Here is a 72089-nt window from a genome sequence, read left to right on the forward strand (position 1 = left end):
CTAGTCACGAGTGGAATCCCACAGGGTTTGGTCCTGGGTCCTGTCCTGTTTGGTATCTACTTCTCTGAAGTCCAGGCCAACATGAAGGGACTCTGGCTGACAAAGTTTGGAGACAATTGCAAGTTGGGAGCTATTATTAACTCCCCAAATAATGTTGACATACTACAGAATGGCCTCACTGATACCAGCGACTGGTGTCAGAACCATGGCCTTAAGCTCAATGCCAAAAAATGTGTCATCATCCCCTTTGAGAAAAACCCAGTTCCCATGAATTACCACAATGATGGTAGTCCACTGAACACAGAAGGCGTTATAAAAGATCAGGAACACAGGTTGACAGCAACCTCTCTTTTGATCACCACATTGCCACTGTGGTCAGAAAGTCCTTCTATGTGGCACATCTCATTACTAAGGGTTTTGCTTGCAGGAAAAAAGAGGTCATTGTCTTCCTCCTATCTTCCCTCATTAGGCCAGTCATCAAGTACAATGCCCCATTTGGCATGTACCTCACTAGACACCTGCAACAACTGGACAGGCCGCAAAAGTACCTCACAAACAGGATCCTAGGCCTTAAACACTTGTCCTATCAGACTCAAAAAACTCCAGCTATTCTCTGTCTCATATTGCCTACTTAGAGGCGATCTCTGCTTGACTTACAAAGCCATGTCTGACCCAGCTGTGTTAGAAATGCTACATCTGCACCACACACTACAGAGACCTCAACCTCATTACCACAATCAACAGAACGTACTGGAGGGACAGGTTCATAACCCAGAGACTGCTCATGCTATGGAATAGACTTCCCATACATGTCAAGCAGAGCACCTTGTTGGCCATCTTCAAGAGAAATCTTGATGAGCAGATGGGAAGCAGAAAATTCACCCTGGGGATAACTCCAGTGGCTCTACTCGACAGAGGCATTGGGAACTAAGGTCAGCTGACAAGATGCCAGGGTAATCCTATGGTTAGGCTTGTAAAGGCCCCAGGGCCATTAGCCTAGTACACACCTATGAACCTATGAACCTATATATATATATATATATATATATATATATATATATATATATATATATATGGTGATGTATATTCTTAGATTTTGAATATATTATAAGGTTTTATATATTTTCTTTGCTTTTAAAGCTACGTAAATGTGACCTACTATTCTTGATTTACACATGTTGGGCAAGAAGTTTTTTTTCGGGGGGTGTTGCTTTAATTTTCTACTTCCTGTTACTGCTTTGTATAAAAAGGAAGTTGTGCTGTTTGAGTTTATCTGATGAAGTTTCTTCATGGTGAAGAGACAAAAGTGCTAATCTTTTGTGTCAATAAATTTGTAGTTTTTGTTGGAAGAATAATTATATGGCTTGCAAGTGTTTCTATTACCTGTTTACTCCAATTTGGTGTTTTATTGAGGCATTTCCATGTTCCAGTGTTCTTAAAAAATTGTTATTATCATCATCTAAAATAAATATAAAGTAATAACAATATGCATCTGAAAAAACTAAAGCCAAAAGCAAAGCGTCAGTGGGGCCAGATGGTGTCCCAGGCTGCGTCTTGCATGAACTACAGAATGAACTAACCCCCCACCTAAACACACTGTTCAACCTCAGACCGACTTTGTAAAAAATAAACGAAACCTTAACTGAAACACAACACTCCACCTCGCTCGAACACCAAAGCCAGGATAATCACTGTTGATACAGCTGTTCTTGTACTTTGAAAAATACTGGAAACTTTCCACAAAACCATTTTTATTACGCTTACGAAGCATAATAAAAACTGTTTTGTGGAAAGTCTCCAGTATTTTTCAAAGTACAAGAACAGCTGTATCAACAGTGATTATCCTGGCTTTGGTGTTCGAGCGAGGTGGAGTGTTGTGTTACACTGTTCAACCTCAGCCTCTCCACAGGCTATGTGCCCATAGAATGGCGCACAGCAACGGTTATTCCGCTCCACAAAAGAGGGGCCACAACTGACCCTGGTAACTATCGCCCCATAAGCCTGACTAGCCTGGTCTGCAAGGCTATGGAGTGCATCATCATGGAACGCATTAACAAAGACATTGGGAACCTCCAAACACTTGACCCGACCCAGTTCAGCTTTGTTAAGGGCAGATCATGCCTACTAAACATGGCTGACTTCTTCGAGACAGTCACCAAGGCCATAGACGAGGGAAAAGTGGTTCACACAGCCTACCTTGACCTTGCCAAGGCTTTTGACACCATTCCCCACTTGGGAATTATAGGAAAACTCACCAGCCTGAACATAAATCCCTATGTCACAAGGTGGGTTGCCAACTGGCTTACAGACAGAACTCACATGGTAAGAATAGCGGGCTCCAGGTCCGACTCTAAACCAGTCACAAGTGATTTCCCACAAGGCTCAGTCCTGGGACCCCTACTGTTCGGCATATACTTCTCAGAAGTACAGGCAAACACAGGAGGACTATGGCTAACCAAGTTCACTGATGACTGCAAACTGGGAGCCATAATTGACTCTCCGGCTGACACGGACATTCTCCAAAGGGCCTTACTGAGACGGACACCTGGTGTCAAAGTCATGGTCTCAAGCTAAATGCCAGAAAATGCATAGTCATCTCGTTTGGGAAAAACAAAACACCCATGAATTACCACATAGGTGGCAGCCGCATTAATACAGAAGAGGTAATAAGAGATCTGGGGACCCAGGTAGATAGTAATCTCTCCTTTGACAATCATATTGCCAAAGTAGTTAGGAAATCCTTCTATGTAGCCCATCTGATTACTAAAGGGTTCGCATCTAGAAATAAAGATGTTAGAGTGCCCGTCTACTCGTCTCTCATCAGACCCATCATAGAGTACAATGCCCTATTTGGAATGTACCTCACAAGACACTTCCAACAGCTGGAAAGACCACAAAAGTACCTCACCAAGAGGATTACTGGCCTCAAACATATGTCCTATGCAGCCCGACTGGAAAAACTCCAGCTGTACTCAGTGGCATATCGCTTACTCAAAGGTGATCTCTGCCTGACTTACAAAGCCATGTCCAACTCAGAATTGATGGACATGCTCCACCTAAAGAAATCCAAGCCACTGCGAGCCACTCACTCTAGTGAGCTAAACCTCTCCACAAAATAAATAGATCATGCTGTAGGGATAGATTCCTATCACAGAGACTCCCCATGCTTTGGAACAAAATTCCTAACTACATTAGGCAGAGCCCCTCACTAACACTCTTCAAGAGAAACCTTGACAAGTGGATGGGTAACAGAAAATACACTCCTGGGATCACTTCATTGGCTCTTCTTGACAGAGGCTCAATTAATTAATCAATGGGGCGGCGAAAGCTGACACACTCTGGCTAGGTTTATAAATGCCCTCTGGTGGATAGCCTAGTACCTACCTATGAAACTAAAACCAAAACCAGTGCTAAATCTGACTGGTATTATGTAAATAGCTTTTCATTTCATTGTACAAGGTTGTACAGTTTTAAGTATCACATGTCTGTGACAGAATTAATTCCTCTGTCTCCTTATGAAGCACTGGACCTATCCATTTAACAAAATGTACTAAATAAATAAGTAATGCATGATAGCAGGATGTTTAGTAAAGTGCTACTGCTATAATTTTCTCCACATCTTGAAGTATGCCTTTCATGTAGAATCTAGACCACTTTCATATTCCTGGGAGCATACATGTAATTCCCATCAGGATAGAGGCTGCTGGAAATTAAAGTTTAAGAGGAAAGTTGTGGTTTAGTGTTAACAGGCTCTGGGTAATTTGTTTTCATTTAGAAAAAGGAATTAAGAAAACTTAAAACAGAAGAGCTGCATTTCGTTTAGCCACAGCATGTTACACTTCAAGTTGTTTCAAGGGTGTGTGTGAAGCTTGAAGCAATAAATCTTCATACATAGCTACTGTCAAGCATGTAAATACAGGTATGCTCATGCAACACTATGCAGATATAATCAGCATGTTATTCTTCAATATAAAATTCAAAAGTTAAGCACATTAAATTATTATTTACTGGAAAAACAGGAATGTTATAAGAGTACTAGCTAAACTAGCATGTAAGATTCTTTATAAACCTTCTTCATAAATATTTATAAAAATCTAGAAATATCCATTGCTCAGTCACAGTTAATTTTAATAGGATGCATATGTCTACAAGCAAGCAAACTAATGCCTTCATGGAAATGTGTGTGTGTGTGTGTGTGTGTGTGTGTGTGTGTGTGTGTGTGTGTGTGTGTGTGTGTGTGTGTGTGTGTGTGTGTGTGTGTGTGTGTGTGTTTTGTTGTTGTTATCCATCTGTCTATCTACCTGCAGTATAATATTTTACAATGAATGCGTACAGTTGGCCTTTAAACATAATGTTGCACTAATAACATAATTTTTATTCCTCCTAATCTCTAACTATATTTTATTTGATGCTCATGAGCATAATAGCATGATGATTACAGTCTTCTTCTTTGCAGCATATACGTATTTATAATTTGCTAATTAGCCTAGCCTTACGTTACATAAACATGGAAACGGAGGCAATGACCGCTGACAGCTGATGAGAACTATAAGTCTTACCAAGTTTACACATGTATTTGTTTATTTATTTGTTAAAGTAAACTGATCATCTTCAAGGCACGTTTCCAGCCATAACCAAGCCTGCAAGGGAAAAAGTGTATATGGACACTTCAGAAAACACAATGAAACTGTAAGCTTTTGAATGCAACACATATATGTGCAAGAGTCTGTGTGAGTTTGTGTGGGTGTGAAAATATCATGTCAACTGCTGCAACCTAAGTCAGCCTTTGCCACAAAGAACAAATCTAAGTGAGTGCACCATTAGTTTTATACACACACGTAATCACATAACAATTGATTATAATACATTCCCCACTAGGCATGCATAGTGATCACCAGTACAGTATAGACCACATAAACATGTATCTGCAGCATTCACTACTTCATCCTTACACTCCTTTGTTTATTAATACCTTCACTCAACTATGACTAAAATACCATTACACTATAGTCAGCCACACCATATTTAATAATTTCAGAAGCTGACAAATAGTTAACTAAAATGAGGAGTGCCCATCCATGTCAACAAACCACACAACTGACAACCTGAAGTATGATATATAGTTTGCATTCCTTTTCCCAAATTTTTTTTCATTGACCAGGAAAAAAGCTGGTATGTGTGATCGAAAATCAGCTGATCGGACAAACTGTCTTTGCCCTTTCCCCACTGTACTACAGTCTCAGAGTTGGTATGTTCATAGGTTCAAAGGTGTTTACTAGGCTAACAATCGCAAGGACATTTTTAAGCATAGCCATCCATCCCAAATCTCTGACAAGTTCTGATACCCTTCATAAGTGTAAGCAGGGGTTTCGGAGATGAAACATTTACAAGCAGGGGCCTGGGAGATGAAGCATTTTCAGGTTGCCTGTTTCCATTAGAGACATAGGTGCCAAACCAGGGATACAGTTCCTGTTCCCCATACAATTGTCCAACTTGCACTTGAATTGGGTTAGGAAGGAACTCTGCTTCACATGGATGAGAAGCCTGTTCCATAGACAGGGTAGTCTCTGGGATACATACCTGTCTCTCCAGCAGGTCCTATTTATATCACAGGCAAGGTTCAAGTTTTTAGAGTGGGTAATTCTGGTGCTGTTGGTTTTGTAGATATGCAGGAGTTCCATTAGAGTGGGGTCTGACAATGCCCTGTATGCTAGGCATAGATTAGCAAGGGGTCTGGGTGCAGGGGGGTTGACCCCTTCAAAATAAATGTTTCACTTTGTTTTTATTTTTGTTGTTGTTTCGATTAGCTGTTGACTGATTGAGCAATGCTCATCCACTTGTTGTTCAATGATTTGACATATGGACAGATCCATGTGTGTGTGTGTGTGTGTGTGTGTGTGTGTGTGTGTGTGTGTGTGTGTGTGTGTGTGTGTGTGTGTGTGTGTGTGTGCGTGTGTGTGTGTGTGTGTGTGTGTGTGTTTATCTATCTATGTCTCGATCTCTCTCTCTCTAGATATATATATATATATATATATATATATATATATATATATATATCTGTGTGTGTGTGTGTGTGTGTGTGTGTGTATGTATGTATGTAGAAAGAAATGTACTTGTGTGGACTATATATATATATATATATATATATATATATATATATATATATATAGATTCACTTCATAATCACGAAATACTGAAATATTGAATTTCAGTATCTCGAGACCATGAAACCGAATCCACAAAACATCGAAACAACAAAACCCGAGCCCAAAACCGTGAAATTCAAAACATCGAACAAACCGCACACACTACACCATACATACACCACAACACCTACATCACAACATAAACAAACAAAACTACAAACATACACAACTCATACACACATAAGCAGGGGGGCAAGTTTCCCTGCACCCCCCCACTTATATATACTAACTCCAAGATCGCACAAACAGGAAACAAAAGCAAACTCACACACGCACATTCTCCAATCCCTCACACATGCATCAAACATATCAGCACACTCACATACACTCTAACTCCCACTCAAAACCCTTACAAAACACTCACTTACCTGACATAACACCTAGATCCAAATACGGCACCATGCACCATCAACACACAATCCCAGACATTACAGAGCGTAAGGCCATATCCGCGAATTCGAGATATTCAAATCTGCAGTTATGAGCTTTCGCTATTCTAAACATTCGGCTTTATAGTCTCGAGATACACATTTCAGTATTTCGAGATTATAAAGTGCTCCCATATATATATATATATATATATATATATATATATATATATATATATATATATATATCTATATACATATACATATAGTGTGTGTGTGTGTGTGTGTGTGTGTGTGTGCGCATTTCACCTCATCCATAACAGCAGTTCAATAGAGAAGTGCCTTCTAGCCCTAACTGTGAAATAAAATTTGCACTCATCCTGTCACATTATTAAAAATATTCATTTGGTAGCTTGACTACAGCCTAGGCAACCCAAATTCAATTAGAGGCTTGTGTACCTAACTGAACTAACTGGGGTGGATAGAACTGGTCCAATGTTACTGGCTCACCCATCCTGGTGGGGGGGGGGTGTTGGCTCACCAGCTGAATGATACCTAGCAGGAGCATTAGGTGTTGCACATGTGGATGCTTATGATCATGCACTATCACTATGCACTTGTATGTAGCAGACTGAATGTGTAAGAATGTATGATCTCTGTGGCAGGCAGTACACAGAGGAGCTCTGAGATTTACATGACAGAAAGGTGATCCATAGAGGACAGTAGGCACTTCACAGGGTCAGCTTCCACCTTACTCTGACTGTGAGGACCAAATGAGCCAACTGGGCTACCTTTTCAGGCATGAATGGTCTGCAGAGATCTCACCTACATGAGGATTTGTTTTCTTGCCCCACAGAACAAATGGACAAGTTGGGTGCAGGTAGTAAAGTCATCAAGCTAGTCCTGTGGAGGGGAAAAAAGAACTTATTAATTTGTTCAATGCTGAAAAGTTTCAAAACAGTATTGACTATAACTACATTCCTTTGTTTTCCTTGCATAGTTTATGACCAAATATTCCTTCTATAAAAGAGAAAACAGTGAAAATCTGTGTATTGTGAAGCATCTGTAATAACTCTTACCTGATACTATCTATATAACAGATTCATAAGGGATGCCAGCAACAACCTGCTCACCAGTCCACAGGACATTAAAGGCAGATGGAAGGAGTATTTCCAGCAGCCTCTAAATGAAGAAAACCCCACAGAAGCTGTACTGTCCCAGAAACAGCCTACGATGAGAGAAGAAGAGGAGCCCACCCTAGAAGAAGTAAGAACAGCATTAAGGAAAATGAAGTCAGGGAAAGCAGCAGGCTCAGGTGAGGTCACAGCAGATATGATAAAGATGCTGGGTGAGATAGGGGAGAAATGGCTCTTGAAGGTACTAAAAGCAGTGTGGAGAGAAAGGTGTATCCTAGTGACTGGAGAATAAGCATACTTGTGCCAGTGTACAAGAACAAAGGGGACATCCGTAACTGTGGGCAGTACAGAGGCATCAAACTCTTATCACATTGCATGAAACTTCTGAAGAGGGTGGTTAATAAATGGATACATAGAGCAGTAAAATGTAAGATGGGAGATGAGCAGTTCGGATTCAGATCAGGATGCAGCACAACTGACCCAATGTTTGCAGTGAATAAGATTCTTCAGAAGAAGCTAGAGATGAGGAAAGAGTCCAACTGGGCATTCCTAGAGTTGGAGACAGCATATGACAAGGTTCCAAGAAAGCTGATCTGGGCAGCACTGCGGTGGTTTGAAGTCCCCGAAACATTGGTAGAATTAATGTAGGCTATGTATAAAGACCCAATGACTCAAGTACAAACAGAGGGGTTCCCAGTGGGAGTGGGTGTACACCAGGGTTAAGCTCTGAGCCCACTGCTGTTCATACTGGTGATGGACTACATTAGCAAACAGGTCAGGGGGGACAGATCAGCAAAGTTGCTGCATGAAGATGATGTGGCATTACAGGCAAACTCTGAGCTAGAATGTCAGCAAAGGATAAGAGAATGGAATGCAAACCTGAAGGCACATGAGCTGAAACTAAGTACAGATAAGATGTTGGTAATGGCAGCAAACTGGGGAAAATCAGAAGAAGCTGAGAGTAGAGAGAGAAGGGAAGACAGTGGAACAGGTAAACAACTTCAAGTATCTGGGAGGGGTGGTTTAGGAGAAGGAAAGCCTGAATGAAGAGGTCAAAGCTAGACTCAGAGGGGCTGCAGCCAACTGGCATAGAGTGTCAGGTATAGTCTATGACAGAAGAATGCCAAAGAAGCTGAAAGTAAGGTGTACAAGACAGTGGTGTGACCAGTACTACTGTATGGTACAGAAACCTGGTCAGTAAAGGCATATCAGCTGAAGAAGCTAGAGATGATGGAAATGAAGTGCCTGAGAAGGGTGGTAGGATGCACACTGTGGGACAGATGAAGAAATGAGGACATAAGTGCAGAAGCCAAAGTAGCAACAACTGCAGAAAAGATCAAAGAGAACAGATTACAGACACGTGCAGAAAAGCAGAAGACAATCTGGTGAGGAAGATTTGGGACAGACAGGAAGACGGTAAAAGGAAGTGAGGACATCCAGCAAAGAGGTGGATGGATTGTATGAAAGAAGATCTATGACAATCAGGCACGAGTGTTGGAGAAGGCAGGAGTGTGGCACTAAATCGAGAGAGTTGGCAACAGTTAACACAATACCCCAACCCCATGTAGGAAATAAAATGGGGAAAAAAGGGGCTGATGATGATGATGATGATGCTCTATATAACAGATTCAACAATATATAACGTCATACAACTATATTTCTGGAAAGTATAATATACAAGTCATTCTTTGCTAATATACCTGTGTTTCCCACCTTCTTCTTTGTTAATTAACTTAAAATATTTACTGGCCCCCTCTCTTTTTACAAGTATGTCTCTTCAATTCAAATTCAGATATGGAATAATTAGGCTGGAATAGGTATCAATCATGGTTGACTACATTTTGCTCAGGCCAACTTGCAGAATACATTTTTCAAACAATGCTGAAAATACTCATAATAATTTTCCATATATTGAAGCTCAGTTATCTAATTTTAAGGTAAATAGAAGAGATGTTGTTAATGAACTACACCTTGTGGATGGAAACTCTTCAACTGTCAGAAAGAAACACAATAAAAACTGTGAACAAAATTGTGGGCAATACTCTGTTTCTAAATTTAATGACAGCAGATGACATTTGCCCAAGTCTGGTCTCCCCATCATTACCACATTTATGACAGAACCAGGAAAACAATTGACCAGTATCATTTTTCTGTTTTCATTTATGCTCATATTCTCCATCACCACCACTTAGCATAATTTTTAGGGCTAACCCAGAAGTACTGTCTAGTTAAATGACTTGCACAGAGTCACTGAGCTTACAAGTGGAGAATCAGGTAATCAGGCTTAGGACTACAGCATGAAGATTATTATCAATTCATAGTGTTAACCTCATGTATTACATTACCATCCTTCTGATATACATGCATTTTTTAAAAGTACAAAATTCTTCTGGAGAAAACATTTATCTGTCTGGACATTCATGTTTGTGCAGTTAACCTCTAGGCAGTTTCTTCATCCCTCTTTCTGTTTTCTTTTTTTTTTTATTCATGCTAAGCCTACTTAAAGCCATATGTTAATTCTTAACGAATATATTATTCTTCTATCATCTGTCTTTTTTATTCTTTCTTTCATCAAACACAAATCACTATATAATAAGATCTTCATTCAATTTCTTCAGTGACTCTATTTCTCTTTTCCTAAATCTCCTCTGAAATTAAATGCAGACTTTCTCTTTGTGTTTTTATGTGACTATTGCGAATACTTATGTGTTTATTATTCTTAGCTGACTGGGTTAGTCCTACTAGGCTAGAAGCCTTTTTTCAGGGGAGATTCGAGGTGGTATTTATACTACTAGGAGAAATTTGGTCAGGGCATTTGGGAACTTTCCCTGCTCTTTTTGCATAGGGATATCCATTTTTGTGTGGAGTGTTTTGTTTTCTGCTTCTGGTCTGAGTGTTTAGGTTCCTCAGTGAAGCAAGAAGGCAACACAAGCAAAAAATGGAGGTTAGAGAAGAGAATGTCAAGGCAGATCGTGATTTTAGTGCTGTTAATTGAACAGTGGATATGTTTAAATCATTGGAGAAGGAATTGTGGGCAAAGGAGAGTTTGAGAGAAGAGTATGGTATGTCAGAGACAAGGGAAAAGGCAGTTGAGGCTTTTCAAAGCAGTATGAAGGTGGTGGATGGAGTGGAGATAGATACGGCAGAGTTGTTCCAGCAGAAGCATTTTGAATCCAGGGATGCAACACAAGATTGTGTTGTTACAACCCTCCATTCAGGAGAGTTGCAGAATGATATATTGTTGGAGACTGTGAAAGAAAATGAACCAGAAAATGGAAAAGATTTGTCTTGGGGAGAAATAATGGACAGAATACAGAAGGAAGAAGGGCAGCAGAGACAGGATATACAGATGGAGAAGAAATCATACGCTGAGCTGGTGAGAGAAGGAATGCGTGGTAAGCAAGTAGAGAAAGAAACAAATGTTGGAAGAAAAAGATTGTTTAAGGTTCAAATCGAAAGGAAGGAAAATGTTCCAATTGATAGATACAAGATATGGAACAAAGTCATTAAGACATTCGGAATTAAAACAAATGAGGTAAGAGCATTTATACATATTAACAAAAGATACTTTTTCCTGACATTATTTTAAGACTGGACAGATAATACAAAAGTTTATAGAGGAATATGAAAAAAAGAAAAATTGGTCACTGTGTAACTTATATGTTTTTAAGCTTTCTTTTATGGAAACTACGAAAAAAATATTAATTTCCGAACTAAAGTTGAAAAAGAGACTTTAAAAATACATCTACTAAATCTATGTAATGATGTACTGTATTTATCAAATGTGTACAATAATAGAGGTTTATGGACTGGGGTGTGAGGTTGTAATATGAAACTGAAACTGGAAATTGATTGTGTTGTGCATATTCCAAGTGTTATTAATGTTGAAGGAGATAGAGGTTTGGTGAGATAATGGGGACAGCCAAAAACATGCTTTTTATGTGGAAAAACAGATCATTTAATTAACAAATGTGAGAAAAGAAAATGTTTTACATGTGGGAGTTTAGGACATGATGCAAAAGATTGTGAACCTAAATGTTATAAATGTAAAAAAGTGGGGCATTTGGGGGGGAAGTGTGAAGTAAAAGAAAATTAAGTAGTTTCAGATTTAACAAAGAACATAACAGAACAAGGTAATAAGGATAAAGTTAAATTAAAGGATGAAGAAGGGAAAAAGATGGAAAAAATAGTAGTAATACTGATATGAAATGAATAACTCAAAGATAAAGAGAAAGATGATTTAAATACAGTAAATATTGAAGAAGAAGAGTCAAGTGTAAGTGGGAATGATGATGCTAAATGGAACATAGTTAAGCAAAAAAAATTCAGTTGGAAAAAGAATAAGAGATAGGAAAAGGAAAAATGTAGAAAACTTAAAAAAAGAAAAAAGAAAGGAAAAGGATGAATACATACTATTATTAAAAGTAGAGTTATGTGTAAAGTTTTGTCATTAAATGTGAATTTTTTAAAAAAGTTGGAAATAAAGATAGGGGCTTTGAAATGTGTGTAAAAAGCTAGATAGTGATGTTATTAGCTAGAAGATATTAGATTTGTATCAAAAATATAAAGATAGTAAATAGAAGTGTGGTGAGGAAAAATGTAATATGAAATTTTGGGAAAGAGATCTGCTCAGGAATATTTATATTATATAAAGATATAATTAAAGTGTTGGATGTTACATTTGTCATAACAGGTAGGATTACTGTTATTGACATAAGATGTTATGATAATGTTATGAGAATTATTGCACTATATGCTTATGTAGTAAAAAGGAAAGGGGAGAGATGTTTAGAAAGATAATACAATATGTAGAAGTTAATATGGAGATAATTTAGTGGGGGACTTTAATTGCAATCTAAGACAACCAAACAAAAAGGTGTATGATGTTAAAGTAGTAAAGTTAAAATATAGCCAGTTAAAATACAGAATTTAGAGACTTAGAGGGGAGAAAACAATACAAATAGATTATTTTTACTATCAGAAAGTTTAGTAGCAGCTGCACAAGGAGTTTTACTGACAGGGCTTTCGGATCACAGGGCAATATGGATTATGGTAATGGGAAATGATGATTATATAAAATAGAGAAAGACATAAAAAGAATAAATGAACTGAAATGGGATGATAAAGGGAGAAAAGAGGTCATGAGACTATTGAAAGATCATGTAGAAATGAAAATATTTTACAAAGATTGGTTGGAATGGTAGTTACATTTTAAACCAAAATATAAAAATGTTATATGATATGGGAAAAGAGAAAACATACATGGAAAAATGAATTATAAGAATTTAAATAATGATATGATTGATCATATAGAGAAGAATGATGAGAATTTCTTTATCAAGGAACAGAAAATATATGAAATTAACAAGAAAAAATAGAACATTTTTTGTACAAACCAATATATTCTTGAAAGGAAAAAAGAAGAAATTGCACCATAAATAGAATAACAGTGTAATAAGGGAAATGATATATTCATCAGCTAGGATATGTAGCACACAAGAGGAGATCATGAATATAGTGAAAAAATATATTAGGACAGTATTTAAAGAGAAGAGAAGTAAGATATGGAAGGAATATACATTTTCTGAAATGTAGAATAAGGATTTATAAAAAGAGATAGAAATAGAAGAACTCAAACATGTAATAAAATAAACTTAAATTCAGCTCCAGGACCAGATGGAATAGAATATAAAATGCACAAAAATCTGACTATAGAGCAAAAAAAAGGTTTATAAAGGTATCGAATGGCTAGAGAAAGGTTTTATGTATAAAGAGTTATGTGGAGGTATCATTGAGTTTTTATGGAAAAAAGGAGAGAAGGAAGAAATTATAAAATGGAGACCAATTGTATTAAATAATATGGATTATAAGATTTTTTATGAAAATATTACACATAAGGTCAGATGGAAAAATAGGTAATGCTGTAACTGATTACTTGTTTGGTATGAAAGATAAGCTCAAGACTTATTATTAATAATTAGAAAATTAGTAGATGATATAGTAGTTAGAAATGGTAAGGCCATATTAGTAATGAATGTAATATCTATGTACATGAATAAGGAGATGGATGCTAATAGTTATATTTCTAAGGAAGGGAAAAAATGCCTATATTGTTAAATTATGCAGATGACATCATTACAACAAAAATGAAGTTAGCATGAGTATAGTAATAAAACAAATACAAAAAGTTATTAAGGTTTTTGGGTTACTATTAAATAAAGATAAAATTCAAGGCTTAGGCTTTGAGGCAAAGATTGGGGGGTTGAATTTAATAAGAAAAATATTAAGATACTTGGAATAAACTTTGGGAAACAAGAAATTATAAATGATGTATGAAAAGAGAAAATAGAGGAAATATGTTTGTGTTCTAGAAGTCTTTTAGGTTTTCCTTTAAAAAGAAAGTATACTTAATAAATTTGGCACTGTTAGCAACGATTACTTATTTAACTAGCATTCCTTTAAATTTAGAAAAATATGTATATAATATGTTCATTTATCTGGGGACCAAGATTAAACCCTGTGAAAAAGGGGTGCTATATGTCAAAAACAAAAAGGAGGTTTAGTGTTAATAAACCGTATAATGTATATGTCATCCTTAAATTTATATACAGTAATGAAATGTTTAAAAGATAATGAGGCTACTTTAATAATGAAAATACTAAGTGTGAAATATAAAATGGAATGGTTGACTTTTTTATTTCTAAAAAAAAGGAAAAGCTGTTGTAATAAGGAAATGGAAAAGTATCCAGACAGGATTATTTGTGAAAAATTAATGTGAAAGAAATTGAAAATAATAATAAAAAAATGGTATGATAAGATTATAGAAAATATTAAAGAATATATCCTTGGAAGGAATTAAACAATAAGAAAAGGAATACTCTTACTGCAAGAATGAAAGTATATAAAAGATATATAGAATATCAGGATTTTTTATGGAGGTTGTCTACAGAAAAACTACCGGTGAAGGCAAATATGCCATAAAAAAGTATAAAAGACAGAATATGTCTATATTGTGGTGAATTTGAAACTTGTGAACGTGGTTTTATATAATGTAAAAGGCTAAAAATGTTATGGGAAAAGATTATAGAGATAAAATATATAAATTTCTTTAAAGATGTAAGCAATTTAAATATGGACATGATGGAATATGGTTACTATAGACACAAAAGTAAGAAATAGGTTGAAAATCCTCTATAAAAATGTTTGCTGTATTATGGTTGATCTGGAATCAGAGAGTTAAAGAAATCGTGTTCAACGAAAAATGGGACTTAGCAATGATATTGAAAAAGATAAGGTTTTGGTTGTGGAAATTGGAGTGGGAGTAAAAAAAGCAACAAGTATGTATTCTTTATGATGAAGGAAAATGAAAAAGGAAGATGTGATTTGTAAATAATGTGTGTGTAAGTGTATATATATATATATATATATATATATATATATGTATATATATATATATGTATATATATATATATATATATATATATATATATATATATATATATATATATATATATATATACATACATACAGACACATACACACTTGAAAATACATATATAATATAAATAAGCCAAAATGTAAATAACTATTTGATTGTGTAAATAAAGAACCCCAACTCTTTCCATATAGGTGCTGTGGGATATTTTACATCCACCTAAGCTACCAGAGCATCAGTTTAACATCTCATCTGAAGGACAGCTACAACTCCCTTTGGCACACTGCAGTGTTAGCAATTGATCTAACTGGTGTGGGAATAGAACCCACAACCTTCTGCATCAAAGGCAACTGTGTTACCTGCTGCACTACTGATATTGCTCATGCATTTATGGACACTGTTTTTTGGTGGGATCATTGTTCCTCTGTATCTTATTCTGTTTTCTCTTTTCTTCCTTTCAAGACATGATTGAGATGTCAGACAAATATTAAAACTGCTGTTCTGAAGTCCAGTGCCATTGCAGAAGTATGGCTGCAGTAACCCCTGGATTTATATGGAGATATGTGATGAGTACAGGTACCTGGTTATCACTGATAATAGCATTGTCAGTTATTGAGCCAGTGGTAAATAAGATGCCCAACACTGCATTGGCATCATGGATTTATATCATGATGTGGCTCAAACTGCCCTGCTATAAAAGGGAGTTACTAGCCTAGCTCTGAACTTGACTGTGGGCTCTTGTAACACTGAGCATACCTCTCAACTGTACCCAATTCCTCGGTAAATACTGGTTTTGAAGGCAAAATATTGGGGTGCCACAAATTCCCGAGTGGATCTGCCAGATTATGCACACAGTTGGGTCATTGGACCACAAGTACCAAAATGACCCAGTCATAGTTCATGTAGGTGCATGCCTCCCTGGACTATATCAAGTAAGATATCTTAAAGCTCTTGGAGTATGTATCCCAGGTTGGTATGAGCCTAGCATTTAGCAGCATTCTACCTTCACCAAGGATTATGCTGCAGTATAAACAGAAGATGACTGACTTTAATAATTGGCTTAGCTTCTAGTGTCAGTACAAGGGGATACAATATTTGTCAGCATGGAAGGATATGGTCAAAAGACCATGCTGCTGTGCCAAGAATGGTCTGCACCTGTCCCTCTAGGGTTTTGAATATTAGCTGAAACATTGTCCTCTCCATAGTGCATTTTTGGGCACTTCCAAATTGACAAACCTTTCAGAATGGCAAAACCAATCCAAAGGAATCTAAATGTGTTACTGCTCAGTGCCAGGAATTTAAACAAGAAACTCTGCTCCATCCAAGTTCTCCTCACCCTGGAGAATCCAGAAATTTCTGCAGTTACCAAGACATAGTTTAAAATGACAGAGAGCGCCCCAGCAGTGCAAGACAACAACGTCTTCCACACATTTAGGTCAGCTACTGTACAGGTAGGGACTAAAGGTAGAGGTATTCCAATCTACATCAATAACAAGCTCACCTCAAGGCTGGTCAAACAGGATGACAAAGTTCATCTTTTCCATTTCCAAATTAGCATAGGCAAAATCCCATACCATATCCTTGCAAGTGATAGGTCTCTCTTTATGACCCAGGAAACCCAAAACTCCTACTTAACTTTAGTGGAAACACTCACCATTCAACCCAATACCATATTCATGGGAAGCTTTACCTACCCATCTGTAAACTATGAATCATACATGACCCCAAACCTGCAAGCCCAGAGATTCCTGGACATTGTGAACACAACACCCTGCACCAGAGAGTCCATACACCCACAATGGGTACAAACATACAAATATGGTATAATGCTACACCACCACCCCCCCAAGTGTAATATCCTCTCAGGTGAGGTTAAACCATAAAGCTGTTTCCTTTGAAATAAAAATAAAACCTGTAACCCCATCTAACCCCATGACAACTATTCTAAGACAAACATCCTATTACTAAGTGAAATTTCAAGCCCAACCCCAAGAAAATAGCTGCCTATGCAGAATTGCTCACAGAAACCCTGAAAAATCATATTAATAGGTACACAGATGCAGTTTACTATCATTTAATTGAAACACACTCAGTCGAATGGTCATATAATCGACTGACGTCAGCAAAAATGCACATTGCCAAACTCTGGAATTACTGAAATACACGTTGAATGTGACCTAGGGATGAGCTTTAACATGGGTCAAGATAGGGACGAGATTTGTGCTTTGGCAATATCGGAGTTTGACATTGCCCAATTTCGAGGTTCAGGTTTCGTGTGAAGTGGATTCGACCAAGTCCACTTTAATTAAATGATAGTAAACCATATAGGTATAAGCCCAGAACTGACTCAAAATACAAGCCACCCTGGTGGAATCCAAAGAACAGTAGGTTGTTCAACAAAAGGAAGTAGTCATAGCAAAAAGTAGGAAGCACCACACCCAGTAAGATAAAAACTCTCTTATCAATCTAAAAAAACAACTCAAGCCATCAAAGCCAGTTATTAAGTAAAAATAGTCCTACCCCCCCACCCCAGCCAAGGACTACCATAAGCTTTTCTTTAGCTATGTCTGCAACCTCAAAGGCAGTACACAGCAATGTACAAAGCTAATTATAAGAGGATACACCTACATTAAGTCAGAAGATATAGCAAATCTGCCAGCTGACAAATTCAAGTCCAGTTTTACCATCCTCCCCTCTAGCCACCCCTCAGGAAACACCATCAAATATAACCCCCCAACCATCACTTGGGAGTGGGTCCTAAATGCACTGCCAAAGGCCAAGAACACTGCATCAGTGGACCCCAATAATATCATAGGATCATAGGATCATAGGAACTTACTAGGCTATTAGCCTTGAGGCCCTTACAAGCCTAGCCAAGAATTTAGTCCATGTTCTGACAAGTCAGCACCCAATGTTCCTGTCCAGCAGGGACACAGGTGGAATGCCTGTGTTGTGTTTTCTGTTCCCCATCCAGTTATCCAGGTTGTACTTAAAAAGTGTTAATGATGTACTCTGCTTGATGTGGAGAGGGAGTATATTCCATAGAAGGGGGAGTCTCTGGGACACAAATCTGTCCCACCAAGTCCTATTGATGTCACAGACCAGGTTGAGGTCACTCATGTGGGTTACTTGAGTGGAGCTTGACTTGTGGATATGCAGCAGTCCCATCAAGGTGGGGTCAGAGATGGCTTTGTATGCCAAACAGAGGTCACCTCTGAGGAGTGTGCATGAGACCGAGTAGAGGGACAGGGCTTTTAGCCTATCTGTGTACTGTAGATCCATATCCCAGGATGCCTCCTAATTAACATGAAATACAACCTATCAGTACACTGGCATCAATATTTAACTGTAGCCTCCATTCAGGCCTCATGACACATAGTTAGATAACTACAAGGGTATTCCTCTACACAAGGGTAGGCCATCTATGCAACCTGATAACTACAGACCCATAGTCTTATATGCAAAGTCATGGAAAAAAATTATCACGGAAATGATTAATAATGACATAAGAAACCTTCAGACACTGAATCCAACCCAGCTTAGTTTTGTGAAGAGCAGATCTTACCTACTCAACCTGATCAACTTCTTCACGAAGGTCACAAAAGAAATGGATGAGGGCAGATCAGGGATCTGTGCAGGGTCTGCTTCTTTTTGGCATCTACCTCTCTGCAAAACAAATAGCATCAGCACTATCTGATTTAAGGATTTATAAGCAATTTACCACTGCCCTGTTTTAGCCCTATTAATACTTACTATATTCTACTAAACTGCTACTGCCCTGTTTCCAGCTCCTATACCCTGTCAACCCTCTGCATCCTTCTAATTTCACACACTCAGTGCCTTATGCCAGTGCCTCCTTACATCTGAGCTAGTTCTTAGCTTCACTGATAACTTTTCACTGGCTTTCTTCCTTCTCCTTGGCTCTACCTGCTCCATTCACCCTGTGGCTTCACTCCGCTCCCCTACCCTGCCCCCAAGTTCCACTCACCCCCACTACTCCTGCTTTTATTTCAACCACTCCCCACCCACTCAAGACAACCATCCGGTCAGAGTCTTCCCCTCTTTATCCCTCCTCCTTTCACCTACAGTCAACCATCCAGTCAAAGCCTTTCCCTCTTTATCCCTCTTCCTTTCACCCACAGTCAACCATCCAATCAAAGCCTTCCTCTCTTTACCCTTCCTCCATTCATGCACAGTAATTAAATACATCACTATTTTACTATCCCCTCTCACCCCACAGCTGTTCTCTCCAACTACAAATCCTCCCATATTAAACTTTTTTCTAACCATGCTTTCCTTACTGTTCCTAACACTTTGAACCCCCATCTCCCTCCTGCTACTCCTAACATTTTTATACCATGCCAGTTCCTATACCTCCAATCAGCTTCCACTCTCTACTCCTTACCATACTCCCACACAAAACCATCTCCTCCCTCACACAAATAATTATTTCTTTTCCATCTCCTCCTCTCTGTTTCAGCTCAACCCTCTGCACCTTTTTAATCCTAAAATTATTCCCATTACTGCTAAGACACTTACTCTTAAACAAATACTAGCCCATTCAGAATACCCTAAATCCAAACCAAAACACACTAAAATAACTTCCTTTAATAACCTCACCTTAGCTGGAGACATTCACCCCAACACCGGACCTAACCCACTCACAAATAACAACTACCCTCCGCCTTCCTCTAACCTTTCATCCCCTACAATACTCTTAACATTTTCACACTCAATGCCCAGAGTCTCAAGAACAAAGCACATCAGTTTCAAGCATGGCTATGTCATAACCAACTTGACATTGTAGCCATCCCTGAAACTTGGCTCACACCCCACATCTCTGACTCTGAAATCCTACCCTCTGGATTTCACACTCTTAGATGTGACCACCCAAAAAAAGTTGGAGGGGTTGCATTAATGTATTCCAATCTACTTACTTTAATTCCCCTACCAAACTCCATTCCTAAATTTGCCAGTGCAGAACTAACAGTCGATCCATTAAAAATTAATAATCACAAAAGCCTCTGTATCATCACCCTTTATATCCCACCCAGAAATAACATCTCAACCCTTAAAGACATACACCAATGGGCCTCAGCGGAAATTAGCCTTGAAACTTACATACTAGGTGATATAAACATCGACTGGAATAAAATCAACAGTCCCATACCCTCCCTGTCCATTAACCTTTTTAACTTTACCCATTCCATCACCAGACCCAATAAAACAAATCCCCAAGAATCCACTCTTGACTGGATCTTAGTCAACCATCCAAATAAAATTACCAACTCTGGCACCATCCCTGACTCTATTAGTGACCACCTCCCAGCTTTCATTTACCATGCAACCACCTTCCATCCACACCAATATCAATATATTCAGACCCGCAACCTTAGTAAATTTGATCACAAAACCTTCTCTGGCTATCTCAAACAAATGAATTGTAACATTCTAAACACCCTTCCACTCGATAAAGCCATAGAACACTTTAATTCTACTTTCCTAGACACTCTAAATTCCCGAGCTCCACCAAGGAAAAAAATAATAAAAACTATAACTGCCCCTTGGCTAACCAAAGAAACAAAGCAAATTATGCAGCAAAGAGACAAATCCTGGAAGCTTTACCAAAAGAATAAACTTCCTGAAACCCTTCTCCAATATACACAGCTTCATAAATTTGCAAAAAAACAAATCTTCAAAGACAAAAAAATTCTACTACACTAAGCGCCAGTCCAACCATCCCCAAAACCCTAGGCTTTTTTTGGAACTACATAAACTGACTCCTCAACCAGGCTCCAAAACTAACCCCTGTCCAGACCCAAGTAAATCTGACCTCAAATTAGCATCACTATTCAACTCTTTCTTTATAGAGTCAATATCTGACCTAACAAAGACATTTCCCAACAATGACCCATCTCTCCTACATCCCATCTAAGTCCCCAAATAATTTCCCCCCTATGTTTGAGCTTAAACCTGTCTCCACTAACTACTTAAATAGACTTCTATCCAAACTTAAACCCTGCTCCAATGCACCTGACAACATCCCCTCTTCTTTTCTCAAGTCTGCTGTTGATGGTATAGCTCTCCCAATTAGTATCCTAATTAATAGATCCATAAAGGAATCATATGTCCCTAAACTCTGGCATTCCACCTTTATTCTTCCTCTCCACAAGGGAGGCAAAAACACTAACATTTCAAACTTCCACACTATAGCTCTTTTCTCTCCCAAATCCAAAATCCTAGAAAAATGCATCCACCTCCAACTTATGCCTTTTCTGACTAAAAAACAACTTCTTACCCCTACCCAATGACTTCCAACCAGGACAAAGCACCATAACAGCTCTACTCTCATTCTTAGAAACTGTCAGTCAAGCCCAAGATTCTGGGAACTTAGTATCCATAGTGCTCCTAGATCTCTCTAAAGCATTCAATACTGTTTCCCATAAGCACCTTCTAAGTCACCTCTCAAACCTAAATCTCTCCCAAAACACTCTTTCCTAGTTCTCAAGCTATCTGTCAAATAGACCTCAGGTTGTGAAATGGAAGAAAGGCACCTCACCTTTCTTATCCACCCCTACCGGAGTACCACAGGGGGTCCATCCTCGGACCAATGCTATTTAATATCTTTATCAATAACTTTCAACTCTGCTATTCCTAATGCCAAAGTCATCCAATATGCAGATGACTCTATACTTGTCTATTCTGCCTCTAACCTCCCTGAACTCCTATCAAAAATTCAGACTGCCTTCTCAACTACTGAGATCTGGATGTGCCAAAATCACCTTTCTCTCAGTGGTAACAAATCTAAAATACTACTATTCACACCCTCAAAATATTTTTCCTTTGATAAAAATTCCTTCCAAGTCCTTAGCCAAAGCAACTCTCTGATCAAAGTTGTTTCCTTTGCCAAACTACTAGGTGTAACTATAGACAAACATCTCAAGTTCAACATCCACATTCAGCAAAATATAAAGAAAAAACACCAAAAACTAGGTATGCTATACAGGAACAACCACTTCCTCTCTACTTCTGCCAGGCATACTCTGGTCTCCTGTTACCTCCTTCCCTCCCTTTTGCATGGCACCCCTCTACTAACTAACCTGTCCACTTCCATCACTTCCAAACTTGAAAGCTGGTATAACAAAATTTCTAAATTTGCCACCAAAGCCAAACATTCCACTCATCACTGTGTTACCCTCCAATCCCTCAACTGGTTAGAATTCACAAATTACCTGGAGCTCACTACAGCACATAGACTAATATTTAATCCAACCAAATGCCCCGCTCTAACTAACATCCTTCCCCCATACACTCCAACTAGAACTCTCAGATCTGAACACCAAAATTTAATTACTGTCCACAAACCTAAACATCGTACTGGACAACCTCTCCTCTCCTTCTCCTTAAGTAAGAAATGGAACTCTCTCCTTTCCACACTAAGGACAATGTCAAACACAAACAACTTCAAAACTCAGCTTTACATCTACCTCTCCTCCAAATGGAAATGTAACTGCATTCTCCCTACCTAGAACTTTTTAACAAAATCCCCTGGGAGGGTATCCTCCTGAGTTCCAAAGCACCTTATATTTGGCTATAACCTTTTATATCTAATTCCCATATGATCTCTGACACTCTGTAAATATTGTTAATAGCTTTTGACTTTTGACTATAACTGTGTGTATTTGTTAAAATGTATCTGCATGATATTTTCCACTATGGGCAATATTGCTCACGCTTTGTACTATTTATATGTTTTTGTACTTGTACTTTTATTTTTATTGGACTGCTATCTTTACTGTAATCTGTTTCATGGAGCTTTTCTTCCCGGGCCTCCACTGAAAACGGGCTCTCTGGGCCCAGTGGACTTCCCCAGTAATCAAACTGGAAATAAATAACTAAGAAATAAATAAAAAGTCAAGACCAGTTTCAAGGAACTCTGGTTGACCAAGTTTCAGATGACTGAAAATCAAGGAGCAGTCATAGAATTCTGCCAAGACACAAACATCTTCCAGGAAGGGCTAACACAGACAAATAACTGGTGCCAGAGCCACAACTTAAAAATCAGTGCCAAGAAATGCATAATAGTACTCTTTGGGAAGTCAGCTACACCAGACAACTACTCACTGATTGCACACTCCTAAGTGTAGACCCAGTGGTTAGGGACTTGGGGACATATGTAGACAGTAACCTGGCTTTTGGTCAACATGTGTCTAAGGTAGTAAGGAAATCATTTTATGTTGCTCAACTTATAACCAAGGGTATGTCATATAGGTCCAAGGAGTCATCATTCCACCATATTCAGCCCTCATCAGACCCATCATTGAGTACAAAGCCCCCTTCAGTATGTACCTGACAAAACACATGCAAAAACTAGAATGTTCACAAAGGTTCATCGCAAAATGAATACAGGATGTTAACAGCATGTTCAGTTTGGATTGCCTCAAAGCCCTAGCCATATAATCCGTCTCCTTCTGACGGTTGAGGGGGCGACCTATGTGTGGCATACAAGGCATCTTTGGATCTAACTCCAGTGGACCTTTTGCATGTCTGCAAAACAAATAGCATTAGCACTATCTGATGTAAGGACTTAAACCTTGCATCCAACATAAATAGGACTTGTTGGAGGGACACACATCTGTCTCAGAGAATACCTCTTCTCTGGAACAGGATTCCCATCCATGTGAAGCAGAGTTCTTCCTTAACACTTTTCAAGTGTAACTTAGATCAGTGGATGGGAAATCAGAAATTCACCCCTGGTCTGGCAGCTATTTCTCTAATGGACAGAGGTAGCCTGTAAATGCTGGATCACCTGTGCACTATATCTATACTCCTTAAAATAATGTCTGAGGCACCAAAACTTGTTGAATAAATTTGGGATGAAACACCTCCCCTGTGCTTGTTAGCCTAGTATACACCTATGAACTTATAAACCTATGAAAAAAAAGAATTAAGATGAGCAGCAGGTAAACTAGCAGGAATCCTCAGAGACATTGAGTCTAAAAAAGACGAAAATCAAATATTTATACATCACTATTTTTATTTAACTTTGAGGTATAAAACTAGAATTTAATATGCTGTCTGGGTGATCTATTTTGGTTAACCAAGTCTGGTTTACATATGCAACTTAACTGAATCTGTATGTATTAGAAACACTGTTTACCTGTAGAATGGGTTTATCAGTGGTAATATGTAGTAAGTACCACATTTAATGATCAATTGTTGAAAGAGTGAATACAGTGAATTTCTGGGAACTAACAAGTGGTGGGAAACCAAAGTGAAGCAATTTTCAAATATTACTGTATGTTACATTCCTTATCAGCATTTTGAATGAACTATGGTTGCCTAAACAAAATAAACAGGTATTCATTTTTTGAAGCAAAAGCAGACTTTATAAGTTGCACAAAAGCAAAACAAAGTAGTTTCTCTATATTAACAAATATAAATTTGCATGAGAAAGTATCTCTAGGGAATTGTGAATATTTTAACAAAGAGACAATATTTCAAAGCAAAAGTTGATTTTTTTTCATTTGTATTAAAAAACAGCCGTTTTCACATAATTATTTGTGTTTACTTAAACAAACCAAAGACACAATAATTGTTTTGAATCAACACTTGATAAATGTTGTGTCAGTGTAAACACCACAGCTATTCATGTTGATGTAAGAGAACTGCTTAACTGTTGGTTTTGGCGTGACAAGAAACCATAAATAGCAAAATAACTGAGCATGTTAAAAGTATTAAAGTTACCAGTAAAGACTGGGCAACTCGTATTGGAATGAAAGTGATAAATTATATAAACCTGCCATTTGAAGAGATAAAGAATGACATTTGTGTTAAACATAATTGGCAATGGGACTTATAGTGACGCATTGTTTGGTAGCATCAAAAATCTACTGGGAAATCATTCAATGTCTCCATATAAATAATGGAAGCACTTAAGTTTGAAATCATTGCTAATTGTAGCACTTTAGGTTTCATATGTAACATGGGAACATAGAAACTATACTAGGCAGGTGATAATGGCACCGTTAGATTCCTATTCACAAACACCTTTAAGAAGATCCTTTTCAAGCACTTAATAGTGATCTCCTCCCAAATTGAGTAAGGTCATACATGAATAAAAGGGAAATTAGGAGAGGCTTAAAATAATTTTGGAAAATATAGTAGACCTTTGCAGATTGCTGAGTTATATATTTGTAAAAGAGAGTATATATATATATATATATATATATATATATATATATATATATATATGTGTGTGTGTGTGTGTGTGTGTGTGTGTGTGTGTGTGTGTATGTGTGTGTGTGTGCGTGTGTGTGTGTGTGTGTAAAAGGGCTGGCACATATACTGAGATGTCATTTTGAATGTGGTTTATGTTGTGAAAGAATACAAAAGAAAATTACTTCCTAAGAAAGATATGACAGTTAAAGAACACCAAACAGTAATGTCAATAGGAATAGGAGCCAAGAGCACCTAAAAGTTACAGCAAGACGTGGCAGAGTGTGCTTTTAACAGATTACCTTTTAATGGGGAGTAATGTTAACAGATTGTCTTTTAATGGGTCTGCCTTCCTTTACCAAATTTATACTTAATCAAATGCCAGAATCCCAAGACTACTTCTTCGAAATACAAAATATTTGAAACCTCGGATCAGCAAAATTTTACATAGGGTAACGAGCCACTTAGCCACCATGGAGAACTTTGCCCTTTTCCCCAGTGTAGTGCAATCTCAGAGTTGGTATATTTAATTGGGGGGGGTGAAGCACCTTACTTGGGTGTGCTTAAATTTGTGCAGTTGTATTATGTTATCCTGGTGACTAAGTGGTTTAAAATATTTTGTATTTCAAAGAAGTCGTCTCGGGATTCTGGCATTCAGTAAAGTGTACATTTGATAAAGAAGGGTAGACCCCTTTTAATTGCAAGTTTAGCACAGACACAAAAAAATTTGATTCCTTAACTTAAAGTACTGGGTTTGATTCTTTCATTCTCCATTTGACTGTGGAGCTTTGGACAATTCACTTAACCATCTGATGTTTGATCATTCATAAAGACACTTGTACCAAGTGAGTTTCCCAGTTAACATAAATATAAAAATACTCTTATAAGAAACAAGTGTTTTATAGACATGGCAAACTTCTTACAAAGCTTCTATAAAAGCTTCTATATGCTTGTAGAGCACTCCATAAGAAGATAATAAGAGGATAATACTAAAAGAATAAGCAAATGCTTGGATAAGAAGAAAGTGAATGGAATATATACAGTGCAAGATGGCAGTTATGAGACACAGTGGGCATACAAACTGACTACAAGACATGAAAAAGGGTCCGAAAAAATGGAGGTAAAGAAGGAAAATGAACATCATGACAATGTGATTAGAGCTGTGTCCTGTGAACCAAAGTAATAAGAAGCACTATTGGGATCACTTCAGAAGTGGCATGATTAAAGTATAAAATGTTAATCATCATAAGGGAGAAACAGACAGCCAGGTAATGAACAGAGCAGTCCCATACAAGAAACAATCACTCTGGTGGGGGGTAAGTCATTTCAACAAGTGGTTGGGTGCATAGTGGAAACAAAAGAAGCAAAGTCAGCATAATCAAGAATGGTAATCTCACTTTGTCTTCAAAATGACAAGAGAATTCCCACATCACTGCATGTCCATATGAGGACATCTTCAATGTCAAATCTCATCAAGTCATACTTAGCAGTGAAAAACCAAGCAGACAGTTTGCATTCATTAGAAGAAAAGTTGTTCCAGGTAGTAAAGCAGACCAAGCTGCACAGTCTCACCACCACCTGAGTAATAACAGGCAGTTGGTTTGCCACTACAGATATCGCTCAGAATAAAAACAGAGACTTCTGGAAGATCTCCACCTCACAGGTAAAATAATTTACATTCTGTAAAAGTCTGTCCTTCAAATGAGAAGCATATCACCACTTGTGTTCAGGCCTTGGCCTGTCAACTTCTTTGACAACTTTATTGTGCAGCATGGCATTGTTATGCTGAAATCCAAAGTAAGACAGCATGTGTTTCTGAAGTATGCAGTTAGATTTTGAGAACTGGTAGACTCTGCACAATCTTAGTTTAAAGACGTTTCCTTCATTCAGTTATTATACCCAAGTAAGACCAAACATCCTGTCTGAATATATGCTTGCAGGTGGACAGCTGTGGAACACCTGCAGCCGCAGTACCTTTTTTTACCAGTACAATAATGGCTCATCATGAGCAGTAAGATAAGGCAATGTTACAACTGCCTTATGTACACAGACCACCCTCTCCTCCTCCCAAAAAGCTCAAATATATGTGAGAGATGCAACCATATAGCCAAACTGGAGGCTGAGCTCTCTCAACCCAGTACTGGCACAGTCAGTCAGGAGGAGAAGGAAACCACACACACCACAAATCCAGTCTCACATAGACCTATCGCATCAGCAAACCAAACACATAAACACACAAAAATATACTTGGAGGCTCTAAATAAAAATCTGCCAAAGCAGCAGTGGCCTCCAAAGCAGGCATCCAAGCAACCGCTACCCCACAACAATACCCACGTATCACATATTTCACAAAGTAAGTGTGCCACACAGTCACAGCCCTTAAGGCTAAACAACACACCTAATACACTTGTAATAGGTGACTCTATTGTCAGACACGCTGACATCCCACTCACCAGACTGAACAAGGAGAAGGTCACTGTAAGCTGCCTGTCGGGTGCCAGGATCCGCCACATAAGACAAGCACTCAGGTCACTCCAAAGCAAGTACAAATATGACTTCATCATTGTCCATGCTGGTGTGAATGACCTGAGACGTACCTCCCTGGACAATATGAAAAGAGACATAGAGGAGCTCTCTGATCATGTAGCCCAGGCCGGTATGACCCTGACCTTGAGTAGCATCTTGCCCTCACCAAGAATGATGCCACAGTATAAAGACAAAATGATCAATTTTAACAATTGGTGAAAGTATTGGTGCCATTCAAAGGGGATCCAGTGTCGGTCAGCCTGGGATGACATGCTCGAAAAGCCACGTTGCTTCACTAGGGATGGCTTGCACCTGTCACCCCTGGGCTTTCGAATACTGGCTAAGGTTTTTGACACCCCCATAGTGCCTTTTTTAGGAAAGGCTCAAAAGACAAACTCACCTCCATAGACACCACAAGGAAAAAAAACTAAGGGTAATGCTGCTCAATGCCAGAAGTCTAAACCTCAAGATGCACGCACTCAAGGCTCTCCTCAGTATGGAGAATATTGATATCTGTGCAGTAACAGAAACCTGGTTCAAGGCTCCCGAGAGTACCCAGCACTAATAGGTTATACCTCATACCATGCTTTTCAGCCTCAAAACTCGGACCGAACCACAAAAGGAGGGGGAGTATCCATATTCATCAAAGATACCCACACCTCCAGGTTAGTGGCACTGCACAAAGCATCGGAAACCATCCATGTGCAACTAACAGTGGGCAAAACTGCCTTTCAGTTTTTAGCCTGCTACAGACCACCCTCCCAAATTCAGGAACCCCACTTGGCTTTCCTGAGAACACTGGAGAATATGAAGGTCTCTCCAAACACTATAATATTGGGTGACTTCAACTACCCAAACATTGACTGAGAAAACTACTCAAGCCCCAATACCCTCACCCAATGGTTCCTAGAATTTATAAACTCAAATGCTATGAAACAGCTGGTCACCACTCCCACAAGAGGGGAAAACATATTAAACCTGGTCATCACCAACATGGGGACTCTATGTTCCATACCATAGGTATACCCCTCATTGGTAAGATCAGACCATAAATTAATCTCACTGGACATCCATATCCCATCCCCACCCCCAGCCAAGGAAACCATGGTGAAGAATTTCTCAAAAGTAAATTTCACACTTCTCAAAACTGAGGTGGAATCCTTCAAAGCCCCCGGGCCAGTGGAAAATACTGTCCAAACTGCAGAAACCTTTACAAACACATTCTATGGACACCTAAAGGAATACATGGATCGTGCTATCCCAAATAAAATCAAGACCTACTCCTCCAAAGACAGGAGACCTGTCTGGTGGACTCCGGACATAAATAAGCTATACAACAGAAGGAGGAAGCTACTACATGATAGAGCAAAATCACAAAAAGGGAAGGCATGTCTGATCAGTACTAGCAAGAAACTATGATCCCTCATAAAATCATCTAAGGCTAGCTTCGAAAGAAAAATTGCACAAGAGGGCCTATATTAAATAAACGAACGCTTAAAATGTTGAGTATGACAAGATCGACACAATTTAAGCGAACGCTTATTTAATCAACCACTCAAATGATCTAAATTAAGAGTTTTGAAACATTATGTTTGGCCAACATGAAGCATGGTACGTCTGACGTAAGTCCGTAACACAATCAAAATAAATGTTAGAACTATATGGGTGCAGATATGTAAGTTTAAGTTAAAGTTACAGGTTGTGCTCACAACGCTACATTTTGCAAATCAAACACATTTGATAGTAATTTACAACGCACTAATTGCAAAGATAGTATAAAAGAAGCACACCTCATTAGTTAACATGGTGGTTTAGATGAGCGGAACATTATGGCTAACACAAAATGTTTTTCACCAGGTGTCGTAGGAGAGTACTACGAGTGTGTTAAGTCTCAGAAAGGCAGAGATATGCTTAAAATAAATGGTATTTATACACCTTAGAAAAGGTAATGAAAGATTGCAGGTACTGGTGTTGTAAGGATAAATTAAAAGTGTTGTAAGGGGCGTGCAGTGACTAAAAGAGAAATGCACGGTGAAGTACTATTAAAATGTACAGGGCATCATCATGCCTCTGATGCTTGTGATGTTGAAAGATATATTGCCTGTGATAAATTAAAAGAAACAGCTCATACATGTCGGGATACCCCTGCTTTAGCTGTAGATGACATTTGTGCATCTACATCTACAGAGTATATAGCCTCACTTCCAACAAGGCAATCAATGTTACAGCAAGTAAACAGGGTCCGCCGTTCTGCACTGCGAAGTTATGTCACTGCTAGTAGTACTTTAGATACTGTAAACCCAAGTGAATGTACCCTAAAAGGAGGTAAATTTCTACAGAAAAGAAAGACTGACCTTGCAAACAAGATACACATTTTAGTATTTTCGACTGTTGAAAACCTCAGGGATTTAAGTAAATCCCCTATGTGGTTGATGGATGGTGTGTTTTTAACAAGAGGTAGATTGTGTAGACAACTATATAGCATTCATGCACTTATTACAGTTGGTGAAAATACAAAGTGTGTACCATTAGTATTCTGCTTGATGCCAAAGAAATCCTTCAAATGCTACAATTTTATGTGGGACTGTCTCAATGAGTTGTTAAGAGAGGCTAATGTGAATGTTTCAGTTAGATTTATTTTAACTGATTTTGAGATGGCAGCAATTCGTAGTATAAAACAAAACTTTCCTGGTGTACATTCAAAGGGTTGTCTGTTCCATTTTGCTCAAGCTATCTGGAGAAAGTTGCAAAGTTTAAGACTAGCAACATTGTATGGAAGGTCTGTGATGTTTCAAATAAACGTAAAAAAGCTGATCGCTTTGTCATTTTTAGCAGTAGATGATGTAGTAACAGCGTTTTTACAGTTGAGTGAATCTTTTCCTAATGAGGGTAAACAGTTACTTTCCTTTTTCTCAGATACATATGTCATGGGTTGGCCTAGAAAGCAAAATACTAGGTTATCTGCTATTTCCAGATTCCCTCCTATGTTCAGTATTGCATTCTGGAATGTATCTGAATTGAATGCACTTTGTCTACCTCGAACGTAAAACCAGGTTGAGGGATGGCATAGACGCATTTGATGTTTACTTGGACGGCGTATTGCTGATATCTCATCTGTGTTATCTCTACTTGTTAGAGAGCAGAACAGTGTAAATGAGACTAGACTCCATTTACAGTCTGCTTCTCCTCCATCTCCTAAAAAAGGAAAACAATTTTGAAATGTGAAAGACTGCAGCAGGTACTACAGCATAAAGATCAGTACACTACACAGGAGTTTCTTCGGGCTGTTGCAATTCTTCTGAAAGTGTAACGCTAACTCTAATGTTCACCATTGAGCACACTTTGGGATAATGTCATGGTTTATTACTACATAATTTATGTTTAATGTTTTGCACAGTGGATATTTCACGTTTAGGGTGTGTATAGTGGTAGGATAGCTTCTTAGGTAGTTGATAGATTTATAATGTAGGTAGTCACTTTACACGTTTATTTTTGTTTAATGCATTGTAGTCTGTTATGTCACTAGAGTGAAGGTGTTGGCCAAACAAAATCATTCGATATTTTGATTTTCGGTAAGTTTGTGTTTCAGTTAAATAAGCGTTCGCTTAAATTGTGTCGATCTTGTCATACTCCACATTTTAAGCGGTTATTTATTTAATATAGACCCGCACAAGACACTAAAGATAATCACAAGGCCTTCTTTAGTTATGTCAGGAATCTGGCTGGCAACTCCCAGATATGCTCTGAGTTAGTGCAAAATGACAAAAAATACACTGATCCCGCAGACATTGCCAGCATCCTGGCAGACAGGTTCAGTGCAAACTTCTCCCCCCTTCCCCCCCAAATGAGCAAATGTCTATCCCAACAGAATGTAGCCTCCCTGACATCACAGATGCACAGGTGAGAGCTTCCCTCTCCAAAGCAAAAAACACAGCATCAATGGGACTGGACGGTGTCCTGGGCTGCGTCTTACAAGAGCTCAAAGAAGAACTGAACCCTCACATAAAGTCACTGTTCAATCTCAGCCTTACTACAGGATATGTACCCAAGGAATGGTGTACAGCAACAGTGGTCCCGCTCCACAAAGGTGGTATCACAACGGACCCCAGAAACTATCGCCCTATAAGCCTGACTAGTCTGGTCTGCAAAGCTATGGAGTGCATCATCATGGAACTCAAAACAAAGTCATTGGGAACCTCCAGACACTGGATCCTACCCAATTCAGCTTTGTTAAGGGCAGATCTTGCCTCTTGAACCTGGTTGACTTCTTTGAAACAGTTACCAATGCCATAGATGAAGGGAAGGTAGTCCACACAGCCTACCTGGACCTCGCAAAGACCTTCGACACAATACCCCACTCGAGCATCATAAATAAGCTCACCAGCTTAAATATCAACCCCTATGTCACAAGATGGGTTTCAAACTTGCTCAGGGATAGAACCCACATGGTCAGAATTGCAGGTGCCATGTCAAACTCTAAACCAATTACAAGTGGCATCCCACAAGGCTCAGTCCTGGGACCTCTCTTGTTCAGTATTTACTTCTCTGAGGTACAGGCTAACATGGGAGGACTATGGCTGACCAAGTTCACAGATGACTGCAAACTGGGTGCCATAATCAACTCTCTGGCTGACACAAGCATCCTCCAAAAGGGTCTCACAGAGACGGATAACTGGTGCCAGACCCATAGCCTAAAGCTAAATGCCAAAAAGTGCATAGTCATCCCCTTTGGGAAAAACAAAGTGCCCACAAATTACCATACAGGTGGTAATCCATTAAGTATGGAAGAAGTAATTAGGGATTTGGGGACCCAAGTAGATAGTAATCTCTCCTTTGACAATCACGTTGCCAAAGTGGTTAGAAAGACCTTCTATATAGCCCACCTTATCATGAAATGGTTCACATCTAGATCAAGAGAGGTCATTGTGCCCCTCTACTCATCACTCATCAGGCCCATAATTGAATACAATGCCCCATTTGGGATGTACCTTACCCAACACCTGCAGCAACTGGAGAGACCCCAAAAGTACCTCACCAAGAGGATCAAGGGACTCAAACAGATGCCCTGTGCAGTTCGGCTAAAGAAACTCCAGCTCTACTCAGTTGCTTACTGCCTACTCAGAGGCGATCTATGCCTGACATATAAAGCCATGTCCAACCCAGAATTAATGGACATGCTCCACCTCAGGAAATCCAAATCCCTTAGAGCTACATGCTCCAGGGACTTAAACCTCAGTACAGAAATAAATAGGACATGCTGGAGGGACAGATTCATATCCCAGAGGCTCCCCTCACTCTGGAACAAAATCCCAATCCATATTAGGCCCCTCACTGACCCTCTTCAAGAGAAATCTTGATGAGTGGATGGGAGATCGTAAATTTACCCCGGGATCTCTTCTATGTGGAGGCACAGTAAACTAACCTTAAAAGGGCTATCTTCTGTGACCTACTATACAGAGGCACAGTCAACCAATCCAAAAGGGTGGCGAAAGCCAAACACACTCTGGCTAGGCTTATAAATGCCCTAGAGCAGATAGCCTAGTATTAACCTATGAACCTATGAACCTATGAGTATCTGTCATGCAGTCTTTGAATACTTTTGCTGCTGTAATATCTGGTATCATAAGATATGTCTCTTAAGCATTTCCATTTGTTACTATCTCTCCAAGATTTTGGTTTGGTAACATGTTCCTCTGTGGCTTTTTTATTGTGATTGTCATTTTTTTGTCCCCACCCCACCTTGCTTCATACTTTCTGGACTTTTACCACAGTGCCCCCATACAGCCCCCAGGTCCTTCTGCCCCTCGTTTTATCCCTAGTTTAACATCATTTTTTTCAGGCTTGGGCCCAGCAGGAAACCTAAGGACATCCTGGGGAGCGGGACTTTTCAACAGCTGCTTCTACAAGAAGACAGGACTTTTTACATTATGTCCTATTCTTTTGTCCTTCACCCTCCTCTACACTCATCCTGGAACCATCAGAGGGATACTACCCTCTTTATGGACCATGCTTCCCCTCAGGAAGTGCAGAGAGGAGCATCCATCACCCCTGGGATAAGTATGCCCATCTCTCCCTGCCAGAACTCCAAACTTCCAAGCTGCTAATCGACTGATGCCCTGAGCCATAGTTAGGGATTTATCAGTCTTCACCATAGCACTTATTGTGTGTCATTTTTTGTACCAGGAGCAGTCATGCTGTGGAATTGTGATGACAAAAAGGATCAGTAGTGGCAGATCACTCAGCAGCAACTACAACAGCCGGCCCACCAAATTATATTGGAAAGTCCAATCATTCCTATCTTGACAGTATTAGTAGTAGAACTCAAATATCTTTGGCACATTTAACACTAATGTTAGTATTCTACCAGCAGTCACTTTTTTAAATAACACTTCCTGATAGTAACCAGTTCACTTGGAGTCATGTGGTATGAAGTGTGAAATGCCAACACTAAATATTTGGTTTTGCACATGCACACAATGTAATCAGAATCCAGCAGTGTTTTCAAGATTTTCCCTGCCTGTGATGCATGAAGGCTGCCATATATTATGTGTCAGTATGACATGAGGCAGTACAGTTTGACTTGGAACACTCAGAAGAGTGATTAGATTTCACCAGAACCAGTAATATCAGTACTCAGCCCTCATGGTGTTCTCTCAGAAGTTGAAGAATATTAGTCAGACACTGCATAAATACTACTGACAAGGGTTGATATTTGTATCTGTTTTTCAAGTTCCATTTTGTACTATTTGCTGATAATTTGCTTTCCACTACTCCAGTATCCCCTGCATCAAGTTACATGTTGCACAGGAGATTTGGTGTAATGGTGTGTTGCTCTGACTCTATGGCACAGGGTCCTGGGTTCAAAACTTGAATTCTATCTGCTGGGAACCTTCTGAATCATGGTGTGCATTGGAAGTCTAATCCCTGTTTGAATCTGACACAAGCACTTTCCTTCCCTGACTGAGTTTTTAAAATGAGTACAGACAAAACACATTTTGCACATATGATCTGACTGGTACATTTTTTGCTACCAACTTTGGAGTGTATGTAACACGTTGTACAAAGAAAAACAGCAGCAGGTCAATGGCTATCATCTGTACAATGACCTTGGTTATGAGCTCTGGATTACCATTATTAGGAGTGTAAGACATTTTGCAAACTTGATTTTGATTTCTAAGAGACGTTTCTTCAGAAGAGATGGATGTTGCATAATTCAACAAGACTGATCTGTGCCTTTTTAGGAGTTACAATAAACTCAGAAAACTCATAGAAAGTTGGAAACAGATGAATTATTTGTGTTTTGGTCTGAGGATGACATATTGTCAGTAGCAACTCATTCAAGTCATGATGTCATGCCTAAACTCTGTGACACTTCCATTCCAGCCAGACCTCTCACCAAGTGGACAAACATCAACTTATCCAAGTGTACTGCAGTATAAATGCTTATCATTTTTGTTGCCTTTATCCCAAAGAAATCCATGGCACTTAGTCATGTGCTTTCTCATTTTAAATGTTACCAGGTATCTGTTTTGTTGCCCTTTGCTTAATTTAATTTTACACAGTGTATAAACTGTATGTTTGTATTACTGCCTTGTGTACAAATAAATCAGCTACTGTAAATATTAGTCTTCTGGTGTATATTCTGCTTTATAGGAAGAGAAGTTGTTTGGCAGCATTGTTTCTATCCTCTCATGAGCCACTACTTACTTTCCACCATGGAGGAACCACTGTATGTGGCAGTGGCTGTCTCAGTGGGCAAGAAGGACTCTTCGTTTATCCTCTTGCTCTAGTGATAAAATAAAGCTGAGAGGCTGTGTTAGTAAAGTAATTGTCCCCTTCTTCTGTTGTTATTGTGGCAGTATCTTCATCCTCTATGGCTGTGAAGAGAGAGAGAGACAGAGTTACAGAGACAGATACAGATACATATAGATATGGATATATACATATGTATCAGTCTTCCTATTGTCAATACCTACATCTTTTCTTGATTTTTCTAGTGGTCCCCCAGTAAGCCAATTTCCTCCTTCGCAGAATTATATGCTTTACTAAATATCTTCAGCTGTTAATTCAGGATCTGTGTCACAAATATCAGAAATGCTCTAGCCACACACAGTCATTATTTTGATCCTCATCAGTCTTTTGCTTATCCACATCATTTTATATTACATTGCCAGGTGTGACTGCAACACCTTTCATTCTCTTTCTCTGAGTTACAATAATGGGCTCTTCTGACATTGCCTTACTGACCTTCTTAGTGGAGTGCTACAGTTTCATTGTCATTCTAATTCTGCTGATTTCCTTAGATATTGCCTTTCCAAAATAATATGATGTCGGAGTTAGTTCAGTTTCTTCAATTTCTATGTGTTCCTGTTTTTACTAGTAACATTTCCTAGAGAACCTTTGCAAAATATTACATGCATTCTCTTGAAGGAAAACAACAACATGGACTTGTAGTTTACTGCTTTCTTTTGTAATACGGATCTAGTTTATGCCACAAACACTGTTTTGTTGTTGTTAACATTTTTTCTGTCTTTTCAGTACTGACACAGATAATTGCAGGAGCTACTAACAAAGGTAAGCCAGCCTCTACTTTATTTCATCTTTATCTATTTTTATTGTTTCATTTTCAGATATTTATTTATTTTATTTATTTGTATTTGTTTACCAGGGTAGTGCACTGATCAACAATGGTCAATTTCAGGTGCAGCCCAGGTGAGGTACAAAACTCTTCATAAACAAAAAATAAAGAAATGTAAGCAATAACAGAGCATTTTAAAATAATTACATAGAAAACATGTGTATATACGTTCTAGTGAGCAAGCACAGTGTAATGTACAATCAAGCAGAGCATGAAGTATAATATATGCAATAGTTTCTAAAGTAGGTCAATCTTCAGTAAATCATGAGAAAAGAGAAGAGACTTAAAAGGAGATAGGTTACTTTATATGTCCTGTGTTGAAGCAGGAACATTTGGCTTGGATGAAGAAATACTTTTTGAGTTGCATTCTGAATTTAGAATAAGTGTTGATTTCCTTAATATCGATGGGGGGAGCTTGCCATAGAGGAGGTACCTGAGAGGAGAAAGCATGTTCAACATTGTGGAGTTTGGTTGCAGGGGTAATGAGAGTTGGTGTGGCTTATGAGTAGGGTCTCAGGTTGTATGAGGAGGTTTTTCTGTGAAGTCTAGCTGCAAGGGACGTAAATGTGTGGAGCTGCAGTAGTTTGTAGTGTTGGGATGCTAAAAGTAGGTTAGATCTTTGCTTTATGGGTAGCCATTTGGGATTCTAGGGTGATACAGTGATGCTCACAAGAGAGGTGAGTTTGTAATGGATTGGCAGATGTTGTTAGAGATAGTCTGCAGAGTGTCAATGTTTTTCTTTGAGGCAGAAGGTAAAATTAGGAATCCATATTCAAGTTGAGAAAGAAGAACTTCTTTGCCAGTGGCTGCTCTGACTGGTTGAGATAGAAAAGGGGAGATCTTTTTGCTCCAGAAGAGAAAGGAGTTTGTTTTGTTTCTCACCTTGTCTATGTGGAAATAGAAGATTAGTGACTGAACAAGCCATATGGATCCTAGGTTTTTGAAAGTGGATGCTGTCTCTGTGGAATGGTTGTGTAGTTGCAGTTCAAATGCAGTTAGAGTCGAGTGTTTGGTGAATTTTCTGTGGCATTCCAAAAAGCATAGTTTTAGTCTTGGTGGAGTTAAAAAGTAGTTTGTGGTTTTTGAGCCGTTGGTGGAGCTCACGTACGTCTGACTGGAGTTGGCACTGAATGTTGGTATGAGAGTGACCTCATTGGCAAATGACCTTGTCATCACCACAGAGGATTAATGGGAGATGGGTGAGGTCACAAGGAAGTTTGTTAATGAATATGAAGAAGAGGAGAGTGACAAGAATGTATCCTTGTGGTACACTATGGTAACAGGTGCAGATTCTGATTGGGACAATCCTATTTTAACTCTGAAATGTCTGTCAGTGTGGAAGTTTTTAAATAAGGGAATGGTGTCTTGCCTGATACCAATTTCAATTAGTTAGTTAGTAGATAGCTAATTCCTGGCATCACTGTCTCACAAATGAAGTCTCAAACAACTAGCATTTTAAGCAGGAAATATGTGTTTTCATTGTTAGTCATAGTTTAGCAGTTCACATTCTGGCAACATAAACAAATCTCTGTAACTTACAGATGCACCTTTGAAAATGTAACAGAACACAATGCTATAATAACAGTCTCTTGTATTTCTAGGAGTGTATTGCTTTTGATTAGGGTTTAAATAATGCTACAACAATATTGACATATCTATAAACATTAAGGTATCATCATTCAATGGACTGACTGGGAAAAGATTATCCCCCAGATTCACTATCCTTCCGTGCAGGACTAGCTTAGTCCTGCATGGAAGCGACCGTTTAGGAGCAGGACGGCAGCATGCAATGCATATTAATGAAAGCGCGCTGCCTGAGCTCCTAAATGGACACGGAGCACGTACGAGTGCAGGGGGCGTGTCTGAGAGCAGAGCTCTCAGAAAATAGACGTCCCTGCAATGAAGAACAGCAGTGTATGAATAAGAATGAGCGAGACCATTCATAGGTGTTGGCATACCCCCAGCAACATCCTGCAAGTTTAAAAGAGCAATAGTTAAAACATTAAATATAAAGAAGTGTTTTCTTAATAAAACAGATTAAATTTAACCATAGTTGCTCGGGTTTGCCCATCGCTTGGCTACGGTTAATGCAGCTTAAATGGCACGAGAGGATAAAAACAAGATATATACAAATGAAACAGTACAGCAATAGTGTAGTGGGCAGAACATTCACCTTACAAGCAGTCAGTCATTTGAGTCCCACTCCAGTACAATCCATTTTCCATGTCAAATCACTTTCTGGTCAATTTATTTTGTTGCATAACTTACAACATAACATATATTTGCGAACTGGAGTACTGCATTAAATGCAGATGTGAGATGTCATTGTCATAATGTTGTAAAGTCCACAGATAATCACAAGTGCCCCATACGGTATATGTACACAGGAATCAGGGATACAAATGGAAGGTAAAATGTGTAATGAATGATAAATCCATACAGTTTCCAAATCCACCACCTTCCCAAGAACCATTAGACATTACTGTCTAAATTAGTGTGTAGAAAGTGGGAGTAAGCATTAGTAAGCAAAAGTAAGCATATTTAAGCAGTAGTAAGTGAGTTTAAGCCTGTTTGCACAGAGGTAAGCAATGCACACACAGGTTAAGCAATATTCAAGCTAACTCTCTATAAGCCTATTTAACCGGAGGTTAGCATTGCTTACCTTTGCGTAAACCCGTGCAAACTCGCTTACAATTGCTTAAAAGTGCTTTAATCGCTCTGTAGGCATCAGCCGCTGTTCTGGGTAGAAAAAAATAAATAAACAGCATTGCAGGTCTTGAACCCAGGACCCTGTATACTATAGTCACAGTAGTTAACCACTAAGCCATCACAGCAGTACATAAGACTGAGGTATCACCAAACAGATCCTCACCATAGGAAATACAAATGGAACATGTGAAAGGAATGTATATACAGTTTTATATTGTATAACCTACTACAAGACATAAATATGTGAACTGGAGTACTGCATTAAGCCCAGATGTGAGGTGTCATTGTAATAAAGTGTTGAAATCCCCTAATAAAAACAAGGCCTCCATAAAGTGTACTTGCACATGAATCATGGATACCAAAATTATATATAACATGTAATGAATAATAAATCAATGCCAAAATAAAAATATAATCCAAATTAAATATTAAGCAATGCTAATTATTGCACAGCACAGTTTAGTAGGTGTAAGCAATGCATAGGCCAGCTAAGTCAGTCTGCCCATTGGTATACCCCTTTAAGCAATGTCAACCTTAGGTAAGCAGGTTTGCCCATAGCTTAGCATTTTCAAAACCATCCAATCATGGCAAAGTGTGGGAAACTGGTCCTATTTAAACCCAACAGGTGGGAATACATTCCATAACTGGTTGTAGCTTCCCCTTGTAGGCACTATGTCTGGAATGGGAAATGGTGTGCCTTTTTGGGCACAGTGCTGGGGCATCCAGTAGTCCAGAGTCATGGCAGGACTCCTTGTGAAAGACCATGACCAGAGCCTGCTGCAGGGGCAATACCAGGGTTCCCAATACAAAGTGGAAGGCTGGGACCATCTCACCCATGACCTCACCAGTGCCACTGGCATACTCCAAACTGGTGAGCAGGTCAGGCATCACTATGCCGACCTGAAGTGGAGAAAGGGGGATCTCTTGGATCAGTGGATCCAAGAGGCTAGGAGGACAGGGAATGTCCCAGCCATGTGTAAGTATCAGTCCACTACCTGTTTAATAATTACCAGCTCATGTATATTATGAATAGGTATGGCTAAATATTCTTCTTATGTCTTTCACAATGGCAGGTAAGCGGGCTGTGAACCAGGAAGCCCATGGCTGTAGACTGCAGCGGTTGTGACGAGAGGCAGATTAGTAATACTCTTGCATGTACTATCATAGGAAATAAATCTAAAAGTAGTAGTAAGTTAATTGCCTGTATAAAACCAGTATTGTTTAAAGCATGTACTGCCTACACCAGGGAATAGGGCAGGAAGAATCTCATATAGGTTGTATGTAAATAAAAGCATAATAGCCTGACAATAAAGGTCTAACTGCTGGACTGCATGTATTCACTCTGGTATCATATGGTAATGTAGACTTACAATCACTTAATAGTACTGTTGTAGTAAGCACTGTCACCCACACTGTGCTACATAAATAAAATATGTAGAAATGTCTGTATATAACTGTTGTAATCCCAAGAGGTCAAATAGTACAACTGGGAGAGGCTTAGAAAACACTGAAAAGACAGACAACAAAATCCAAATAGCACACTAAACTGCAACGTGAACTATTGTATTTTTTGCACACACAGCCATGGTTTGAATCCTGGGAGTGATAGTAGGCTGTATGCAAAATCATACCCTACAAGTGTACAGATATGTCCAGAATGTCCAGTAAATCTTCCCATATCTGCTGCCTGTCACCCTGGTAAATCAGTGGGATGATCCCAGATGTTTAGGCAACAAACAAGAAATACAGCTGATTGTCAGACATCTATAAGAACAAACCTGTCACTCTAGCGACTCCCCAAAATGTTATGAGAGTAATTAGCCAAGTATGTCCATCTCCACCCCCATGTTGTCAAGCTGTCACCAGAGTGTGTACAGTAACAGAGTGAGATGTATGTGCATAACAGTAATGTAGAAACTGGTAATTTGTGAGGCAAAATTCAGGTAGTGCTAACAAACATTTCTCCCACAGGTATGTCAGATACGAACACTGTGCCTATAAATAAAAGACTGATATCCTGTACTGGTACAGTTTACTCTGGTATTGTATGGCATCATTAGTGTTGCACTTGCTCAGAATAATAAGATATCACTCATCACTGTCATTGACACTATACTACATAATACAATTGTCTAGGAAATCCTGTATGAGTGTTATAATTATAAGGTCAGAATGTAAAACCACAGGAGAATTATAGTCAGAATGTAAAACCACAGGAGAATTATAGACAGAAATCAGACAAGACATACACAGCAATATATATATATATATATATATACTCACCTGTGATGGACAGTGTTTCATTTTTAGCAGACACAGCCATGGTTCGAATCCTGGGAGTGGTTGTAAGCTGTATGCAAAATCATACCCCACAGGTGTACAGAAATGTCCAGAATGTCCAGTTATTCGGCCCATAGCTGCTGGCCATTACTTTCTGACCTGAAAGCAGCATTTTATATCATATAACTGACTGTCAGACCTGTACATATTTGGAAAATGTCAAACAAAACAAACCTGTCATTGTATAAGTCACTAAAGGTGTAAGAGGGCAAAAGTCGAAATATGTCCCAGTTCACCTGCATGTGGTGAAGACATGCCCAAAGTGTGTGCAAAAAGAGATGGACAGGTATGTGCATAACATCAACCTGGAATCTGGGAGTATGTGTAGAAGCAGTTAGGTAGTGTTAAACACTACCTCTACAGGTATACCAGGTAAGAGGTGTATACTGCAGGTAAAACTCAGTTCATGCATATAGTTGTCAACAGCCATACCACTGTCCAAACTAATGCAATAGGATAGTGTAGTAATACCTGTAAGTACAGATCACAGCACTGACTAGGAAAGTAATGTGAACTACAGGAATATACTAGTTGTTAATTGACATCTTTCTCTCCCCCCCCCACCATATCTGCAACAATAAACTAAATACACAACTCAGTCAGTATGTACTGAATTAACTCTACTGTTGGGACATATGTCCTATTGTTTGATAATTATTTACATTTGTTTCTATGCATGTGCCATGCTGAAATACTCCAACACTGGTGGCATGCTGCCATTAATGTACCTGCATGCTGTTGTAATGACAACTTTGGTCCCATATATGCATGTGTTCTGTTTGATATGCAACTGTTCTATATCTGGTGTTTTGGTTAATGCGAATATCTATGCATGCTGTTATACCTAATCCTGGAATCTGTTGACTATGACTAACCCACATATCTTGATAAAAGTTAAACACCATAGCACGTTTGGGAAGGCCGGTCCTGGCAGACCCACCTGTCCTACCTCAGCTAGCCATGGCACTGGGCACCAGCATGTTTGGGGCCCAACCCAGGACCTCCTTGTCTGTTGGTCCTGCACCACCTTGGGGTGGAACCACCTCAGGAGATGGGGCTCAACCCCCAGGAGCAGACACGGACAGGAACCTGTCACCCATTGCCAGGTCCGGGTCGTGGTGTGTAGCGAGCTCCGCAGGGAGGTTGGAGATCTGTTACACCAGCTTGAGGGCCGTGTGTTACAACTAGAGGATTGGCCTGGCCCTCCTACTCAGCCCCCAGCAAAGCCACCTTCGGGGCTGTGAAGGTGCAGTGGTGACTGCCCATGGGTGGTGACCTCAGTCCCACTGTTTCCACTAGGGGCTCATGGGCTTCCAATTTCCAAACACCCCTCCCCATCAAGGTGTTTATCTCCACATGTGTCATATACCGCCCCTGTATGTGTCTTGTTTGTCTTGTCATTAACCTACTCAACCTACCTCCCCAAATATACCTACTATCCCTCCCCAACATCCCACTCTCACCTGAAAAAAAAAGGGCAATCTGTTCCCAAAACAAAATCTCACCCCATACATAGCTGTCCATTTCACACACGTGTCCACTGGACACATGTAATCTGGTCTAACTGGCTTAACAAAATATTATTGTTGTCCTTACCCCTCTCTCAGGGGTACGAGTGCCCAAATCTATCTCCAAATTCAGTGTATATGCACAGCTGTTTCTGTAGAAGAAATGGGCAGCCATGGACCTTCCCTACACCCTTCCTGCACATCCCTATTTATTTTCCCTACTGTCTTTCCCTCTTTGTGCCCCTTTTTCACCACTTTCCTATCAACCCTTCTTCATTTCTTTTAAAGAAATTAGTGCAGGGGTAAGTGGGAGTAAGCACTTTTAAGCAGCAGTAAGTGGGTTTAAGCTTGTTTGCATGGGCTTAAGCAACGCCTACACAGGTTAAGCAATTGAGAAGTTAAATCAGTATAAGAAACTGTAACCAGAGGTTAGCATTGCTTACCTCCAGGCAAACCTGCTTACAACTGCTTAAAAGTGCCTTAATCACTCTGTATCCAACTGCCCTTGTTCTGCTCAGCAGCAAAATAAACAGCCTCTGCAAGGCTCGAACCCAGGACCTTGCACACCATAGCCAAAGTAATTTATTACTAAGCCATATCAGATATACACAATCCTGATGTTTTCACAAACATATCATCTAGCACAGTCATTCAACAGTACAGGAAATATAGTAAAACATGTAGATGTATATATTTATTTATGTATTTATTTTACATGTGTTAACTGTGTTAGTCTGACTGAGCATTTCGCTAATTTTCAGCAGAGACCCAGGGAGAAAAGCAACTCAGTGAATAAAATGTAACAAACTCCCATTGCAGTCAGCAAAAAAGTTACTATCAAGTTACAATAGCACGTGTGTGTGTGTGTGTGTGTGTGTGTGTGTGTGTGTGTGTGTGTGTGTGTGTGTGTGTGTGTGTGTGTGTATGTATTTATACATATATATATATATATATATATATATATATATATATATATATATATATACCCCCACAGCCAAACAGGTCTGCCCTGCAATACAGTGCCAACTGTTGCAAGTCCCTTAACCAGGATCCGACACAACATGAGCACAAGATGTTAACAGTAATCCATCCCACCTGTATGATGTCAGGCTGGTATCAATAACATATCATGCAGTACAGTCTGGCTGCCATAGGGAATGTACAATGTGGAAGCAATAAACATTCCTAAGATAAATATACACACACACACACACACATATATATATATATATATATATATATATATATATATATATATATATATATATATATATATATATATATATATATATATATATATATATGTGTGTGTGTGTGTGTGTGTGTAACTACACATACGCACACAGAGATATGTATACAAAGATACATATTTAGAGGGTGCACACTATACAGAACAGCCAGTATTCCTACAGTTGCCACCTTATCAAATGGACACTGTATCAGTCACCCATACAAAACACAATTATTGCCTGAAACATATACCCACAGAGAGGTCAAATGATATAACACCACATACATGTTTGCATACACGAGAAAGCTTTATTTGTGTACTATTACAGTTGTATATGCCATGTCATATAGCTAAGACTTTGAAATACATATAAACAGACTAATGCAACTGTCAAACAGATCAATTAATACAGTATTCTGGAAAGCATAACATATGTTGCTGTCCAGGCCAAGGCCTTCAAGTAGGACAACAGTAAAGACAGACTGGACCACAGGATAACAATTGATCAACAGTAAGTAATGCAGATGTATAGTCCAGCAGCCTCTAACTACACTCTGTACACAATCCCTAGGGGAAAAGACTTCAGTTGACACAATGGGATGTATCTGTTACATAACATGGCATAACTGAAACCATCACAATCACACTGACAAACAGAAGAGTCTGTATGGCAGGAAGCAGTAGGCCTTCATTTTCCCAAGGTGAATTGTATGGTAATGTACAACCAGATACCTTAAGGCAGTTTGCTCCTGATATCCCTCACATGTTGTAACAGCCTAGGTTAGTTATAGTGCATTCCCCCATAGACTGACATACAGGGGCATATACTACTGTTACATACACTGACCTCTGGACTGCAGAAGGACACACGTATTGTGCAGATGAAGGGGACCCAACCCCACAATGTGTGTGGGGGCCACAACAGCAGTGGAATGATGGCAGGAATGGCAGCATGACATACTCACAGGCCACTACATAACAACCCCTAACAGCATGTCATATGGACAAAGCTTGGTATATAGGTGAAGGACAGAGGCCAGAACACAGGCCCATATGTGAAATAGTGTTGTCATACACTAAGCAAGTTGCTGGTGTTACAGGATAGTCTGCAACATGCCCTTAGTCAGGAATATGAAGTAAGAAACACAAATGGATGTAGTCATGTAGTGATAGCACTCAACTGCCAGTGATATATCTGACACAAGACCTGTGTGGTGCACAGGCATCACATAACAGGCACACCTCTGGCCATCAAGTGGACAGGCCCATAGTTGAGAGTTATGCAGATAGACTGCATTCCATGTTAAACTAGTATGCACACACAAATTCTGTAACACTGGTGCTATACAATGCATACGACAACACTACTTACAATCTGTCTGTAGTTCTGGAACCTCATACAAATATGTAGCTGGCCTGAGTGTGCAGTGCAAGTTCTTTTGTAAGAGGTATTGCTACCTGCTGTCTGTAACACTGCTGCCCACACACAGGAAGGATGTCCACCATACAGGAAAGGTAAAGCGACCACACCCACATGATGAGGGATTTATAGTACTAGGTTGCCATGACAGTGGTAATTGGAAGTACTACACAGCATTCTGCATGCAGGTAGCAAGTGGAGGACACTGATTGGTGCAGAGGCCATCACCTGATCATGTGCATCACCTACAAAAGCCATGCTGCAATCTATTCCAAGCAGCTAAATCCATTTACTGGAGAGAGAGAGGGAGAGAGAGAGAAACCAGAACCACAACCAAAACCAAAACCAAAGCCAAACCAGACATCAGGCATTCACAAATGACATATGTCCACATATCATCCCAGGTATGTCACTGAAACACACAGGGGCTGTGAGCATTATAGTAGACATAGCTGACACAGTAATACATATTCAGCAATGGTTTGTACACCTGTGAGGTTTGGTGCACAGTACATGGCAGGGTGCAGAACAGGTGCACAACAATACTGTGTACATGTGTACATGGGTGCAGTATTTTCCTGGGGAAGGGGCATCATGTACTAACACAGCCCATGCATCACACACATGTATACTGTTGCTAGCATGGATTGACTATAGCTGCACTGCATGCTGTTGAGTACTATATGTTATGCATGTCTCCAAAAAGATGAACCAGTGACCCAAAAGTCTCAATACCACAAACACTTTATTGTAATCCTCTTAAGTGCGATAAATCCACATACACTTTTCATTGCAACACGTAACGCTAACTTCTTCAGAAGACAAAACATGTGCTTAATTATACAAGGTACTTATATAGTAACCTTGTATTAAATCATCAACAATTAATCAATCAATTAATTTATTTAATTATATAAAATAAAGTAAAATAAAATAAGATAATATAATTAATTTACTAGAATCGGACCCCCATATATTGAAACTATAGGTATAACAAAATTAATACATAAATATATCATACTTTAAATGTTACTACTTTCACCTCATTATAGCATTTTAACCTACAAGATTATAAACCTATACAGGAATGACACTTATACTATTACCTTAAAATACCATCAGTTCACATTACTTGTTTAATAATCATATTTAAAAAAAAAAAAATATATATATATATATATATATATATATATATATATATATATAAAACCTAACCATGTAAATAAATTCACTTAAGAATATTATTTAATTCTTAAAACGTAAAAGTACTGTTAAAAATATATATACTTTAAACCTTGTATGTCAATTCGTTGTACTATATAAATTTAATACTTTCAATAAATATTTATAAATAACATAATTATAAATATTTATATATAAATATAACCATACAAAAATAACAACTTTAAATACTTATTTAAAAACATACACATATATATAAAAAATTGGTAAATTTTAGGTAAATATAGTTGAGAATCAATAACTGGAATGTACTAAAAACCAACAACTGTGTGTAAATAATGTATCACATATATTAAAACTGAATAACTAGCAAATTCTTATCTACAGTGTTATAATTCTAACAGGTCACTAATTACCTCTCCAATTTCTTAAGCCTTAAAATACATTTAATTGAGGTAATTTCATTAATACCAGGAAACTGATTGGCATTCATTTTCAATTGCCATATAAGCTCTTTTCTCTCCAATTTTAAGGGCTCATAACCTCCCCTAGGGTCATCAGGTACCTGGTCAATTGCTTTAAATTTGAAGAAATGACCCTCATTTGCATGGCAATGCCTAGCAAGTGCATTTTCTAACTTCGCCTTATTAATACTGTATGTGTTTTCATAAATCCTTTTGTGTAACTTTCTATCAGTTTTACCAATATAGAAGGCTGCACACTTTACACATTTAGCCATATACACTAATTGTCGGCTACTACAATTAAATCTATTCTTAATTCTGTAAGTATAATTCCTTATTGTAAACGTGCAGCCTTCTTCAACAAACTTACACTAGTTACACATATTACATTTAAACATTCCAGCATTTACTGGTAAATTGCGGTTCTTAATTTGCAAAATTTCTTTAAAATTCAACCCTTGGTTTATCAGGCAATAGACATCTCAAATTACTGTCTGTGGCTAATAAATGCCAGTTTTTAAATAAAATATTTTTGATATCTTGAGCATCTAAATTAAAACAAGTAATCAAACTACATAAGTACGGTAACCTAATTTCACTTGGTGTTTCTACACTTGAGTGATTACTTTCTACCACAGACCCCCCTAAAAGGGGAATGTACATACGTCCCCATCTTTTATTCTTAACCTCCATAGCAATTTCACGAATAAATTCATTAGGGTAAACCTCTCTGCAGGAAAAATCTTTCCAGTAAATTACATTCTTCAAGAAAATCAGTGTCTCTAGTTATCATCCTAGCCGCCCTAACCAATTGGCCTTTAATGACCGCTTTTTTCTGGTGGGTAGGGTGGCTACTTGAAAAGTGTAAAAACATATTCGAATATGTCTTCTTCCTATAAATAGTAGACATTTACCTTTTGTTGGCGTAATCTTTTTTCAAGTCGACATCCAAGTAATGAATAGAATCTTTACTAAATTTAAATGTAAATTCTAAAAAGTCGGTGCTATTATTAAAAACTGCCATCATTTGATCAATCCCATCTTGTACATCTTCATACAACATAAAAATATCATTAAGGAACCAAGTGTAAAATACTAACTTATCTTTAATTCTTTCATTTTCCAGTACAGTGTTCCTCTCCCAAAATGCCATCACAAGATTAGTGATACTGGCACCGCACGGGGACCCCATTGCCACCCCAATCCTTTGGTGAAAAATTTCTTTATTAAATAATATAAAATTATAGGAAAGAACTGTATCTATAAGTTCACTCACTAGTTGGATTTCACTAAGGGGCGCTCCTAGGAGCCTCAACATGTCAGTAACCCATTCTATCGCTTTATCATGTGGAATACATGAATAAAGGTCCTTAACGTCGACAGTAATAAAAAATCCAGTAGTAGAAAACTGTAAGCCATCAGTAGCCTTAAGAAAAGACCATGAATCTTTAGAAATCTGTCTTTCCATTTTAATATATTTCTGCAAGATTTTATCTATCACTTTTGAACAAGTATAAGTCATACTATTTCTACCGTCCACTAAAGGCCTCATAGGTGGATTATGTAAATCTTTGTGGACCTTTGGGATCCCGAACAATACTGGTATTTTAACACTTGGTTGCTGGAGGTAGTTGTACATATCATTATTAATCCTACCTTCAATGTACAATTCTTCATACAGAGATCTAATTCTACTATGTGCCAAATTCATTTCATTCTTTGATGATTTTGAGTAGGTGTCACTATCCAAAATCATTGGCATTTTTTCAACATAATCACTATTAAACATTATGGCTAGCCCTCCACCTTTATCCGGCTTCATTACACGTATAGGGGCTTGTTTTAATAAGTTTATTAATCCCTTTTCTTCTCTTGTCATGTTGTAATTATATCTATTTTTTACATCCTTCAAATTCCACAAATCCATTTCCATGATTCTTTCAAATAGTACCAATGAAGGATGAAGAGGAGGATTATAGACACTAGAGACAAAAAAGTCACCCCAGTTTCAATTTGCTGCTCATTAGAACCACCTTCCATTTCAAACTGTCGCTCAGAAAGCTGTACATTATTAAAATTACTAGAAGTTGCTCTAAGTGGTTGAGGGGGGTGGGTTGAGTAGGGGTTATACTTTTGTATCATGAACTACTTTTAATATAGCCCACACTTTAATTGACTTGAAATTGTTTATTAGAAAACTCAATTTGTTGTTTTTGATGGGGTGCGATTTTAGTGAGAAGTCTGACTTTTTTGTCTCTAGTGTCTATAATCCTCCTCTTCATCCTTCATTAGTACTATTTGAAAGAATCATGGAAATGGATTTGTGGAATTTGAAGGATGTAAAAAATAGATATAATTACAACATGACAAGAGAAGAAAAGGAATTAATAAACTTATTAAAACAAGCCCCTATACGTGTAATGAAGCCGGATAAAGGTGGAGGGCTAGCCATAATGTTTAATAGTGATTATGTTGAAAAATGACAATAATTTTGGATAGTGACACCTACTCAAAATCATCAAAGAATTAAATGAATTTGGCACATAGTAGAATTAGATCTCTGTATGAAGAATTGTACATTGAAGGTAGGATTAATAATGATATGTACAACTACCTCCAGCAACCAAGTGTTAAAATACCAGTATTGTTCGGGATCCCAAAGGTCCACAGAGATTTACATAATCCACCTATGAGGCCTTTAGTGGACGGTAGAAATAGTATGACTTATACTTGTTCAAAAGTGATAGATAAAATCTTGCAGAAATATATTAAAATGGAAAGACAGATTTCTAAAGATTCATGGTCTTTTCTTAAGGCTGTTGATGGCTTACAGTTTTCTACTACTGGATTTTTTATTACTGTCGACGTTAAGGACCTTTATTCATGTAATCCACATGATAAAGTGATAGAATGGGTTACTGACATGTTGAGGCTCCTAGGAGCGCCCCTTAGTGAAATCCAACTAGTGAGTGAACTTATAGGTACAGTTCTTTCCTATAATTTTATATTATTTAATAAAGAAATTTTTCACCAAAGGACTGGGGTGGCAATGGGGTCCCTGTGCGGTGCCAGTATCGCTAATCTTGTGATGGCATTTTGGGAGAGGAACACTGTACTGGAAAATGAAAGAATTAAAGATAAGTTAGTATTTTACACTCGGTTCCTTGATGATATTTTTATGTTGTATGAAGATGTACAAGATGGGATTGATCAAATGATGGCAGTTTTTAATAATAGCACCGACTTTTTAGAATTTACATTTAAATTTAGTAAAGATTCTATTAATTACTTGGATGTCGACTTGAAAAATGATTACGCCAACAAAAGGTATATGTCTACTATTTATAGGAAGGAGACATATTCAAATATGTTTTTACACTTTTCAAGTAGCCACCCTACCCACCAGAAAAAAGCGGTCATTAAAGGCCAATTGGTTAGGGTGGCTAGGATGATAACTAGAGACACTGATTTTCTTGAAGAATGTAATTTACTGGAAAGATTTTTCCTGCAGAGAGGGTACCCTAATGAATTTATTCGTGAAATTGCTATGGAGGTTAAGAATAAAAGATGGGGACGTATGTACATTCCCCTTTTAGGGGGGTCTGTGGTAGAAAGTAATCACTCAAGTGTAGAAACACCAAGTGAAATTAGGTTACCGTACTTATGTAGTTTCATTACTTGTTTTAATTTAGATGCTCAAGATATCAAAAATATTTTATTTAAAAACTGGCATTTATTAGCCACGGGCAGTAATTTGAGATGTCTATTGCCTGATAAACCAAGAGTAATTTATAAAAGAGGGTTGAATTTTAAAGAAATTTTGCAAATTAAGAACTGCAATTTACCAGTAAATGCTGGAATGTTTAAATGTAATATGTGTAACTATTGTAAGTTTGTTGAAGAAGGCTGCACATTTACAATAAGGAATTATACTTACAGAATTAAGAATAGATTTAATTGTAGTAGCCGACAATTAGTGTATATGGCTAAATGTGTAAAGTGTGCAGCCTTCTATATTGGTAAAACTGATAGAAAGTTACACGAAAGGATTTATGAACACACATACAGTATTAATAAGGTGAAGTTAGAAAATGCACTTGCTAGGCATTGCCATGCAAATGAGGGTCATTTCTTCAAATTTAAAGCAATTGACCAGGTACCTGATGACCCTAGGGGAGGTTATGAGCCCTTAAAATTGGAGAGAAAAGAGCTTATATGGCAATTGAAAACGAATGCCAATCAGTTTCCTGGTATTAATGAAATGACCTCAATTAAATGTATTTTAAGGCTTAAGAAATTGGAGAGGTAATTAGTGACCTGTTAGAATTATAACACTGTAGATAAGAATTTGCTAGTTATTCAGTTTTAATATATGTGATACATTATTTACACACAGTTGTTGATTTTTAGTACATTCCAGTTATTGATTCTCAACTATATTTACCTAAAATTTACCAATTTTTTTATATATATATATATACATAATCTTATAATGTTTTAGATGTTTTTAAATAAGTATTTAAAGTTATTATTTTTGTATGGTTATATTTATATATAAATATTTATAATTATGTTATTTATAAATATTTATTAAAAGTATTAAATTTATATAGTACAACAAATTGACATACAAGGTTTAAAGTATATATATTTTTAACAGTACTTTTACGTTTTAAGAATTAAATAATATTCTTAAGTGAATTTATTTACATGGTTAGGTTATATATATATATATATTTTAAAAAAATATGATTATTAAACAAGTAATGTGAACTGATGGTATTTTAAGGTAATAGTATAAGTGTCGTTCCTGTATAGGTTTATAATCTTGTAGGTTAAAATGCTATAATGAGGTGAAAGTAGTAACATTTAAAGTATGATATATTTATGTATTAATTTTGTTATACCTATAGTTTCAATATATGGGGGTCCGATTCTAGTAAATTAATTATATTATCTTATTTTATTTTACTTTATTTTCATATAATTAAATAAATTAATTGATTGATTAATTGTTGATGATTTAATACAAGGTTACTATATAAATACCTTGTATAATTAAGCACATGTTTTGTCTTCTGAAGAAGTTAGCGTTACGTGTTGCAACGAAAAGTGTATATGGATTTATCGCACTTTAAGAGAGGATTACAATAAAGTGTTCGTGGTATTGAGACTTTTGGGTCAGTGGTTCGTCTTTTTGGAAGTTTGTCTTTGTTGGATTTGTGATAAGAAGATGTTATGCATGTTGACAGATGGGTAATGGGAGGACTGAGTGTACTATCTTTGTGCAACCTCATCTGTAGGTTGTGTGTGTGTGTGTGTGTGTGTGTGTGTGTGTGTGTGTGTGTGTGTGTGTGTGTGTGTGTGCGTGAGAGTGTATGTGAGTGTAGTTATGCAATGCTGTACAGGTCTTAAAGTGTGTATCTTGTTTTCCCCTAAAGGTGGTGAGGTGGGTCAGGGTCCCTCCTGCATGCAATCTGATGCTGGTGTCCATACAGACCCTGACGATGATGATAGTACTGTTGAGGCACAGGTGGGGTTGTCAGAGTCTGAAACTGTGCCATTGTTTGACATCCCCCTCTTAGCCACCCCAACCCTGTACACAGTTACAGTGCCTATACATACCCCATCACCAGTGGCCATAGCAGAGGGACAGTTGGCAGTTGGTGACAGTTGCACAGGAGAGTGTGGTGTCTATGCCTACTGTGTCTGGTCACAGCAGGCATAGCCAGATGTCTGGCAGGGCATCACATAGGCAGATGTACCAGGGTGCTCATGGTAGAGCCGCTGATCATCATGCCCCTGCAGAAGCTCCACAACTGGTACCACCAGGTGCATGTTTCAGACTGTCATGGGGGTGCAGGCACGTATGGAACTGTACAAGAGGCTGCAGAGGGCTGCTCTCTCATTTGTAAGCAACAGCTTCCATTAACTTGCTGGTGCCCTCCGTGATTATACCGAGATCATGGATAGATGGTGGGGTGAGATGGTGGGCCTCATCAACCATGATTTGTCTATGCATGAACATGTGGTGGGAGAGGGGTGATGGCTGCGTGGATTTAGGCCAGCAACACCAACAGCTGGCGGTCGACATGGACATGCTAGGACACCAAGGCACTCCTGTAGTGGCAGTACCAGCCCCAGCACTGCAGGGGTTACTGTCCTCACCACACCACAGCAGGCCACATGCACGTGGCCCTAGCCAGTCCCAGGAGGGACCTGGTTCCAGCAGACATCTGTCAACATCAGGTGAGAATAGCACATTGAGGCCTGTACCTGGATGTGCCCATGGAACCCCCGGCAGGCATAGTCCGCATGTCCATGGCCGGAGGTGATGAACTGGACACCCTGCCAGGTATGGTCTGCAGCTGTCCAAGAAACACCTGTATGGGGCAGCCACATTGCAGAACTGTGTGCATGCATACCCACATGCTATACGAACACACCTAGGGCAACCCGATAACTACACACACCACATCACCATGCCCATTTCAACTAATTGCACCCCTCACCCACACACATAGTGTCAAATGTATGGCCCACCCTTGGTCTCTGGCAAACCAGCAACACACCCTGTGCATATGATGATACCTATGCCACATCCCTGTCATCCATAACATCGATTCAGGGACAGCCTAATATGGTTTTGATGCACACGGTGACTGTACTACAGTGTACCAATGTACTGATGTGTAACATGTTGTCAGGAGTAATGTTTAATGCATACATGTCAGGTAGTGTAGCTGTCCAGCCATGATGCATGTTAGCTGTTAGTAACACTGAACAATTGTAGTCTCCATAATGTTATCCATTTTGTTGTAGGTGTACATGTGTCAGCAGGAGGATGGTCTGAATTCATATTTCACAAGGGGTATGGCACTGTGGTGACACCATGGCTGTGACATATCCTGGGTACAGTTGAACACATGTCACAGGTTTGTATAACAGTTACTGCCTGTGCCACATGAACAGGTGACCCACTGGGACATGTATAATTAGCAACCTGATGTAGATCCATCCGCATACATGCACACTCTTACTTGGCAACACTGGGACTAGATCCCTGCCTAGGTACGTAGTGCTACTGAAGTGTGTGGCTTTCATTGCACACACAACACAGTGTTTAGGGTGAGGTGTGTTCCAGGCTACATGTTACATGCAGAACATCCCCAGACATGTGCAGTATGGTAATGGGGGATGTAATGGTTGCATATGGACAATACATAGCGTGACATACCATCATATACACATTAATAGACACATAATAGGCAGACACACATCAGAGAGACCTGGGCCTATCGGTGCTAACTAACTTGTCAGTGTGTCCAGTGTGTTACAGGTAGGCTGCACACAGCACATGCATAACTCGGCTGGATTGTGGTATTAATTACCTGCATGGTTGATGGTGACAGTGGTCATCATACAGTGGTACATGGGACATATACCGGGTGTACCATGGTGTAATGACAATGTACACAGCACCCACATCCCACAGTGGATATTGTAATCACTGGAACCCATGATGACACTCTGACATACCCACCATCACACATTGCCCACAACTGCGATACAACCCATTGTACATCCCAACAGTGGTACTACAGGGATATGCATCTAATGCACAAGCCACAGGCATAGTAGCGTGTTGCATTGTCATGCCTCACCTATGGGCAACAACAGCATGATCTGTACTACTGTGTGGCAATGCATATTGTAATAGGAGTATGTGGCCTTGGAATGCTGCACCCTACAGATATACAGATATGCACACATGCACACATGCACACACTGGCCAGAACTGAATAGGTATCCCATGCGTATTGAACCATTTGTACAACACTGTTGTGCTGGTACTGCAAGGCTCATGTAGCCATTAGGGAGAGGAGTGTAACAGGGTACATGTAATGTCTGGTACAGCAGCAGCTGCATCTTACTATGGAAATGGGTGTTGCGGTGGGTTTGAAGGCCCTCATGGTATTCCCAACTACAGGTCTACTATCACACAGACACTGCTATCTTCAGTAATGCACATGTACACATTTGTAAGTACTGGGATGCATCACTGCAGGTGGTCATAGGTGTGTACCTGGCTATTGTCCATGGAGAGATGCGAAGTGTAGGGGATGTGTGTACAGTGGTATCATGCCACCTGCCATGTGCCAGCAGTCAATCTATCAACAGACACCACTGTGTTGACCCGCCGGGTGAGAGTGACATGCATCAGCCAATCCTCTGGGTGCCTCCTGTAAATGGCCACTGAGGTGATCCAGTTGACATGTATGCAACATGTATTACAACACATGGTTAGTGTCTGTGATGGAGACCTGTACCCATGCATGTTCTGTTGACTGTGGTAGTGTAATGAAGGTACCCCTGACATGTGGTGCATAGAGGGTGTTGTCTCCTATATGTGCCACTTACAACACAGATGGGCAGACATGTCAGTGTCAGTCAAGCATGGGTTGCCTGCCTGTACGTATCCAAGCCTGCCATCCGCACATTTCTACAGGGACTTACAGACATCATCTTGGCAAGTAGCTATGCAGTAGGATGAATGTGTCAACAGATAGACATCTGGCACCAATATGTATTCCATTACTACATGTTGGAAGCCCTCACTGACATGTGCTGTACAGACAGTAGTCTACAGTTACTTTCCACATGTCAGATCATTATCCAGTAGGGGATGTATACTGTGACAAAGCTCACACACCAGGAACATGAGAATGAGGCCTCAAAGTCCAGCCATGCCTGCAGGGGTGCTTGCCAGTTACATTTAGCAATCTACTCTTGCCTGGGAAAGCACTGTCAACAGTAGTACCACCATGATACACTACATGCCAGTGTGACAGCACATAACCATGGTTACTACCCTTGTATGTAACACATTCACATGGATAAGAGTGCTGTACAGGTCTTATATACTTCAGTGCCCCAGAAATGACACTCACACCCCTTGCTACTGTAATGAGAGCACATAGACACATGTTATGTACATGGCATTGCATACGCTTATTACAGATGTCATTACCCTGCTATATTATCAGACTGGGATGTGAGCACTGGTTACCAGGGCTGAGCCATGCTTAGCAGGTTTCAGCATTGCTGCAATATTACAGCTAAGCACATTTGTACACTGGTAAGCGAAGCCCACATGGTGTAAGTGCCCGTACGTTTAACCACACCTTAGCACTGCTTAGCTTCGCGCAAACCCATGCAAACGTGCTTAAAGCTACTCAGAACTGCCTTAACCACTCTGTATCCAACAGCCCTTGTTCTGCCCAGCAACAAAATACACAGCCCTTGCAAGTCTTAAACCCAGGACCCTGTACAATATAGTCAAAACAGTTAACCAGTATGCCATGACAGCTGTGAAGACAGTTGTTGTTTTTCCAATATATCTGTCAGTAATCATATTGAATAGTATTGAACAACTGCTTTGACTTCCACAATTGTGTAGTACTTGTTATTGATATTAGTGTTGCATCACATATGTTGTTATTTCTAAATATATACATATCAGATACATACAGCGAGATACATCTGGTAAGGTATACACAACAGTGATGTTTACACATGACAAGGATATAGATATATACATATACATATGTAGATATATGTCTACATGTACATACACATATATATTCATATATATGTATTTCTACACATCAGTATAGTGCATCATATATATATGGCGATTTTTAGATCTCTGTGTGTATATATATATATATATATATATATATATATATATGTATGCACATCCTATGTGTACAGATATACCTATTTATGTTGATATATATGTAGATATCTATAACTATATGTGCATACATATTTAATCAGATATACCTATTTATGTCGATAAATATGTAGATATCCATAACTATATGTGCATATATAGCTATACATCTGTATATGTGTAGACGTGTAGACATATATAGCTGTGTATATGTATATATTTGAGTTTGTATATGTGTATATATATATATATATATATATATATATATATATATATATCCATATATGTATGTAGATATGAATATGTGTATATATCTATATATATATATATATATATATATATATATATATATATATATATATATATATATATATGTATATACATACATATATGTTTACCATATGTCCAGAACATAGAAACATTGAACACCAAAACCAAGTAAAAATATATGAAGAGGATCACCAAAGGAACACTGCAGCACTAAACCCATAAAATGTATTGAAAAAAAGTTAAGCGCTTTTGTCAAAATCACAAGACTTCATCAGAACAAGAACAAACAGAAAATGCCATATTTAAATACCCTAACCCTTACAGCTATTGGTTGACAAAGCAAACATCATTTCCTGTGAAATAATTAAGCAGTCTAAAAAGACAATAACACATAATCACAGTAACTGCCCACTACAACACACCAATTGCCACCTACCAACCATTAATGTATTGTGTATTGAAGTATGATTTAAAACACAGATCTTGAATAAAATCACATAAAAATGCTGATTTTAGTTTTAATACAGAACTAATGGATAACTTGTCATTGAGCCCAGGTGGTTGACATGCATTTAATTTAATCTGCCACTTGAGCTCTAAATATTCAAGGAAGTCATCATCAGGCCCCCCTCATGGGCCCAGGTCTACTTGTTCAAGTACAAAAAATTTAAAATAATGTGTCAGATGTAATTTTATATGCTTAAATAAAGCATTGGTTTATTTTTTTTAGTATATCATAGCTGTGTTGATATATTCTTTGTCTGAGGGCTCTGATTGTCTTCCCCACATAGTACCCCTCACATACCATACAGGTTGCAATATATACCACTCCCTTGGTGTATCAGTAACACTTCTTATTAGTAGTAATTTTACCATAGTTCCTGACTCTAATGGAATCAGTGTCCAATATATAAGGGCATTGTCCACACCTCCCACATTTAAAAGTTCCACCAAGGCCTGCCTTTAACTTTTTCCTCTCCACCAGGCCTTTCAAGGAAGTGCCCTTTTTGTAAACCACAAGAGTTTTTCCCCCAACCTTTTGATGATCTTCTCATCCAAACAAAAAAATGGTCCAAAATCATAAATGATGCTTCTAATGTTAAAAATCCCTGGTGAAGGGCAGGACACATGCCCTAGTAAAACTGTTAGTTTTTACCAAACCAGAGGTTCTATTCAAACCTTCAGGCTTCTCCAAGAGTGTAGAATAAATAACCCCAGCTCTTTTTGATTTGACTTCTTTAGCTATGTCATTGACAAAGTTAAAGGGGTAGCCTCTTTTCTGCAACATACCCATTAGGACATCACATTCTTTAATAAAATCATCCTGGTCAGACATCATTCTGGTCAATCTCACATACTGACCATTGACAAGGGATTTCTTCTGATGCAGGGGGTGGCAACTCCCAAAATGCAACAAAGAGTTAGAATAGGTAGGTTTTCTATAAAGGTGCGAAGTAAACCTACCCTTAAAGTGATCTTTCTTAATAGTAACATCCAGATAATTCAAGGTGTCAAGGTCCTTGGTCATGGTAAATTTCAAAAAGTTGGTGGTGTTGTTGATGTAAATGAAGAACCTATTCAAGTCATCTTCGCTCCCATGCAAAAATAAGACCATATCATCCAGGTACCGTCCATATAGTACCCACATGTCCTTGAATTCAGAGTTCATTATGTAGAAGTCTTCCCACTGTGCTAATACAGTGTTAGCAAACATGTGCCCATTGCCACCCCCTGCACCTGCTTGAATAAATGCCCCTCAAAAGTGATAAAATTGTTGTCCAGAACCATTTCCATACAGGACCTGATAGTAAGGATAGTGTCATGGTTCAAGGTACTGTTTAAGCATAAATAGTCATAGAACCATTCTAGTCCAACATCATGGGGTATTACTGAGAAGAGGTCACAGATGTCAATAGTGGCCAATATCAAGTCCTCATGGTACATACTGTTCTTGACTTTAGACAGAAAGTCCCAGGAGTCCTTGATCACCAGGTCTCTGTTATTGAGGGTGTGCTTAACAGTGTTGTAAATATATTTAGCAAAACTGAAGGTTTTTGAAGCTTTTGCATCAACAATCGGTCATAAGGGGGGGGGGGGGGGGTCAGAGATACTCTTATGTATTTTAGGGATTCCAAAAATGGTAGGAATACTAGGGTGCTTAGTATCCAAGAATCTAGAAGTTTCTACAGTCATTTGCTCATTGAGTAAAAGTTGTCAATGCCTAAATCTATACGCCTGTAGGATATATTCAACTTGTTTTTGGAAACCTCTGTGTATGTGTCACTATACAATAAGTCAGTCATTTTACTATTGTAATCACACACATCCATGATAATACTTCCCCCCTTATCTGGTTTCATAATCCTGATTTTGTCATTCTCCAAAATATTACCGATCAGTGTAGTTTCTTGCCTTGTAAAATTATTGGTCCCATTATTGTCAAGAAGGTTTTTGTTATTGTTTTTGGCAACCACTTTTCTGAATTCATTTTCACAAAGGATCTCATACATTTGTACTGTTGGGTGCATATGGGGAATGAAAGTACTTGGTCTATTTAATCGGCCTAGATTTCCCTGCAACATGCATTATCCAGCCCCCTCTTGTGAAAAAAAGCGTTCCAAATTCAACTTCCTAGTGAATAATTTAAACTCCAAAACAGTATTGACAATGTCACTACCAGTTGTTGGCACAAAGTTGAGCCCTTTTGAGAACAGTTCTGCCCAATCAGTACTCACAGTTGTCCTACTATAATTGTAAATGCTGAAATCATGCTCAAGATTCTTCACAATGGTACATTCATACATCCCATCCCTTTCATTGGTATCATTCATCACCTCCAATACTGTTGTTGTTGTCTCCCCCTCCTCCATTGATTCTGATAATTCACTTGTCCATACCCTCCATTCCCTTGTCTCTCCCCACCCTCTGATTCATCAGTCGCTGGGATCTCCTCAGAGGTGTTGGTTCTAAAGGGGCATTGTCAGCCACTGAATCTACCACATCATCTTCATTAATTACATTAACCTCTTCACATCTTTCAGCCCACCTAGCTTGTTGGCCCAGGGGTTGGTCAGGGTATGCCCTCCCCTCATCATAATCAGTTTTATCCCTGAACAGTTTTCTTTCTTTCCTTTTCTGCAATTGCACCAAGTCATTAGCAACACTTTTAAATAAATTGTTAAATTCAACCGACCTGTGTTCAAATAATAAATCACGCTTAATTTCAGTATCAAGTTTGTTAATGTCCTTTAAAATAGCAGCCATTTTCTTATTGTTATCAGTAATAAAAATGTTTAACAACTCACAACCTTGCTTATTGAAAAAGTTCTTTAAGTTCCGGTGCAACTGTGAGTCCTTAATAAGCCCAGTTGGATATTTCCATTCCGAAGGCCCTTGGGAATCTGCTCTCTCCTTACACACTTGTGTAGATATTCATTTTCCAATTTAAAACATTTGTACCTGAATAAGGCTTCCTTAAAACCCTGAAATTGTTGCTCAAGACTGCTGTGTTGGTTGGTAGCATTCATATTCTGTCCATCAAAGATAATTCCGTTCCTGAGCCATTGCTCAACCGAAAATGATGGCATGTTGTCATTACGTGCATCTAGCGTGTTGCTAGATGCTAGTCCACTCCCATTAATGTTACTGCTGCCTGCCAGACCTCGTTCAAAAGAGTGATTGTTAGAATTAGTGCTCCTTTGTGCTGCAGTAATCACTGAGATGTCAGGACTCGATAAACCAGTATTACTGAGCCCCTGACTACGACGATCCGCTAATTGAGCAAGAAGTGACTCTACCCTAGCGGAAAGCCCAGCAACAGTAGATGCAAGTGTTGCCACCGCTTGAGCAATAATGTTCAAGTCCATGCTGCCAGTGCTATGGGTTGCTCCGCTCCATCCATGACTAAAACAAACTTAGAAACAACGAACACCAAAACCAAGTAAAAATATATGAAGAGGATCACCAAAGGAACACTGCAGCACTAAATCCAGAAAATGTATTGAAAAAAGTTAAACACTTTAATCAAAATCACAAGACTTCATCAGAACAAGAACAAACAGAAAATGCCATATTTAAATACCCTAACCCTTACAGCCATTGGTTGACAAAGCAAACATAATTTCCTGTAAAATAATTAAGCAGTTTAAAAAGACAGTAACACATAATCACAGTAACTGCCCACTACAACACACCATTTGCCACCTACCAACCACATAGACATCAATGTATTGTGTATTGAAGTATGATTTAAAACACAGATCTTGAATAAAAGCACATAAAAAAGCTGATGTCTGACCAGGACGATTTTATTAAAGAATGTGATGTCCTAATGGGTATGTTGCAGAAAAGAGGTTATCCCTTTAACTTTATCAATGACATAGCTAAAGAAGTCAAATCAAAAAGAGCTGGGGGTATTTATTCTACACTCTTGGAGAAACCTGAAGGCTTGAATAGAACCTCTGGTTTGGTAAAAACTGATAGTTTTACTAGGGCATGTGTCCTGCCCTTAACCAGGGATTTTCTTTTAACATTAGAAGCATCATTTATGATTTTTGGACCATTTTTTGTTTGGATGAGAAGATCAGCAAAAGGTTGGGGGAAAAAACTCTTGTGGTTTACAAAAATGGCACCTCCTTGAAAGGCCTGGTGGAGAGGAAAAAGTTAAAGGCATGCCTTGGTGGAACTTTTAAATGTGGGAGGTGTGGACAATGCCCTTATATACTGGACACTGATCCAATTAGAGTCAGGAACTATGGTAAAATTACAACTAATAAGAAGTGTTACTGTTACACTAAGGGAGTGGTATATATTGCAACCTGTATGGTATGTGAGGGGTACTATGTGGGGAAGACAATCAGAGTCCTCAGACAAAGAATATATCAACACAACTATGATATACTAAAAAACAAAGAAACCAATGCTTTATTTAACCATATAAAGGTACATCCGACACATTATTTTAAATTTTTTGTACTTGAACAAGTAGACCTGGGTCCACAAGGGGGGCCCGATGATGACTTCCTTGAATATTTAGAGCTCAAGTGGCAGATTAAATTAAATGCATGTCAACCACCTGGGCTCAATGACAAGTTATCCATTAGTTCTGTATTAAAACTAAAATCAGCTTTTTTATGTGATTTTATTCAAGGTCTGTGTTTTAAATCATACTTCAATACACAATACATTTATGTCTATGTGGTTGGTAGGTGGCAATTGGTGTGTTGTAGTGGGCAGTTACTGTGATTATGTGTTACTGTCTTTTTAAACTGCTTAGTTATTTTACAGGAAATGATGTTTGCTTTGTCAACCAATGGCTGTAAGGCTTAGGGTATTTAAATATGACATTTTCTGTTTGTTCTTGTTCTGATGAAGTCTTGTGATTTTGATGAAAGCACTTAACTTTTTCAATAAATTTTCTGGATTTAGTGCTGCAGTATTTCTTTGGTGATCCTCTTCATATATGTCCAGAACATGGAACATGGAGTGGAGTCCTACCTCAACACCAGTAGTCTCAACCTTTTAGTGCAAGAGGATGCCATGTATGTCTTGCAGGTATAAATGTAGACTGTTGCTACTGTAACAAGGGTTGTCTAAACAAACATGTTGTGTGTGGGAGGTCACATCTGCTTTTGACATGTAAGCCATTGGCTACTGACAGACATCCTAAGGACGTCATCGTACAGTACCACCACTAACACAGTAATGTTCCTGTGGATTACAGCAGAGATATGACCAATACATGTGGACAGTCTGGCACTCTGTGGTCAGTCCAGTGGTGTACACAGATCGCCTTCATGCAAGGCATGTGGACCATGCCTGACAATGTGGATGTTAACAGCCATGTACATGGGTATATCACATAAATACTGGACTACATATGCCCACACAGTTTATGCATTCACACACGCTAGTCTGTGCTGACACATAATACCTGGTGGTGCAGAGGTCACATGGCCACATACTACCCAGTAGTTAGTGACATACATCTGTACAGAATCCCACTGCTTTGTCAGAAATACACAACAGTTATGGTGGCCTGGCAGCAGTATGTCTTGCAAATAACTGGACTTAGCACACTGAGTAATTACACTTAGCTGCTAGGCATGTCACAAAGCACTGTGCAAACTACAGGCAGTCTGCCACAACACTGGACTACATTTTGTATGGGGGAATACACATGTACCTGCAAATATAGCAGGCTCTACATGCATTTCACAGCATAGAGTAACAGACACCTGTGAGAAAGTGCATACCCACAACCAGTGTGAACACAGCCACAGCTACATATGGTATGCAAGCTTAATATGACACTGTATAGACTGTCTGATAAACACCATCCTCATATGTGCCACTCACACACTAAACCTACATAAACTGGGTCACAACACATTGTGGTCCAATGCCTGTCTGTGGTATGGGACACGTGTGTGTTTGGCCCTACAGACATGTGAGCCTATAGGGTACCATACACTGGAGCAGTATGTAACATCAGATAGAACAGGACCAAGAACAATGGCATCTACCACAGTCTGTGCACAGCCCAAGGTACGTATGTGCAATACACATACTGTCGACAATCACCATAAGTACACAGACCCCAGTACTGTACACACAACCACAGAATGCCCAAGTTATATCCTCAGAAATAACCCCTACTATACATAACATGTCTAGCAGTCTGATGTCTGACTGGCTTGTTATCAGGTATGATGTCAATAAATAATGGTGTACAGAACGTATGCACCTTTTACTGCATGACATATGTACAAAGGTTGACAGACTTGTGGCTGGAGCCACAAACACTGGGCCGATATTTGCATGTTGCTGTGATAACCTCATACATTTACTTTTGTACCAGGGTTTGTTGTGACATATGTCCTATGAGGGATATGAAGTCAGTAACTCTCATGGCTGTCACCATGTACTGATTGAAATCCACAGACTATGCTTCTGCAGTTTTAAGACAAATGTTCTGTGAGTAACACAATAAACATAAGGCTCCACACACTGCCCAGTCTGCAGATAACCCTACAGGTGGGAGTTTCCTCAAACATATAACATTGTCATAAAAGGTATTAAATCATGTAGACCAGCCATATCCACACACACCCTGTTAAACCGACATTACTCCAAATTCAGAAGAACAACACTTACATTCTGTAGTCACGTCTGGCACATCCCCCTCCTGTCTGTTGGCCTGCCTCCACAGTGTATGTTGATAGAGGTAAATCCCAATACCATCCAAGATGCTAATTGCCAAACACCAACTTGAGGTCCTGCTCACAGTGAATGAATAGGCCCAACACCCACATGATGTTCCTAGATATTGGAGTGTGTTTCCATGCAATTGGCTATGGGAATGTTGTCACAGCTGTTCCACATGCAATCAGCTAGAGAGGAACTGCAATTCATGCAGAGGCCATCAGCTGATCATGGGCATCACTTACAAAACACAAGCTGCTGCCTAAGCAAAGCAGGTGTACTTCTCCACATCCACCAGAGAGGGAGTGAGAGAGACAGACAGAGACAAAGTAAGTCAGGGAGGGGGTGGGAGAGAAAAACCTAAGCATGTTTGTGTCACACACCTACCAGTACAGGGTTTCAAACCACTGACTGACTATGTATTGCTATCACGTCTATGCAGTGATTGCATGCACCACATAACTTACATGGTGAAGAGCTGTCCAAAGGTATATCTGATGGTGATTTGACATCTGCAAGAGTGATATAGGAGTGATAAGGTAGGTGTAGTACATGTGCCTGTCCACATGAACAGGTGTCAAAGTCAACACAGCCACACTCTCTCAGGGACTTACATACATTAACACAGTTGGCAGGGTCAGAAATTGACTTCCTAACTAGCTAGTTTGCCATAATACAGTAATACGCAGGTATCACATGCACCACAGGAGTTATCCAGATGATATGTGGGCAAAGGGTATGTGAAGGTGTCTGACATCAGACGGCATGCTTCAGTAGACCAATGGGAGTTGCAGTGAGTGTGAATGGGGTTGAAAGCATCACACTCCATACAAACAGACATAGGGTGTCAGTACTGACATGCATGGGTGCATTGCTTTACAAGTGTGTAGTGCTTGACTGTGCCAGAATGCTGAACAAGGCTAGGTGAAGGGTATACCTTGGCATCAGGCCACATGACAATGGTCTGCAGTGTGGATCAGGGGTGTAGTTTATGGATTGGCCCATACAGGTGGGTAATGTATTCACCATCCAGTCATCTAGGTTACTATTGTGTGTGGCCAGTGCTGTTAAATACTTGTCATGTATGTGTTCTATAGTCCATGACATGGACGGTGTCTGGGATGTGCACACATCCCACATGCATGTTCAGTGACATGTGGAACTGTACCTGGCCCATGTTATGTACACAGATTGTTATCATCAGATGTGCCAGTCCTGGCCTCGTGGCGGGATCTGGTAAGGGACACCAGGTTGACCCTGCACCTACATTAATAGCATGATACAGGTATTCCCTGGTGTCAGTGGCATCTGTCCATGCAGGGCATGTGTTTAAGGCATGATATGTCCTTTGTGGGTCACATTTCATGACACTACAGCTGTTGCAGGCGTCCAGTGGGGAACAGAGTGAAGGCGGACTGTCTGCAATCATGTGCCTATTGTAGTGATGGGACAGGGTGCCATGCCCTCTGTAGTCGACTGCAATCATACCATGGTTACTATCTGTGGGCAATATGCAGAGTACTACCAACAAAGTGGTTGTTGCTTATGCAAGTGTGTTTGTGTATGAGACATGGATTGGGAGTGTTCTGTGGGTAATGCAAGGGTTGCTTAATTTGTTTGTCAGGCCTTGATGTCACATGTAGGTGTATGGATTGGCAACCCCAGCCTCTCGGCTATTTGACATCTGTTATCCTTGTAAGGTGGACATTATGACATATAATAGGCACACCATATAAGAAATTTGCAAAACCCATTCCACAATGAGTCCAGTTGTTAAAACTCGCAGCCACCTCCACACAGGATATGAATGACAAACACAGACACACACATACCAAGTCTCACAGTTGCCATGTCTGGGATTGGAACTCCTACCTAACTAGTTTATCACACTACAGCATTACACAGTTATAGGACACGCCACTGAGATTACTGGATTATTTATTCCCCAAAGGTGTATTTCAAAGAGAATGACATCAGCAGGCTTGCCAAAGAAAGGCAATGGAGGTTGTAGTGACTGTGAATGGCCTCAAAAGCATTGCCCCCTACACAGGCAAACTAACACACACATAAACATCTACACTTGCCATGTCTTGGAGTAGAACTTCTACCTAAATAGTTTATCCCACTACAGCATTACACAGTTATAGGTTCATAGGTTCATAGGTTCATACTAGGCTATCTGCCCAAGGGCATTTATAAGCCTAGCCCATAGTTATTTGGCTTTTGCCACCCCTTTAGTTTGAATAAAACTATGCCTATTATTTTGCTGTGCCTCTGTCAAGCAGTGACACTGAAGTAATCCCTGGGGTATATCTGCGATCCCCCATCCATTGGTCAAGATTCCTCTTCAACAAGGCCAGCGAGGTGCTCTGCCTCACATGTACCGGGATTTTGTTCCACAGCATAGGGAGTCTCTGGGTGATGAATCTGTCCCTCCAGCACGTTCTATTAATAACCGTGTCAAGGTTTAAGTCTCCCGCCCTTGTGGTTCTGAGGGATCTAGATTTTTTGAGGTGAAGCATATTCATCAAATCAGGGTTTGACATGGCCTTATATGTCAGGCACAGGTCACCTCTGAGCAAGCGGTATGAGACTGAATAGAGCTGGAGTTCTTTCAGTCGGGCAGCATAAGACATATTTTGAGACCCTTTATCCTTTTGGTGAGGAACTTTTGGGGCCTTTCCAGCTGCTGCAGGTGTCGGGTCAGATACATTCGAATGGGGCATTGTACTCAATCATAGGTCTAATGAGTGATGAGTACAGGGGGACGATGACCTCCCTTGATCTAGATGTGAATCCCTTCATGATCACGTGGGCAATGTAGAAGGTTTTCCTAACTACTTTAGCAACATGAGTGTCAAACAAAAGGCTACTGTCAACCTGGGTCCCCAGATCCCTGATGACTTCTTCTGTGCTCAGTGGATTGCCACCTATATGGTAGCTAGGGGTAACCTTGCTTTTCCCGAAGGGTATGACTATGCATTTCTTGGCATTTAACTTTAGGCCATGGCTCTGGCACTAGTTATCCGTTTCTGTGAGGCCCTTCTGAAGGATATCTGTGTCAGATGCGTTTTCGACTATGGCGCCCAGTTTGCAGTCATCTGCAAACTTTGTCAGCCATAACCCTCCTGTGTTTGCTTGTACTTCAGAGAAGTAGATGCCGAACAAGAGTGGACCCAGGACTGAGCCCTGTGGGACACCACTTGTGACAGGCTTTGAGTCTGACATGGCTCCAGCAACTCTGACCCTGTGGGTTCTGTCACTTAGCCAGTTTGCAACCCATCTTGTGATGTATGGGTTTACATTCAAGCAGATGAGTTTTTCGATGATACCTGAGTGGGGTATTGTGTCGAAGGCCTTTGCCAGGTCAAGGTAGGCTGTATGGACTGCCTTTCCCTCATCAATGGCCTTGGTGACTGTCTCGAAAAAGTCAACCAAGTTTAAAAGGCATGATCTGCCTTTGACAAAGCCAAACTGGGTTGGATCCAAAGTCTGCAAGTTCCCTATGTCTTTATTTATGAGTTCCATTATGATCCTCTCCATGGCTTTGCAGATAAGGCTTGTCAAGCTAATGGGATGGTAATTTCCAGGGTCAGTGGAGGCACCGCCCTTGTGAAGTGGGACCACAGTCGCCGTGCGCCACTCCTTGGGTACGCATCCTGAGGTGAGGCTAAGATTAAACAGCTGTCCTAACTGCGGATTTAATTCCTCATTGAGTTAATGGAGCACACAGCCGGGGACACCATCCGGTCCCATGGATGCTGTGTTTTTTGCTTTGGAGAGCAGTTCTCACCTGGGCGTTGGAGATGTTTGGGGCTACAATCCTCTGGTATAGATATCTCTCCTTTTGGGGGAGGGGGTTTGCACTGAACCTGTCAGCCAGTATGTTGGCAATGTGTGTAGGTTCAGTAATCTTCAGATCATTTTGAACTAATTCTGAGCATATCTGGGAGTTTCCTCCTAGGTTTCTAACATAGCTAAAGAAGGCCTTATGATTGTCTTTTGAGTCCTTGGTGATTTTTCTCTCAAAATTTGCCTTGGATGATTTTATGAGAGCTCTTAGTTTTTACTTATAATGATCAAAGGTGTCTTACCTTTCAAGGATTTTGCTCTATCTTGTAGTAGCTTCCTCCTTTTGTTGTAGAGCTTGTTTATGGCTGGGGTCCACCAGACTGGATGCTTGCCTTTGGTACAAAGAGTCTTAGTTTTGTTTGGGATTGCCTGATCCATGCAGTCCTGTAGGTGCTGGTAGAAGGCATTTGTAAGTGATTCAGTGGTTTGAGTAATGTTTACCACTGGCTCAGGGGCCTTAAAGGAGACCACACTAGTTTTTAGAAGTGTGAAGTCGGCTTTTGAGAAGTTCTTCACTGTGGTCTTTTTTATTTCAGGTGGGGGCGGGATGAGGACCTCCAGCGAGATTAGTTTATGATCTGATCTCACCAGTGAGGGGTATACTTCCGGTGTTGAACATTTTGATTCCATGTTCGTGATGATGAGATCAAGTATGTTTTCTCCTCTTGTGGGGATGGTGACTAGTTGTTCCATGGCATTTGAGTTTATGAACTCCAGGAACCTTTGGGCTAGAGTGTTTGGGCTTGAGTAGTGTTCCCAGTCTATATTAGGGTAGCTGAAGTCACCTAGTATGATGGTGTTTGGAGATACATTTATCCCCTCCATTGTTTTCAGGAAGGCCATGTGAGGTTCCTGAGTTTGAGAGGGTGGCCTGTAACATGCTACAAATTGCAGAGCAGTCTTGCCTATGGTTAATTGCACCTGGATGGTCTCCGATGCATCGTGCATTGCCACCAACCTTGAGGTGTGGGTGTCCTTTATGAATATGGACACCCCCTCCTTCTTGGTGTTGTCCGGATTTTGGGGCCGGAACGCATGATATGAGGTGAAACCTGCTAGTGCTGGGGTGCTCTCAGGAGCCTTGAACCAGGTTTCTGTCACAGCACAGACATCAATGTTCTCCATACTGAGAAGGGCCTCGAGTGCGTGCATCTTGAGATTGAGACTTCTGGCATTGAGCAGCATTACCCTTAGTTTTTACTTTTTGTGTTCTAGGGTGGTAGGTTTAGAATTTGAGCCTTGCCTAAAAAGGCACTATGGGGTGGCAAGAGCCTTTGCCAATATCCGGAAGCCTAGGGTGACAGGTGCAAGCCGTCCCTTGTGAAGCAGCGTGGCTTGTCCAGCATGTCATCCCAGGCAGACAGACATTGGATCCCTTTGAATGACACCAGAATTTAAGCCAATTATTAAAGCTGATCATCTTATCACTGCATTGTGGCATCATTCTAGGTGAAGGTAGGATACTGCTCAAGGTCAGGGTCATACCTGCCTGGGCTACATAATCAGAGAGCTCCTCAATGTCTCTTTTCATGTAGCCCAAGGAGGTACGTCTCAGGTCGTTGACACCAGCGTGGACAATGACTGAGTCGTACTTGTACCTGCTGTTGAGAGACCTGAGTGCTTGTGTTATGTGGCGGATTCTAGTGCCCGACAGGCAGCTTACTGTGACCTTCTCCTTACTCAGTCTGGTGAGCGGGATGTCAGTGTGTCTGACTATGGAGTCACCTATGACAAGTATGTTTGGTGTTGTATTTGGCCTTAAGGGCAGTGACTGCTTTGCACACTGATTTTGTTGTTTATGTGTTGTTTGTGTGGTGTATTGAGTTTGCAGTTGCTTGGGTGTCTGCTTTGGAGGCCTCTGCTGTTTAGGTAAATTTTTACTCAGAGCCTCTGAGTATGTCTTAGTGTGTTTATATGTTTGATTCAGTGGTGTGGTTGAGTTATGTGAGACTGGTATTGTGGTGTGTGTAGTTGCCTTCTCCTCCTGCCTGGTCTTGCCAGTCCTGAGTTGAGAGAGCTCAGCCTCCAGTCTGGCTAAATAGCTGCATCTCTCACAAGTGTTAGTGTTACGTGGGAGGAGGAGAGGGTTGTCTGTGTACATGAGGCAATTGTAACATTGTCTCAGAATTCCCAGATTCACCAACTGGGCAGGAGAGGACGCCAGCATCTGACCCTTCAACATGCTAGAAAGAATTATGAGTTGGTATGAGACAGAAAAGTAGTGGGCTTAGCAGGGAAGTGGGCACTCCTGGGGTTTTGCTAGTGAGAGATTTGTATAATATAGGAGTGCTTGACCTGCAAAGAGAATGCTTATAAGACAAGGGATATGCTTATAAGACAAGTGCTGAGCTTTTTGAGAAGAAAAAGCTATTTGGAACAAGTGCTGCACTTTTTAGTGTAGGTGTAAACTGTTTAGGTTCCTAACAGAGCAGTTCTAAGGGAAAAATTGAAGAACAGACTTTCTGGAGCCAGAAAGAGTTTAACCTTGTTTAACTGGCGCTGCCCGATGCTGCTCTAGTGGCAACTCCGCGCTAAATCGCGCTAAAGCGCGTTAAAGCGTGCTTGATAGCAGGGGCTGGAAAGAAGCAGGAATAGACCCAAAAGGGAAAATAAAACTACAGTTTCAAGTCAGTAACCACCTCTACCTCAGGACACACTGTTCTAGGATGCACCATGGAGATTACTGAGCGGCTCTTTCCCCAAAGCTGTATTTCAAGGTGAATGACATCAGCAGGCATGCCATAGGGCATTTGAAATTGTAGTGAGTGTGACTAGCCTAAAAAGTATTGATTCCTACACAGACAAACACACACACACACACACACACACACACACACACACACACACACACACACACACACACACAGTTGCCATGTCTGGGATTAGAACTCCTACCTAACTAGTTTATCACACTACAACATTACACAGTTATAGGACGCACCACAGAGATTACTCGGCTATTATTTTCCCAAAGGTGTATTTCAATGTGAATGACATTAGCAGGCTTGCCAAAGTAGGGCACTGGAGGTTGCAGTGACTGTGAAAGGCCTCAAAAGCATTTCCCCCTACACGGACAAACTAACACACACACAAACATCCACACTTGCCATGTCTAGGAATAGAACTCTTACCTAACTAGGTTTATCAAATTACAGCATTACGCAGTTACAGGATGCGCCACAGAGATTACTGGGCTACTCATTCCCCAAAGGTGTATTTCAAAGGTAATGACATCAGCAGGCTTGCCAAAGTAGGTCACTGAAGGTTGTAGTGACTGTGAATAACCTCAAAAGCATTGCTCCCTACACAGACAAACTAACACATACACAAACATCCACACTTGCCATCTCTGGGAATAGAACTCCTTCCTAACGAGTTTATCACACTACAGCATTACACAGTTATAGGACACACCACAGAGATTACTGCATTACTCATTCCCCAAAGGTGTATTTCAAAGGGAATGTCATCAGTAGGCTTGCCAAAGAAGGGCACTGGAGGTTGTAGTGACTGTGAATGGGCTCAAAAGCATTGCTCCCTACACAGACAAACTAATGCACACACAAACGTGCACACTTGCCATGTCTGGGAATAGAACTCTACAGCATTACGCAGTTGCAGGATGTGCCACAAAGATTACTGGGCTA

Source organism: Protopterus annectens, chromosome 8.part0, assembly GCF_019279795.1.
Source record: "Protopterus annectens isolate FY-2018-M chromosome 8.part0, PAN1.0, whole genome shotgun sequence".
NCBI classification, from domain to species: domain Eukaryota; kingdom Metazoa; phylum Chordata; order Ceratodontiformes; family Protopteridae; genus Protopterus; species Protopterus annectens.